At 36.0% G+C, this 72089-nt stretch overlaps 5 protein-coding genes across 5 annotated transcripts; 2 read left to right on the forward strand and 3 right to left on the reverse strand.

Moving 5' to 3' along the window:
• The first annotated feature begins 1911 nt into the window (after positions 1-1911).
• LOC131618510 (E3 ubiquitin-protein ligase RING1-like) lies at positions 1912-3408 on the forward strand. Its single transcript, XM_058889716.1, has 3 exons — positions 1912-2370; positions 2544-2886; positions 3291-3408. Exons 2-3 carry the CDS (start codon positions 2544-2546, stop codon positions 3293-3295), a joined length of 348 nt encoding a protein of 115 aa, XP_058745699.1. The 5' UTR covers positions 1912-2370; the 3' UTR covers positions 3296-3408.
• Positions 3338-4907, forward strand: LOC131620157 (uncharacterized). Its single transcript, XM_058891170.1, has 4 exons — positions 3338-3532; positions 4166-4326; positions 4523-4628; positions 4833-4907. The coding sequence occupies exons 1-4, from the start codon at positions 3338-3340 to the stop codon at positions 4905-4907; spliced, it is 537 nt and encodes a 178-aa protein (XP_058747153.1).
• A 28019-nt stretch (positions 4908-32926) lies between these two features.
• On the reverse strand, positions 32927-33523 carry LOC131620158 (uncharacterized). The gene has a single exon (XM_058891171.1). It carries the CDS (start codon positions 33521-33523, stop codon positions 32927-32929), a length of 597 nt encoding a protein of 198 aa, XP_058747154.1.
• Positions 33524-33819: 296 nt separating this feature from the next.
• LOC131620159 (uncharacterized) lies at positions 33820-35369 on the reverse strand. The gene is made up of 2 exons (XM_058891172.1): positions 34711-35369; positions 33820-34438 (listed from the first exon to the last, which is right to left on the reverse strand). Exons 1-2 carry the CDS (start codon positions 35367-35369, stop codon positions 33820-33822), a joined length of 1278 nt encoding a protein of 425 aa, XP_058747155.1.
• A 2105-nt stretch (positions 35370-37474) lies between these two features.
• LOC131620160 (uncharacterized) lies at positions 37475-38386 on the reverse strand. The gene has a single exon (XM_058891173.1). The coding sequence runs from the start codon at positions 38384-38386 to the stop codon at positions 37475-37477; it is 912 nt and encodes a 303-aa protein (XP_058747156.1).
• Between the last annotated feature and the right edge of the window lie 33703 nt (positions 38387-72089).

Genomic DNA, 72089 nt, shown 5'->3' on the forward strand with positions numbered 1-72089 from the left:
TAGTGAAAACACAATTATGCAGTCTGCAGGCATTCGCTGCAGCGAACACAGAGTTCGCTGTAGCGAACTTGACAGTGCAGAATACGAATTTGGGTTCTAACATCCATACTTTCCACCCCAATTCATCCCAAATCAAGCCCTAACATGTATCAACTAACTAGAACATGCAAGGACCTCATAAGAACACATTTTTAACAATTAATTAGGCATACTACAACAAGTATCACTACTAGAAATACTCGTATTACCTGCGGAATTTCCTGCGGAAATTATTCCGCAGGTATACCTGCGGATTTTTCTGGGACTTTATTAAAAAAAATAAATTTCCTGCAGATCTAGCATTGGCAGCAAATTCCGCAGGAATACCTGCGGATTTTTTTGGGATTTTATTAAAAAAAATAAATTTCCTGCAGATCTAGCATTGGCAGCAAATTCCGCAGGAATACCTGCGGATTTTTCTGCGAAAATATATATTTTAAATAAAATAACCAACTAAAAATAAAATCCGCAGGTAATTTCGCAGGAAACTTTCCTGCGGATTTTGCTGCGAAATCAATTTTAATAAAACCAAGTCACAATACAATATCCGCAGGTAATTCCGCAGGAAAGTTTCCTGCGGATTTTGCTGCAGATTGATTTATTTAAATTTTTCTAAAAATTATTGTAATTTTTGTTTAAATTTTTTTAAAAAAATTAATCATATTTTTTCTATTTTATTAATTAATTTGATGGTGTTTTTTATTTGGTTTAATTTTAATTTTTAATTCTAATTTTATCTATGTTATTAATTATTTTTATGATGTATTTTAATTAATTTTTATTTTTAATCTTAGTTTTTAATAAAATAAATGGTATGCAAATTTTGATATATATTTATTTTAGATATTAATTAATATGCATCGTAAGTATAAAAAATTTTATACCATCATTGCATTATCATTATTCAAATAGATTACTTTAACAATAGTTATAATAAAAGTTAATTAATTTTAATAAATTAACGTTTGGAATTCAGTGATAGTGAAAAAACTTTTTTGCACCGTCAATGTATTTCAATTCAATTCTTCAACTTATATTTTAATAATAGGTCATTATCTTTAGGGCGTTGCTGTAGAAGAGATCAATTATCCACTAAGTATCAGAGCTTTCCTATCTCCTACTTAGTTATGCTTCAAGCCTCGAACCTGCTGGTCTTGATCTTCTTTCTGTAACTTAACTGCCTCCTATGCATTACTGTTTACGTTTCTTCGAATTACTTAACTCTTTTATTGATCAACTGAATGTTTATTTATAGCCAGTGTTTTTTTCGTTGGACAGAAAATGCTTTGCCTGTGCCCAAATGGCAGGATTTCAGCTTATGACGTCCAAAAAAAACAAAGGTTATATATAAATAATTATTTATTAACATAATATATTTTCTACATATTATTTATGGGTTTAGTCTCGTATATTGTATCTCATCATGTTCACTTCTGAAAATGTCTTCTTTCCTCCATAAGTGCTTTTTCATTCTAAAAAACATTTACTTTTAAAAGCAATTCTCTCTACTCTCCTTCATCATGAAACAATGCTACCAAATAATCAATTGATTCACTCTCCAAAAATGATAAGGAATTAATGGCGAAGAAGAATGATAAGTTATATTATTTTTATTTGGTTAAAAAATATAGCTATAAAATAAAACTATAAATTTTATCTAAATCTTAAATTATAAATTAATAAAATAATATCAAAACTATATTAAACTTATAAATAATTATTTACTGATATGAAAAACAATTTTTAAAAAAATCTATTTAATAATATAAATTAATTAAATAAAATTATAATCTTAAAATAAAACCGAGTAAAGTTATAACTAAAACAAACCTAGTTAAGTAAAAACAAAAGAAAAAATTATGCCTCAAATTCTCAATCGCTTCAGGTTCTCAGTGTGATTTGTTTCCAGGTTCGTTTCTCCTTCTATTCATATCTATTTGTCATCTCGATTCAGTTGAAAATCATCAAAAAGCTTATTCTCCTTCGCAGTAATGATACGTTACGATTCGCAGAAACGCTTCTCAGAAACACTTCTAAGTCTATCAATTTCGTCGCTTCGAGTGTAAGCGTTTCTCATCTCACTGTGTTTCTCATCTTATTTTCGTTCTAACTCATTTAGGGTTTTTGGCTGAAGCGCTCTCAGTCTCACACGAAGCTCAATCTTCATTTAATTTGGTGTAAGCGGTTTATCTCATTTGATTTAGGGTTTTTGTGTAATCTCCATATCGATTCCTATCTTCTCATTCATTCTTTTCACGAAATTTCAAGAGATCGCTTCAAGAAATAACTTCGAGGATTCGATTGGCATTCTATTCATCAAATAGCTTTAAGGTTCGAATTTGCGTTTCTTCTTGTATATTCAGATACTGTTTGTTGAATTGATTGAATGAGAATTAAGAATAACCAATGATGGTCCATTTTCTGTTCGCTAATTTGTTCATTGTATGCTCTGATAAAGGAATATACACCAGTTTCATTAATTCTGATTGTATATTGCGAAGCAGATGCCGCGTAAGCACATTTATCATGCTGATTGTATATTGCCGTGGCTGGAATTGCATAATTCCTGCCTTGTTTGTCGTCATGAGTTTCCAACAGATGACCCTGACTATGAGCAGAGGGCTTGTGGCGGCGGAGGTGGTTCTGGTGCTGCTGGTGGAGATGATTTTGTGAGTAGGTTTAGGGTGTCTTTGCTGATTATGCCATTTAGGGTACTTCTGTTGTGGGGACAAGTAATGCTGGGAATATTGACAACAGTGATAATAGCAATAACAATAGAAATAGTGAGCATTCCAACACCGAGACCAGACAAGGAGATCTCGACTGAGAATCAGTCCTCTTTCATATGTAAGTCTGCTCGAAATTTTGATACTGTGTTAGTATTCTACTCATAACTTTTGTTTTAGAGGTCAATTATGTATGAAATTGGAACCATTAGATAATAGATGCAAATTTTCACAAAATAGACTCAGAAAAGACTTAAATAGATTAAATATCAAATGAGATATACTTATTGCAAGTTGAGGTTTGAATTCTGAATTTTGTTTATAACATATTGTAGTAATTTGAAGATAACTCTTTATTATAATTGTCATACCATGTTGGCAAATAGATAGTTATTCAGAACTTTCTACTTCAGTTGGTTAAAATTATTCAGTTACACTAATTTGTAGATCAGGAGGTTTTCTGTTCCTCCTGCACTGAAAATTCATACAGAAAAGATAAAAAATATGCTTATATCTGTTTTGTAGGCTGAATCAATGAAAAAAGTTGCCATGGCTGAAGTATGATATGAAGCATGCAGAGTATCGTGAAGATAAGAAGCGTGAAAAGACTGCTGCATAGGAGTTTGAAAAGGCTGCACTTTTATGAAATAATGGATTGGACATTTTATATATCAAGTTTGCTTGGCGTGCCAGCAGAAGAATCCTGGCCTTGTGTGTCTTCTATATGCACCTTTATTCAACATTTTGATCCTTCAATGATGCCAAAGGTATTCTTATGGCTTATAACTCTATCCACTAAAGAAGAATCTATATTTTTCTACCTTATACGAAGGCTACAAATTTATTCTCACAAAGTGCATTGACATTTTATTTGGCTTTTAAGTATCATATGAAAAGCACCATTTGCGTATAAGACACTAGGAAAACATTTTGGGCTAAGCAAAAAACAATTAATTATTATTTTTACTACAAGTTAGAAAAATGACAAAAGATAAACATAATTAATTAGAACTGCATGTAGCATTTGGAATCATTTAGAATACATATAAATAGCATTAACAACTGAGGTGAAATTAGTTTGCCATCTTTAGACTTTGTTGCTGCTAGATAGTCCTCAAACCATTACCATGGCTACTATCTTTGCAGTCGCTTCCCTGCATTGTTTACTCTGTGATCATAGATCCCTGCATTGTTTACTTTGTTGATGAAGAAACTAATAGAAGAAACTAAGCTATATTATTTGTTGAACACACAATTATGATTGATTGGTTTCTGATATTATTTGTATAAGTGTGTTTGATTTTTAGATTCAAAACAGCACTGCATATTTGGTTTTTGAAATTCATGGTATGCTAGTGCTACTACTACCTCACTCTCTCTGTTTCATTGATTCGAACAAGGCAATGGCAAGAAGAGAAAGAAAAGTCAGCAAAGTGGAAAAGCTACAAACAATAACAACAACGCATAAGCGGTTTTCCCCAAAAGCTCCAACGGATCGCTTATTTCCCAAAGCGGTTTTTTCTGTTCAGAATGGAGTTGCTACTCAGTTCTGTTGTGGAAGGTAATGGAAAAACGGATTTGAATTTGAAATGCTCAGACTTGAACTAGTTAAAGATGAAGCATCCATTACTCTATTTTTTTGTGTGTTAATTTTATCTTTGATATTGCTGATTAAAGATGAAAACGGTTCACTACTTCACCTACATAATTATAATTATTGGAAATGGTCTTGCTGAATTATTTTGTCAAACATGAAGGTTTTCAGAATTTGGCGGTCCAATTCACAAAAGACCTGTTCAGGACTTGGCATTTGCAGTAGCCCGATTCATACAAAAAGGAGGATCTTTTGTAAATTACTACATGGTTGGTTTTCTTATACCGATTTAACAATAACAAAATTGGCGATGAATTGATGATAACTACTTAAATAACTTACCTTGTTCGTGTAGTATCATGGAGGAACCAATTTTGGCCGCACAATTTATTCAGCTTCAAAATCTCCATCTAATGAGATTTAACAACTTTGCATTTTGTAAAACCACTGACTTCAGTTTCTTCCTATGTTAGGTTGGAGTGCAAACATCTCAGATGGAAATGTTGCCTACAAATACTCATATGTTCTCATGGTATATAACTAGGTAAGATTGATTTTGTAAGTTGTTTACATTTTTCTCCTTTTGGTTCTCTAGCCGTTCTTTATTTTCATCCAACATACGTTAACAATGACCATTATTGAGTCGTAATGCTTAGCATTTCTCTTACATCTTTCTAGCATCCTAAAGATCACTTGCAAGTTGCATCAACCATGGAAACAGATAACTGATATTTCTAGATTCTAGATGCTGTACCGAATATTGACATCTAAAATTGCTCGACTTTGACATTTTGACTGAATCTCTAAGGTTTCAGCGGCTAAAAGAAGGAGATTTAAAAACCATTTTTGCTGTACTGATTTATTTCATATCGATGTGTCTACAGCGTTGATGTTGATTCGTCCGAATCCTTTCTCCACGGAGGCAAACTCCCTTCTCTCATTGTTCAGTCCACTGGCCATGTTGTGCATGTTTTTATCAATGGTCGACTTTATGGTATGTAGTTAATTTTCTTCTTTAGTAGATCACGCTTCCATAGAAAAGGGAAAAGAAACATGATATATATGATTGAAAACAGGCTCTGCCTACGGAACAAGGGAGGACAGGAGATTCAGACATATTGGCGATGTAAATCTTCGTGCCGGAACAAACACTATAGCTTTGCTAAGTGTTGCTGTTGGACTTCAGTAAGTTTTGTTTTCCACCCTTATTTTCAGAAGATCATTCTACTATGGATTTTATTCTTCACCTATTACTTAGTGCTTACTGATATCATTCTTTTCTAATAATGTTTCAAAAGTTTATAATTTTTTTTAATTTGGGATAGAAATTACCTGCGGATTTACCTGCAAATTTTAGTTTGCTGCGGATTTACCTGCGGAATTTTCCTGCGGATTTACCTGCGGAAATTTCCTGCGGATTTACCTGTGGAATTACCTGCGGAACTTGCTGCGGAAAATATTACCCACGAAGGTTTTAGCTGGGGACGTGAAACCGCAGGAAAATCCGCAGGAAACGTGTTTCCTGCGGAAATTTGGCTAAAATCTGCAGGTAAATCCGCAGGAAATTTGAGTATTTCTACTAGTGTATCCAAACACTGACATATAGCAGGTATAATCTCACTAACCCATTCAACATGCAAGAAATTCCCATTCCTACCCAAGTTCTATCTAATGGAACTCACCTTATCTCAAGAAGATTCTGAGTAGTAGAGGTTAAAAGGATGATGATTGTGCTCTCAAGGTTCTCCTTTGATCAAAACTCTACCTCCAATGTTGTCAAACCCGCATGCATGTCTTCCCTAAAAATTAGCATCAAAGCCTCTACTTCAAACTCGTTTTTCTCCATGATAAAGAACATGCAAGAGGCGATCCATATATGCAAATTGTAGAGAAATTCGTAAGCTTTCCAACGGGACCAGAATCAGCTCAATCGGAGTTACGAGTGAAGAGTTACTACATGATTAGTGAGGGCTGTATCATAGTTGCGAAAATGAAGATGATGATCAAGATTTCTTCCTTTTCTCTCTTGTTCCCAAGTTCTTCCTCCTCTCTCTATGCTCCAATTCTGGTCCTTTAAGCCAAACAAACCCTTTTAATGATATACTCTTCCTTTGGACCAATTTGCCCTCCAACTAAATGGTATTTACCAAGATGCCATTTGGTTCAATTTTAACTAATTCCATTAGTTCCATTATGGTTCTTGCACTTAAGAAGGATTACCCTAAAGCCACTCTTGATTACTCTACTAATATCACATAATCACGCTTAGACCAATATGGGATATTACATTCTCCCCCCTTAATTAGAATTCGTCTTCGAATTCTTCAACCCACATGATAACATACTCCTCATGCTTCCTTCTATCGAGAGGGTGAATGCTTCATACACTCCTACCTTGGATAATCATCTGATCCCATCGAAGGATCTATGTCCAAGAACTACAACTTCCTGACACGTCTACGTCCTAGTGCTTTGTCGAGAATTTTGTCCTCGCACAACATATCTCTCTTGCTAGTCCATCTCAACATGCTTAAGATATGATTCTTCCATGGTCCTTGACCTTACCCCTTACACGAAGTCTACATAGAGCAACACACCTGCTCCTAAGTCCTTTGGTCCTCGACTTTGATCTCCAGACTCCCTTCCATACAGATCCTTCATTCAGTCTTATACCATATTACTTCCACTGCAATCCACAAGGGAGTAGAATCCCGCAACTACAACCTTGATATCCGACAACTTCCCATAAAGTTCCATTGACAAAAGATGAACTCTAACAGCGGTCCTACAATCATCGCCCAAATTTTCACGCATGCTCTTAAGTGCACAAGACATATCCAGAACGAGTCTTCGTCAAGTAAAATCCTTCACTTGACTTCATCATCCCAATGGTCACGATACTCACAAGTCCGATCGTCGACCAGGGGAACATCTGATCACACATCAATCATGAAGCCTCCTCTAAGCCGGTTCATCAACATTACCTCTCAAGATTGTGGCGAATCATTGAGAGATAGGAACAAACCAAAACATTACTCTAGTGAGTTCCCTTAGGAAGATATCTCTATTCCAACACAAAATCCTACAAGTAGTTCGTCCATACCCACTACGTAATCATCTGGTTCTGCCTATCCGTTGCGCTACTCTGATCTCCATCGATCACACACTTCTTCGAATCCTCTCTATTACACTTAGTCTCTTAGTAGCAACAGTTCTTCCTCGGCACTCGTCCAAATACAACACACGCCAGAATCTTAAACACGCTCATCGCCCACTACTCCCTGAGGTTGAGTGATCCCAAAATCAAGTCACCAAGTCTTCCATTATTCTGGATTAGGTCTACTTGAACACAACTTGGTCCACATACTTCGGTTCAAGAACTCCCAAAGTCAAATGCTTTCTCCGAGTACGAGTTTGCCTTATCTTACCAACTTCCACATCTTAAAACTGCCATGGTAACTCTTCCCAACCATACGAATTCATATCGTTGGTGTGATAATACTCTAATAACTTGCGCGACTTGACCGACATAATAATCCTTTCTCAGACGCGCTTCAATCACATAGTCACCTAATGTCTTTCGTCTCTGATCTTGACACAAAACTGACCTCCTCGATTGTATTCCCCAATGCAGTATTTCTAACGGCTAAGGTGAAATTACAATACAAGGGATCATATTATGTGCCCTGGACATCTCGCTTCGAAGTCCACGACACTACCAGAACCAATGTGCCTCTACTTTCCCAGGTACGACATTGTCTACGTTACTGAGGATCTGTAAATACTCTTCTAGGTATATCCCACATCGAGCTAATCCAAGATATACTTCACCCACTCCAGCAGTGTTCACCAAGGTTAGAGATTAGTCACACATTGTGTTGTCCAAGATATACTGTTCACACATATCTCTTGCCTCGGACACTCACACACAAAGGTTCACCAATCTGACAGATTAAGGAACATGCACGATGTAGAAACCTAAAATTCTCACGCGACCACGATCACCCAAGGTATCCTCATAAGTGTAGCGTGAGAATCTAATCCATCTCATTGTTACCTGCTCGCATGATCCTCAATAATCGAGCGCGACATATGGATCCTTCCCTCACTAACCTTATGAGAGTTCCGGGTTCGCGTCTCACGAGTTCCAAATCAGAATCTTACCTCGAGTCTCAGATCAACACTTCCCCATATCCATCAGAAAAGATAACTCACGCATCCCGTGTACGACAGCGATACTGTCGCGTCATACCTGTCTGGTAGTACTAACATGGTGGTCCAGATCCGAGGCCATGCACTCAAGTAACTTACCCTGTAGCGTATAACGATCTCCACTCGTATCCTATCGCCACGACCGACAATAATTGGACAGGCCTCCTACAAGGGTCATAGCTCCTCAAGACATTCCAGTCAAACTCCTTAGGATGCTGAAACCTAAGAGGGTCACACGTTCAGGGTTAACTTCCTCTAAACGTAACAAGCTAGATCTGACTTGATAAGAATTCAGTTCAGTTCATATGCCAGGTGTGTACTCAGTCACACAGGACACACACGAGAGAATCCCCAAAGATAACATCCACCATATCAGAAAATCATGGCTACAACGACATTCACTTACTGCGGTCAGCCCGCCGATGTTGCAGATAACCACTATTTCAATCCACCTAAGTACCCAACACCTAGCGTAGTTCTACGGCTTCACTCGGGATTAGATGAATCACGACTAGCGTGGAACATGAATTTCTACACTCTGCATATCCGCTCAATCAACTGCCGCCTAGCGTAGTTCTAGGACTCACGCATTTCAAAATGAGCATGGAGATGCAGTAGTTCCTTCCATCAGAACAGATGTCCAAGAATTTGCCCAATGGAGGTCACCACTTCCACTTGTTCGATCAGTCCTTCACTGGGTAACTACCTGCTACTTGGGGTACACCAGAACGAGTCGGAGTGTAGCACCTTATCCACACAAGTATCGCCCAGGCCAGAGTAACTAAAATATCCAATATCTCTGTCCAAGCTCCCAGAAGTCTTCCATTCAAGCGTTTCTCTGTCCACATATGCTACAGACACCGTGATAGAGTAACAAATTCCTTAACTGCCACAAGCTGCGCTTTATCACAGAATTTCCCGACTCTATTCCTACACCAGTGCTTCGTGGATTTCCTCTACTACTACAAGAATCCAGAGAAAGTCTACTCCATCCAATAGAAATCCTTGGAACTTCCAGTTGTCTCAAACCCTTCTATGACATTTGGGTTGTCCATGATTCCTCGACAAATACTCCTCTCATAGCGGACAATCCCAACATTCCTCCTACTCAACTGGCCTCTACTACTTCAGCTCGAGTAGCTTCGGGCCTTACGCGTCCTCGTGGTGGCTCCACCATGATCTCATCTATCGCATATATAGTCAGTGAGCTGGCCAGGCTCAATGAATGGATACTACGATAGTAAGAATCGGGCGAGCAACACAGACATGTGAGGGAGAAGAGAATTGCTAGTGATATCTCATGGCAGGGACAAGAATCGACCTGCTCTGATACCAACTGTAACACCCCATACATATATGTCTAGAATAATATGTAGTGATGTTATAAATGGTACAAGAAACATACATAAGCGGTAAAGACAAGGAATTAAAATCGTATACAATTCAAATGTCCAACTGAAAACGTATATGATCAGCTTGTCTTCAATAATACACAGCGGAAAGGTAATGTCTAACAAGGTCTTCCTGTCAATTGCTTATCCACAGGCTTCAAGCAATCCATCCAGCAATCCATCTACCTCTAACCTATTCCTGAAAAAATATTAAGAGGAATGGGGTGAGATTACTAAATCTCAGTGAGTTCCCCTATCTTACGGGTTCGCTCAGTTCTACAAGGTGCATACAATCAAACAGATCCACCATGGATCCGGGGTTTTCCTCACGGCTAGGTACAAATACAAACAAGGATACACCACCAATGGAAGTCCCATAACTATCCAATGAGGCAACAACAACAAACAGGCTCACAGCCAACAACACACAAGTACAGTTCCACGACTTACGACTTATGACGAACCACATTGCTTACCCCAGGCAAGTCTTACTAGTGGCACTACTCATCCCAGATAAGTCTCACTCGTCACGTAACACATGTAAGCATGGAACCAAACAGCAAACAAGCAAATATGCAGACCCGTACCCATGTACGAGGAATCCAGGAGTAAGTTACAGCCCGCTCATTAGGCTACGCAATCCACACCCTCGGTGAGTTACACCCGTACATCGCATCAAGAGACTTGCACATGCACACCGCAAGACCAATCAGATTCACTTCCTAAATGGATTCCATCCGAGATGAGTTACAGCCGTGTCATACCCCAAAATTTGCCCTCCATGTTCCATCCACAATGATTCAAGGTTCAAGATTCAATGCCAAAGCTTTGCTCAAACAATCCCCAAGATCCACAGTCAACTGATTCAAACCGGAAGGTCAACTGCAATCAAAGCATGATTCAAACTATGATCATTGGTCAGACATCAAGTGCATAACCATCCTTTGATCAAAGATTGATCATGATTCCATTAATAGAAACTCAGAGATGAACAAATGCAAAAAGGTTCAAATTAGGGTTTCTTAGGAGAAAGTCAACCCAACTTTGACTGGGCATAACTTTCACATGGAACATCAAAAATTCCCCACTCAAAGCCTATTTTGAAGGAAATTGGATCCTCTACAACTTTGTCTCTCACAAGCCAGGGCTAGAAATGATTCATTTGAGAGATACAATGCAAAATATTACAAGTCATTTTCAGGCATTCTCCAAAAGCAGTTTTTTCCCAAAGAGGATATGATCAAAATAAAAGCTTCAAATGAGAAATATGTTCCAAAGTGGCTTGTAGAGGACCTCCTGAGGTTTCCAAAAAGTATTAGATCTCCTTCATATCTTAAAAATTGAGTGAGATACGCTTGATCAAAGTTAGGTGATTTTGGAGGACCAAATGTGAAAAAGGGAGGTTCAAATTGGATTTTTTACAAATAGGCCCATGCTTGTATAAGTTGAACTTGGTCCATAAGTTATCCAAAACACATGCCACGAATAATAAACATTTTATTTGATTTTATACAAATTTGTTTCATTTAAAATGGATTTTTAATGATTTAAATAAATGGAAAAATCAAATATTTTGTTATGGATTATATTTTGTTGATTTCCAATCAACATTAATGCCAAAATATAACCTAATTTTCGTGCATAAATCAAAGGGAGAATATTGATACAAAATAGGCCAAGAATAGTGACTTTCCATTCATGGACAAAATCAAATTTTCAAACTTTGGCAAGATTGGATTCCTAAAGATTTTTGATTGCTTTAAGTGACCTAATTCGTGCCCTATAAATACATAACCTAAAGCACATGAATAAGGGTTGCCAATTCTGATCAGAGGCATAGTGCAAGAACTCAAAATTTCATCAAAATTTGAGATTCGGTTTTGGAGAATCAAGCATTTGCAAGAAGAATTAAGGAGTGCAAAACGTTCCTCGAGTGATTTGGAACGTGTCTGGATACTAGCATAGCATCAAAAACCCCAGAACTTCTCCATATAAGCCAAGGTACGTGTTTCTGAAATCGTGTTCGATTGCAACAATTCACGCATGCTCATGATAATTTGCTTGTATAATATGATTGATATGCATGTTGTGATCATTTCTGTATGCCTGGATGAAAGTTTAAGGGCCTAAAACGGATTCGGCCATTAGAGGCCGAGTGAAGCTCTTAGGGTTTTAATTGGGGGTTTCTGCTAGAAGTAAAATTAGGCCATAATAATGGCATGGTTGAGTTCGCATGACTCAGGCGAATAGGATAGGGGTGTCGCGAAGAATTTATATGCGAACATGTTGAATTCGCTATTTTCCAGGTTCCCATGCTACGAGCGTTTCCACAGCAAATTCGTAGCAAACTTTCACAGTTTTTTTGCAGGTCTGGTTTGGAAGACGATGAGCTGGCATCGTCTGGTTCGTTGGTTTGAAATTCGCGCGCTTAAAATTCCATTTAGCCTCTTTGTTTTTATTTAATGAATTAGAGGTATAATATAAACAAGGCCCGTTGCTGGTTGGGTTGGCAAGAGGCGAAGTTGAGTGAGCAAAGGGACGAGGGTTCGATCCCTCGCTCCCACATTATTTTTTATAACAAAGTCTGCTAGCAATCCCATGTGCCTGTAACCCTAAGGTCCACCATGATCCTTCAGATCTGACCACTGGATCTTTAAACCCTTTAGATCTGACGTACTCAGCCTTGATCTCTATAACATGTGCCCTCAAAGCTACCACATGGAATCAAAACCCTATTACCTAAAATGATTTTAATTAATTTATATGTTTTAGTTAAATTCTTTTAAAATATTCATTCATATAATAATAATTTATTTTATAAATAAATTAATATATGATACTAATATTTAAAATGACAATTTATTGTTCGTTCCGATTAAATCAATTAATCGTGATGGTCAATAATAATTTTAATTAAAATGATTATTTAATTAAAATATAATCAAATTATATTCGATTAAATGGTTGCAATTATCTTATTGATTGTGATGATTAATCTTCCCTTGTTCTAAATTTAATTTGTTATTATTTGTAATCGTATTAATCGGTTATGAGGGGTAACAATACAAAATAAAATTCACAAAAATAATAAAACACATTAATTCATTATTGGTGATAATCGAATCAATCGATTTGAATTGGTAGTGATGCAATTTCAATCTTTTAACTATGGCGATCGAATCTATTGATCGTTGCGGTTAATAGTGCTAAATCAAACCCGGGTTGTACGCCCAAATCTAAAAACATTCAAAACACTTCAAATCAAACCACGGATTTTCATCCTTATTCAAAACTACGATAGGCCATTCAAAAAGCCTTCAAACACCTCCGTAATCAATTCTAAGGCGTACAACCCCGTCCCCGAACTACGTAGACTCTGATCCTCCCTAAGGAGGTACGTAGGCACTTGGCAACAAGGCGAGTCCCCCTCTTTAAATTCTAATCATGTCATTATAATTCTGTTTGCCATATTTCTTTATGAACCCTGCCATGAAACCCTGATCTTTGAATTATTAGCCTTTAGGAAAGGGCTGGGGGTGCCTAACACCTTCCCTCAGCCTGATTATAATAACTTATCCTGAATCTCGCGTCTGCGTAAGGTTTCCTATTCGCCTTGGTAGAATAGGTGGCGACTCTCTAAGTTTTTTTTTAGGCAGGTTGCTACAGCTGGCGACTCTGCTGGGGACAACACTATTAGGTTAATTATTATGCTCCTAAGGCTTGAGTGGGTTTAGGTTTGTGGTTTGTGTTTTGTGGTTTAGGGTTTGTGGCGCACTTTAGGGTTGGCAAATTGCCACATTTAGGGTTTGGGGGAGGTTTATCTTTTAATAACATTAAATTATTTATTTGTTTATTAGTTTTATGTTTTCATCTGCCTGAAAATATTTGCCTTTATTATTATATATTTGCTCTATTTTTATGTCGGTTAAACCTTAAGTGTGGGGGTTAACTTTGAGACCAAAAGGGGACATGAATCGCCTTACGAGTCTCACTGATAACTCCACTCGGAGTGGGTTAGGTATTTGGAAAGGTCCGAAACGAAGCTTGACTTTGTGGAGGGCTGGACTGGATACTTAGCTGATCTCTTCGGGAACCTACCCCAAAAATTCGAACCTCATGGATAAAATGAGTTGTTCCAAAATCCGAAGAGACGAAAAGTCTCGGAGGCTACGAACGACCCCATGAGACCTTCTAGAACCCCCATAAAAAAGGTTGGCTCCCAAGAGCCGCTACGTCGAACCTATGAACCTGGATTTCTTGAAATATTATGATATGATTTGCATCTTTGCCTTATATGATTTGTTTTTGGTTTTTGTTTGTTGCTACATCTTTGTATTTTCATGCACCATACATCATGGGCATTCTTGCATCATATTTTATTCAAAAAAAAAAAAGAAAGAAAAAGGGATATCATACATATCATGCATGGCATACACATCATCTTCATGACATTAAGAGAAGATTTCTCTTCTATCTCCAGAGCAAGGGACCATTGGGAAGGATAACCTAACATTCCGACCATCTTATCAAACAAGATTTCAACACAAGAAATCAATGGAGCAGCTAGAACAGAATCAAACTGCCCTTCGTGAGGAAGTGGATCAACTGAAGGTCAGCATGGAAGAGGTTAAAGGAGGGATGGCTCAGATGCTAGAATTCATGAGGGCCCTCCTAGATAAACAAGACAAAGCAAAAGAGGTTCAGTCTGGGGATACCCTGGTTCAGGATGAGATCCCTAATGACGAAAACCCGCTGCTAGGGTTTGTTTCAGGCTTTGGCCCAACTAAGGACAAATCTCAGGCCCGATCTGTCAGGAGAGCTATCCAGTTCCAAGAGAAAGGAGAGGCCTCCCAAGAAGGATTTGTCCTCACTCCACAAACAAAAGGGACAACCCGCACAGTTCGCATTCCTGCTAGTAATGTCCATAAGGACGATGATCAACAATACGGAGTGCAAGAGGTGGACAACTCAGACCAAGCACCTCGGACGCAACAGTCTGTTCCTAACTCTAGGGAAGACTCCAAGGGTAGTGAATAAATCAAGGCGCTAGAAGAGAGACTAAAAGTGGTAGAAGGATACGATGTCTTCGACGTGAATACCTTCGAAATGAGCTTGGTCTCAGACTTGACTATCCCACACAAATTCAAGATTCCCGACTTCGAGAAATACAAAGGGCTCACGTGTCCGAGGAATCACTTGCGCATGTATGTGCGAAAAATGGTTGCCTATGCTCATGATCAAAAACTGATGATACACTTCTTCCAAGAAAGTTTAAGCGGAGCGTCTATTGACTGGTATATGCAACTGGAGAAATCCTATATCAGAAGCTGGAATGATTTGGCTAACACATTCTTGAAGCAGTACAAGTACGACTTGGACATGGCACCCAATCGGATGCAATTACAAAACATGTCACAGAAGAAGGATGAACCATTCAAGGAATACGCCCAAAGGTGGAGGGAAATGGCTTCTCGAGTCCAACCTCCCCTAATGGAAAAGGAACTGGTGGACATATTTATGAGCACCTTGCAAGGACCATACTACGACAAGATGGTCGGAAGCATATCTTCAGGGTTCTCGGACTTGGTAGTCATTGGTGAGAGAATTGAAAATGGAATCAAGAATGGGAAGATACAAGGGGCACCCTCAGGTTCCTATCATCCAAAGAAGTCATATGACGAAAAGAAGGAATCCAACACTGTGGGGGCAATCATGGGTAATCAGACCCCAGTATCACAGCAAAGGGATCAGCAAAAGCACCAGGGTGGCCAACGCACCTGGAGGTCCAAGCCAAAACGATCATTCACCCCGTTGTACATGCCGCTGTCTCAAGCTTTGCAACGTCTGCTCAGTCAGAACTTGGTAACTCTGCTACCTCCATACTCAGCTCCAGTTAACCCCGCTCCCGAGTACAAACATCATGCTAGGTGCGCTTATCATTCAGACAGTCCTGGCCATGATACAGAGGACTGTGGGCCGTTAAAGCACAAGATCCAAGATTTGATTGAAGTAGGGCTCATTGAGTTTGAAGATCCTAGCAAGTCTAAAGCCATAGGTGGCTAGAAAGAGGATTTCTTAGATCATTAGTTTTGTTTTCATTCGCAATTTCTTTCCGTTTGTTTAAACATTAGTCTTATGACATATGCTGTGTACTTTACAATAATCATTAATGCATTGCTCACGTTTGTCTTGATTCATCCCTGGTGTTCTCACTATAGTTAAAACTGTGTTTTTACTTGGTTTTATTTTTTGTGATATTCAACTCTCGTTAAAGTCGTACACCGTTTGAGGGAGAATGACGAAAACGATACCACAATTTCATACGTTATGCTTTCGAACAGACCGTGTTGACGATGTACAGGCATTGTTTCGATTCCCAAATAATGGAGATATAAGGATGTTAATCCCTTGTCAATCCCTTTGAGCCCAAAGAAGTAGGAGTTTTCCTTCATACAAAATAAAACCCTTAATATATAACCTGGGATAGGGTAGCTGCTCAGTTAACTTAATTATTCCAAACTGTTCCTTTGAACATAACCACCGATGGTTCTCTGTCATGATTAAGCCTGGCGGTCAATATCGGCAAAGAAAAAGAAAGCAATGCAAAGGCCTGCTAAGTCAAAACCTATTAAGGAGACTTAGGCAAAATTGGGGCATCCCGCTGACTGTAGTTTTAAAACGAACAGTTCAGGCAAAAGTTAGGGATAACAAAGTCGAAAAGAGGTCATTACATACCCTCACAAAAGGAAAATATTACAAAAAAGGAGAATGACTGCCTTTGCAGATAAACCTTTGGTTTTTGAACCATCAAAAATATCAATAAAGTCTTTTTGGAGCTTAAACACATAGCTAACTGAGCATAGGACTGGAGAACATCACGAAGATTGGGATGGGTACAAATAAACTTTGAGCCTCTATCTTTTGTTTCTTTAAACCGTGAACCAGGCCACGTTACAACCCTTAAAAGTCCTAACTGAAGCATGGTTAGTTCGAAAGCATATCGTTACCAAAGGTATCCCGATTCCTTAAGGTCTACTATAACTCTTGAGTTGATATCATTTTCTTACAAAAAAAAAAAACTTCGTTTTACTCAAAAAATGTTTTTAAACTTTCAAGACAAACATATGCAGTCGCATCTTATGAATTTCATTACAAAGTACATTTGTCTATGTGGATTCAGATGTTTAAACATCAGGGAGAAGTTGCATGGGGCATGGCTAATGGCTAAAAATCCTTCTGACTGACGAAGTAGCTTTAAAAACTCGTCAAAAGAAGAAACATCCCTTACTCATGACTGGGATGGCTAATGTGTACACATGGCATAACTCGTCATTATCCCATTTACATGGGACAATCTAATCAAGATCCATTGGAATCTCTCAAGGACGCTGAATAGCCCATGGGGCAAGTCCATCACCTGGGGGCACGTTGCAAAGGTTACTCAGTATCAGATGGTGTCAATGCCACTCTCACATCCTTTCCAGGAACCTTTATAGGACATTTCTCAATCTGTCCATATAGTCTTCTCTAAGACATGTTCAAATACTTTTCACCCTTTCTAGGAGCCTTTTTCAGATAGTCTGTTAAGACCCATTTTCTTATCCTCTCTATTTTCCAAACCCTTTCGAACAGTCTTCTCTAAGACATATTCCTTTCCAAGAACCTTTTCTAGGTAGTCTTTTGTAAGACATCTCTTAACTTTTTTTCAGTTAGTCTTTTAAGACATATTCAAACTTCTCTTATGCTTTCAAGAACCTTGTCAAACTTTGTTTAAAGTATAGAGTCTTCTCTAAGACAATTCACCATCCTTTCTAGGGTGATCTTCTTCAAGATGTGTTTCCTAAGTTTTGTTTAAAACCCCACATTCCATAAAACAGTCTTTATCCTTTATAGGAATATTTTGACCCTCTGCACAAACATATCCCTTCGAGCTTTGTTTAAAGCACAGTCTTGTTTAAGACAATTTCCATTCTTTCCAAGGACCTCTTCAGGTAGTCTTATAGAAGACATCATCTCACTCTGAGTACTCAGCAAGCCACTGTCCGTCTGGATGCGACCTAAATACACAACTCATTCTGAAAAGCATCTGCTTCACATTCAAATCAACACTTAGCATCAAGGAGACCTCAAAATCGGTCTAATCAAAGACGATCATTCCTGATAAAGACCCTTGAGTGGGGAAACCACGTTCAGAGGGTTTTCCTAAAACAGGGGCGTACAATCAAGAATCCTATTGACTAGGGGCATATCTTTCAAGAATTCACACATTGGAGCAATGCATATCAGGCAATACATGGTGAAACTCGAGTTCTCTCTAAAGGTCCCTCCTTCAGATAAAGGGGCATCTCTCAAAGTTTCTGATATTGGGGAAATCACACTAGTATCATACAAGGAGCATTTTTGCGTGATTGATCTTCCCACGCCTGTACTATTTACGTCCCGCAGTGTGGGATCGACATACATGCATAATTCTCATTTATTTTGAGAATCTCATTACATGACACATGCATCATGACATTGCATAAAACTAACGCTGCCTTTTCAGGTCACTTCATATTCAAAAGGATGTTATCATCCAATCACAGCGCAAATACGATCGTATCAACGATTCAATCTTAACAGATACAATTCTAATACCTCATTCCAAGTCTTTCTTCAAAGACAATCCAGAAGCAATCAAAGAATTTCTTACCTCTCCAGGTAGTCTTTTCCAAGACAATTATCCTAATCTTTCCAAGCAGTCTTGTTTAAGACATATCCTAACCTTTCTAGGTAGTTTTGTTTAAAATATTTCATAGCCTTTATAGGAACCTTTCTAAGCAGTTTTGTTTAAAACGTTTCATGTCCTCTATAGGAACCTTTCTAGGTAGTTTTGTTTAAAACGTTTCATGTCCTCTATAGGAACCTTTCTAGGTAGTTTTGTTTAAAATATTTCATAGCCTTTACAGGAACCTTTCTAGGTAGTTTTGTTTAAAACGTCTCACGACCTTTATAGGAAGCTTTGTTTAAAACATGCCATATCCTTTGTAGGAACCTTTATAGGTAGTTTTGTTTAAAACGTATCATGCCCTTTATAGGAATCTTTCTAGATTGTTTTGTTTAAAACGTATCGCTCCCTTTATAGGAACCTCTCTAGGTAAGTCTTGTTTAATATATTCCGTATCCTATCTAAGAGCCTTTCCAGGTGAGTCCTGTTTAAGACGTTTCATATCTTTTTAGGGGCCTTTCTAAGTAGTCTTATTTAAGACATATCATATTCTTTATAGGAGCCTTTCTAGGTAGTCTTGTTTAAGACATATCTCAACTTCTTTAGGTAATATTCTTCAAATATTTATCTAATCTTTTCTAAGACATATCTCGCTCTTTCAAGGAACTTCTCAGTCAGTCTTCTCTAAGACAATTCTTCCTAAGCATTGTTCAAAGCTTAAGCTTCTTCGCATCAACTTGCGATACATCCTATTCAGGAACCTCTTCAAGTAGTCTTATGTAAGACATTACTCCGTATCTTCAGATACAATTAATATGATCCTGGTATGAAGAGCATATGCTCTGGACAAGCATCTTGTCAAACAAATGGGTGGCATCTATAAGCCCATCTCCTGCGGAACTCCTTCCCTACGCAAGCAAATTTCAGGGCATTCTAGTGTCCAATCGTCTTCTACCTCTTCAGGTTCAAGAAGATTGAACAGGGGCAGCTGTCATACCCCAAAATTTGCCCTCCATGTTCCATCCACAATGATTCAAGGTTCAAGATTCAATGCCAAAGCTTTGCTCAAACAATCCCCAAGATCCACAGTCAACTGATTCAAACCTGAAGGTCAACTGCAATCAAAGCATGATTCAAACTATGATCATTGGTCAGACATCAAGTGCATAACCATCCTTTGATCAAAGATTGATCATGATTCCATTAATAGAAACTCAGAGATGAACAAATGCAAAAAGGTTCAAATTAGGGTTTCTTAGGAGAAAGTCAACCCAACTTTGACTGGGCATAACTTTCACATGGAACATCAAAAATTCCCCACTCAAAGCCTATTTTGAAGGAAATTGGATCCTCTACAACTTTGTCTCTCACAAGCCAGGGCTAGAAATGATTCATTTGAGAGATACAATGCAAAAGATTACAAGTCATTTTCAGGCATCCTCCAAAAGCAGTTTTTTCCCAAAGAGGATATGATCAAAATAAAAGCTTCAAATGAGAAATATGTTCCAAAGTGGCTTGTAGAGGACCTCCTGAGGTTTCCAAAAAGTATTAGATCTCCTTCATATCTTAAAAATTGAGTGAGATACGCTTGATCAAAGTTAGGTGATTTTGGAGGACCAAATGTGAAAAAGGGAGGTTCAAATTGGATTTTTTACAAATAGGCCCATGCTTGTATAAGTTGAACTTGGTCCATAAGTTATCCAAAACATATGCCACGAATAATAAACATTTTATTTGATTTTATACAAATTTGTTTCATTTAAAATGGATTTTTAATGATTTAAATAAATGGAAAAATCAAATATTTTGTTATGGATTATATTTTGTTGATTTCCAATCAACATTAATGCCAAAATATAACCTAATTTTCGTACATAAATCAAAGGGAGAATATTGATACAAAATAGGCCAAGAATAGTGACTTTCCATTCATGGACAAAATCAAATTTTCAAACTTTGGCAAGAATGGATTCCTAAAGATTTTTGATTGCTTTAAGTGACCTAATTCGTGCCCTATAAATACATAACCTAAAGCACATGAATAAGGGTTGCCAATTCTGATCAGAGGCATAGTGCAAGAACTCAAAATTTCATCAAAATTTGAGATTCGGTTTTGGAGAATCAAGCATTTGCAAGAAGAATTAAGGAGTGCAAAACGTTCCTCAAGTGATTTGGAACGTGTCTGGATACGAGCATAGCATCAAAAACCCCAAAACTTCTCCATATAAGCCAAGGTACGTGTTTCTGAAATCGTGTTCGATTGCAACAATTCACGCATGCTCATGATAATTTGCTTGTATAATATGATTGATATGCATGTTGTGATCGTTTCTGTATGCCTGGATGAAAGTTTAAGGGCCTAAAACGGATTCGGCCATTAGAGGCCGAGTGAAGCTCTTAGGGTTTTAATTGGGGGTTTCTGCTAGAAGTAAAATTAGGCCATAATAATGGCATGGTTGAGTTCGCATGACTCAGACGAATAGGATAGGGGTGTCGCGAAGAATTTATATGCGAACATGTTGAATTCGCTATTTTCCAGGTTCCCATGCTACGAGCGTTTCCACAGCAAATTCGTAGCAAACTTTCACAGTTTTTTTGCAGGTCTGGTTTGGAAGACGATGAGCTGGCATCGTCTGGTTCGTTGGTTTAAAATTCGCGCGCTTAAAATTCCATTTAGCCTCTTTGTTTTTATTTAATGAATTAGAGGTATAATATAAACAAGGCGCATTGCTGGTTGGGTTGGCAAGAGGCGAAGTTGAGTGAGCAAAGGGACGAGGGTTCGATCCCTCGCTCCCACATTATTTTTTATAACAAAGTCTGCTAGCGATCCCATGTGCCTGTAACCCTAAGGTCCACCATGATCCTTCAGATCTGACCACTGGATCTTTAAACCCTTTAGATCTGACGTACTCAGCCTTGATCTCTATAACATGTGCCCTCAAAGCTACCACATGGAATCAAAACCCTATTACCTAAAATGATTTTAATTAATTTATATGTTTTAGTTAAATTCTTTTAAAATATTCATTCATATAATAATAATTTATTTTATAAATAAATTAATATATGATACTAATATTTAAAATGACAATTTATTGTTCGTTCCGATTAAATCAATTAATCGTGATGGTCAATAATAATTTTAATTAAAATGATTATTTAATTAAAATATAATCAAATTATATTCGATTAAATGGTTGCAATTATCTTATTGATTGTGATGATTAATCTTCCCTTGTTCTAAATTTAATTTGTTATTATTTGTAATCGTATTAATCGGTTATGAGGGGTAACAATACAAAATAAAATTCACAAAAATAATAAAACACATTAATTCATTATTGGTGATAATCGAATCAATCGATTTGAATTGGTAGTGATGCAATTTCAATCTTTTAACTATGGCGATCGAATCTATTGATCGTTGCGGTTAATAGTGCTAAATCAAACCCGGGTTGTACGCCCAAATCTAAAAACATTCAAAACACTTCAAATCAAACCACGGATTTTCCTTATTCAAAACTACGATAGGCCATTCAAAAAGCCTTCAAACACCTCCGTAATCAATTCTAAGGCGTACAACCCCGCCCCCGAACTACGTAGACTCTGATCCTCCCTAAGGAGGTACGTAGGCACTTGGCAATAAGGCGAGTCCCCCTCTTTAAATTCTAATCATGTCATTATAATTCTGTTTGCCATATTTCTTTATGAACCCTGCCATGAAACCCTGATCTTTGAATTATTAGCCTTTAGGAAAGGGCTGGGGGTGCCTAACACCTTCCCTCAGCCTGATTATAATAACTTACCCCGAATCTCGCGTCTGCGTAAGGTTTTCTATTCGCCTTGGTAGAATAGGTGGCGACTCTCTAAGTTTTTTTTTAGGCAGGTTGCTACAAGCCGCGACATTGCCTAAGTGGCGTCCGACCCCATCATTGTCTATACGCCGATGTGTTAACGGCTAGTGCAAATACGCCATCTTGACAATACGAGCCCACCGGGCGAAAGCCTAGTGACCTTTCCTACGTGGCATCACTAGAGGTGAATCGAAGGTAATGTTGCCTACATGCACTACCTCTCCACCATACCAAGCACGCAGATGTGTTAACGGCTAGTGGAGAAACACCCTATAAGACCTCCACATGCACACCGAAATGGTAGCTCAGGTGTGTAGAACATACCGAGAACGCCAATGTGTTAACGACTAGTGGAGAAACGCCCTGAAAGACCTCCACATGCACATTGCAACGGTATCAAGTGTTCTTGCAGTTTACCCCCTAATAGCCTAGGCCTACTCCGATTCAAGCATATGCAAATACAATCAGGCCACACAAGCAAGAGTCTACGAACGTTCAACCGGAACGAACGAGAACAACAATAATCATGCCACAATATAATCCACACAATTGCATTTCTCAAGCACACACGCATACAATTTGGATAGTGATCATATCATGGTCTTATACACTTAAAACATGTATCAGGATGTCGTACAAGTCATAAGAGGTTTTCGGTTCCCGATTCGGAACGAAACTGCACTCAATAAGGAAAAGTATAAATTCTGCATCAGGCCAGTTCGCTACGCGAACTGTCAGCGAAGCCCCGATTCGCTACAGCGAGCAGTAGAGAGCTCTAGCGAGTAAATCAACTCAACTCCCAGACTTATTCGCTACTCGTTCGCTACAGCGAGCCAAGGTTCGTTAAGCGAAAGTTCTTAACAAAGGAAAAACCAGAACTTTCCATAGCGCATCTAAACTCCTAAAATACGAACGAGGGTTCAAAGTTCAGTTTAGGATAACATTATACAGCTTAATAGTCAAGGTAACATCCTGGTCCAAGTATAACACAAGGATAACATCTTATCGCCATAAACTCGTGGCTAATCTTGCTTATTCTAATCCCAAGCAACATTTAATCATGTACCATAATTTATATCTGCATAAAAAGCATGTTATCTAAGCAATATCACATAGAATACTGAAAGACATTTCCAACGCTTCTGACGGCGCTCCGTTTCGAGTTGTAGAACTCAAGTTATGGCCGTTTTAGTGAAAACACAATTATGCAGTCTGCAGGCATTCGCTGCAGCGAACACAGAGTTCGCTGTAGCGAACCTGACAGTGCAGAATACGAATTTGGGTTCTAACATCCATACTTTCCACCCCAATTCATCCCAAATCAAGCCCTAACATGTATCAACTTACTAGAACATGCAAGGACCTCATAAGAACACATTTTCAACAATTAATTAGGCATACTACAACAAGTATCCAAACACTGACATATAGCAGGTATAATCTCACTAACCCATTCAACATGCAAGAAATTCCCATTCCTACCCAAGTTCTATCTAATGGAACTCACCTTATCCCAAGAAGATTCTGAGTAGTAGAGGTTAAAAGGATGATGATTGTGCTCTCAAGGTTCTCCTTTGATCAAAACTCTACCTCCAATGTTGTCAAACCCGCATGCATGTCTTCCCTAAAAATCAGCATCAAACCCTCTACTTCAAACGCGTTTTTCTCCATGATAAAGAACATGCAAGAGGTGATCCATATATGCAAATTGTAGAGAAATTCGTAAGCTTTCCAACGGGACCAGAATCAGCTCAATCGGAGTTACGAGTGAAGAATTATTACCTGATTAGTGAGGGCTGTACCATAGTTGCGAAAATGAAGATGATGATCAAGATTTTTCACTCTTCTCTCTTGTTCCCAAGTTCTTCCTCCTCTCTCTATGCTCCAATTTTGGTCCTTTAAGCCAAACAAACCCTTTTAATGATATACTCTTCCTTTGGACCAATTTGCCCTCCAACTAAATGGTATTTACCAAGATGCCATTTGGTTCAATTTTAACTAATTCCATTAGTTCCATTATGGTTCTTGCACTTAAGAAGGATTACCCTAAAGCCACTCTTGATTACTCTACTAATATCACATAATCACGCTTAGACCAATATGGGATATTACAATATATATATATATATATATATATATATATATATATATATATATATATATATATATATATATATATATATATATATATATATATATATTTTGATAAACTTAATTTTTTTAATTTGACCTAACTAAAATATTCTTTAGTTATATGAATTAATATACAATATTATGTTATTTATATATTATAATATCTATAATTTTTATAGCTACTAAGATTTAATATAAATATCACTTAAAGATAAAATCAATTAATCAATGAAATTTATTTATTAAAATTTGCAATAATATACCAATTATTTCCATATCAAGAAAATAGGTGTGCTGCTTCATTATTTCAACAAACCATTCTTTAAAATAACGTTGCTTGGATTATTATGGATAAGAAGTTAAAAATTGTAATCACATTAAATCAAAAAAAATTAAAAATAATAAATCAAAAGTTGCAATCAGATTAAATCAAAAATTAAAGTTGTAATCAAGTAAAATGATTATGATGATGAAATTTCTAGACCGTGTGAAAGAAAACTGGGAGCTTCCCCTTGAGGGAAAAGCCATGTTTGTTTTCTGGAAAAAACTACAGAGGCTCCAAAACACCATCAGAACCTTGAGCTTTCCTTACAAGGGTATCAAAGAGCAACTGTCCAAAGCTAGAGCTAACCTCCTTCAGTCCCAAAATGATCTGATTAAAGATAGGATGAACCCTCAGCTCATTGATGCTGTAAAAGCAAATACGGAGCACATCATCAGGCTGAATCATATTGAGGAAGAGATGCTACATCAAAGGTCAAAAGTTGATTGGATTAGAATGGGGGACGGGAACAGCGCATTTTTTCATGCTACGATCAAAGCCAAAACTAAGCAAACTCAAATTACTTCCCTGGTGAAAGAGGATGGTCATGAGGTCTATAACCAAAGTGAAATTAAGGATGAAATCCTTAAGTTTTATGGCAATCTGGTTGGTTCCTCAGCTGGTAGTATGAAAGGTATCGACCTTGATGCGATGAGGAAAGGTAATCAGCTCACTCAAGCTCAGAGGGACTGGCTTGTGAAACCGGTCACTGAGGATGAGATTTATAAAAGCTTGAAAGGTATAAGGGACTCCACTGCTCCTGGTTGTGATGGCTATAATGCCAAGTTTTACAAAGTCAGTTGGTTAATTGTGAAAGATGATCTTGTTAAAGCAATTAGAGAATTCTTTGCTGAAGAGAGACTTTACAAAGCAGCCAATAACTCCATTGTCACACTCATACCCAAGAGTTCTAACGCTAACAAGGTGAAAGATAACCGGCCCATCTCGTGTTGCACTGTCTTCTACAAAATTATATCCAGGATCTTAACAGCCAGGCTTGGGGATATAATTGGTAAAGTGGTGCACAACAGTCAGACAGCTTTCATCCCAGGTAACCGTATGCAAGACAATATCCTCTTGGCCTACGAGTTAATTCAGGGATATAGTAGGAAAAATGGCCCTCCTCGGTGTATGCTTCAAATCGATCTACAGAAAGCGTATGATTCTGTTGAGTGGAGTGCGGTGGAGACTATCCTCCACGAAATGAATTTCCCTCATAAGTTCATTAGATTGGTTATGCTTACCATTACAACTGTGTCTTACCGGTATCAAGTCAATGGAGATTATACAAATAATTTGATTGCCAAAAGGGGCCTCCGCCAAGGTGACCCGCTCTCCCCCATGATTTTTGTGTTAGTTATGGACTACTTACATCGTGTGCTGCAAAAGCTTCAGAAGAATCCCAATTTCAAGTTTCATGCTAAATGTGATAAATTGAAAATCATCAACCTTAGTTTTGCTGATGACTTACTCTTGTTTACGCGAGATGACCCGATATCAGTCAAACTTCTTATGCACGCATTCTCAATTTTTACGGACTCAACCGGCCTTTCTGCTAATCCCCTAAAGTGTAAGATATATTTTGGAAATGTCCCAAGTGCTGACAGAATAAAGATACTGCATATCACTACTTTCCAGGAAGGGAATCTTCCCTTTAGGTACCTTGGTATTCCTCTCTCAAGCAAGAAACTATCAATATCCCAATGTATGATTCTGGTTGAGAAGTTGGTTACCCGTGTTCGGCATTGGAGTGCTAGACTTCTCAGTTTTGCTGGTAGGGTTGAGCTCATCAAAAGCGTTTTGTTCTCAATTTCCAATTTTTGGCTCCAAAGCATCCCTCTCCCTAAGAAGATTCTGAAAATGGCTGAAGCTATATGCCGATCTTTCTTGTGGTCTGGAAGTGATGTTGTGAAGCGTAAGACCCCTGTAGCATGGGAGAAGACTTGTAGGCCGAAAAACAAAGGAGGATTAAATATCCTATCTCTTGATATTTGGGGGACTGTTCACATGTTAAAGTTGCTTTGGAATATATGCAGGAAGGCTGACAGCTTATGGGTGAAATGGCTTCACGTATATTATATGAAAACTGTGGATGTTATGTCGATTCCTATCCTCTATAATTGCTCTTGGATTCTAAAGCGTATACTGAATATGCGTCAGAAAACTATGCTCCTTCCCAGCTGGAATAACATGGTACAACAGGATAAATTTCATGCTAAGGCTGTGTATTATGAGCTGGTCACGGTTCAGCCGGATGTGCCTTGGAAAAAGCTGTTCTTTAACAATAATGCTCGTCCCCGTGCGAAATTCATTACGTGGATGGCTTGCCACAACAAGCTGCCAACAAAAGAACGACTTCACAGGTTTGGTCTGCTTGATAATTACCGTTGTTGCTGCTGTCATGAGATTGAAACTCTAAATCATATTTTCTTCACTTGCAAACCTTTCTATGACACCTGGACCTTGGTGCTTGGATGGATCGGTTATGTGCATACTCCGCAGCAATGGGATGAGGAAGTGAGATGGATTCTTTCTGCTAGTAAAGGAAAAGGAAACAAAGCTGAAATCCTCAAATGCGCGTTCGTAGAGACGGTGTATGAAGCATGGTTATTACGTAACCAGTACTGTTTTGGAACCACTTCAATTAATAAAGATATTGGTCTTAAAATCATCGACATGATTACCTACCGTTGTTGGATGAAACCCAGACTTAGAAGTCACATAGCTAGGCTTATGTTGCCTATGTAGGTGCTGTATGTAACCTTTGTGGCTGGATCGTTTGATCGCTGTTGTTTCTTAACTGTTTTTTGGTTTATGAAATAAAATTATCATTTCCAAAAAAAAAAATGATTATGATATTTAATTTTTTTATAGGTAAATGATTTATGTCTTTTCATTTCAAAACTCTTTATTTAACGAAACAAATATAATGTTTTTTTCTTTACTCTTTATTCTATTTTCTTATAAATTTCAAAATTATGTATACATTTTTAATTTGTAATATTTTATCTTTATTTTTTGTTTTGTTCGACCTTATAATAAATAAATATCAATAATATTTTATAAAATTAACTTTGTATATATTGATAACCTTAATTTCTTAACTTGACCTAACTAAAATATTCTTTAGTTCTATAAATTAATATAAAATATTATCTTATTTACATATTATAATATCTACAATTTCTATAATTCCTAAGATTTAATATAAATATCACTCAAACATAAAATCAATCAATTAAGATTTATTTATTAATATTTGCACTTAAAATATAAAAAATTAAAGTTCATTCTATGAATTAATATAAAATATAATGTTATTTACATAGTATAATATCTACATTTTTGACAAAACTTGCGCAAGCATAACTCAGTAATTTCAAGCAGATTCTCCATTGTATATTGACACCAGCCAACTTGATTTCCACTTCTACAGCTCAAACTTTCGGGACAGTCAAAGAAGAATATTTATTTCAAACGAATCGTATACGATGTTTTCTACTGTCTGCACCAGAAAAAAATCCAAAACACATATTAGGACAATATTTAAATTGTTAATAAAAATAGAAAATAGGGATTGGAAACAACTCATGTAAAAAACGAACCTTATACTATGGAGTGACGCCAATTGGTACTTCAGAATGATACATTACAAATTCAACCTGCAAATAACAAATAACATGAAACGCCAATTAGTACTTCAGAATGATACACTACAAATTCAACCCGCAAATAACATGAAAGATATTTTCTATCAAGAAAAGAAAGAAAAAAATGTTAAATTCCGGTTTGTCCATGAATAGTCGTGGGAATGGCTGTAATTGCAAAAATAGTATCAACCAAAATTTTCCACATGAATAGTCGTGGGAATGGCTGTAATTGCAAAAATAGTATAAACCAAAATTTTCCACGATTAGGTTTGATGAATATGATAGATACTGTGAAAGTATGATGGTTATATATAGTAATGATAAAAGTGTTTTGAGCGTGGAATGGTTATATATAGTAATGATAAAAGTGTTTTGGAACGTGGAAGGTGGAGGGCTTGGAAGGCAGAAGGGGCTTGGAAGGCAGAAGCATTATATGAGGTCATTAGTGCTGTAAGCAGTTGTGAATGTGAATGACCAGAGAAAGTAAATAATTTGTAACTGCGAGATCATGAGAGGTTGGAGGTTTAAAGTTCAATCCTACAATGGGAAAGGAATTATGTGGAATTTTGTGAGAGGAGAGGCTGATGTGGCATAGCTAAGAGATGAGGAAATGGTAGACTTTTCTTATATGATAGATTTTGTGATCTTTAGTAAATATAAAGAAATAGTTTTTTTAATATCTGAATTTAAGTCCATCATAATTTTTTATGGAAAATCCTTCATATTTGTTTTTGGGATTATTTGTTTTAGTGGTTGAACTCTTTAAACATCTGGATATTTAACTTATATTTTCATATTTTATTTTATTTTATATAATTTGATAATGACATGAATTAACTTAAAAGCTTTGTGAGATAACCACTTAAAAATGAAAATGTCATTTAAAATCGAAATACAAAATTCATGTTGAGTATAAATAGTATGCAAATAATTTTTTTTCTTTTTTTTTTTTAACACTTGCACAAAATGTGATCACACGCACTTATTATGAGATTGTGTAAAAAATATATAAAATTATGAAGTGCTCCATATATATTAGTAGAATTTGAATGGGCAATGTATACTATTTAAATACTTTGTTATATTAAAAGTTTTGTACTAGACTCTTTTTCTTAACTTTTATTTTATAAAATAAATATAATTAAACATGTAGTTTTGTTCAATTTTTTTTTCCGTAGGTATGAAAGAGAAAATGTAGTTAGATATTAAGAATTTTACAAACAAAATTTGATATTCTCATTTCTCTCTATTTTTTCTTTAGTTTTTAGTGGACTTTTTGTAAGAGTGAATACAATATTAATAATTTTAATTTATGGTCATTCATTCACACAAGAAGAAAATCTTAATTGATTTTTAAATAAATAAAATTTAAATATTTTATGTTTTTATTATTTATTTATGTCAAGTGTTTCAATCATATATTTATCTTTTTTTTTTTTCGGTTATCACACCGTTTAAACTTCTTTGTATTTAACTTATATTTTAATGTGTTATACTATATTTTATTTTACATAAATTGATCATGAGAATAAATAACTTTAAAACTTTGTGATATAACCACTTGAAAATGAAAATGCCATTTCAAATAAAAATACAAAATTCATGTTAATTATAAGTGCAAACAATTTTTTAACTTTATTTGTAACACTAACACTATTAAGAGGTTGTGTAGAAAATATATAAAATTATGAAGACCTACATACTAGTATAATATCATGCTTAAATATTTTGTAAAAGACTTTTTTAATTAACTTTTATTTTACAAAATAACTCTATAAACACGTTACTCTCTATTTAAGTTCTATTATTATTATTATTATTATTATTATTATTAATATTATTATTATTATTATTATTATTATTATTATTATTATTATTATATTTGTCTGTAGATTTGAAATAGAAAATGTAGATAGATATTAAGTATTTTACAAGAAAAATTAATATTCTCATTTCTCTCTATCTTTTCTTTAGTTTTAGTTGATTTTCTGTTGGAGTGAATTGATTATAACCACGTTGCATAATATATATCCACTCTACCATATGTATGCCAGATGTTTAATGAATTCAAAATGTGATTAGTATTAAATGAAACGTGGCTATATCAAATAAGATTGACATAAAGAAATTATGTTTAATTTATTTTATATATATGCTAACAGTTTTGTGAAGAGAATTGTAATATGTGATTCTTTATCATTTGGTATGATATAAACACATATTACCAAGTAAGAGTTCCAAAGGACTAAAATATATACACATGTGTGATTTTGTAATAGATTTCAATAACCAAGGGTCTTAAAGTTGAACCGTTAAGGTTGAATTGAATTGATAAGAGAATGAGAAAAATCTATTGAGTGAGAGACTTAATTTTCACATTACATTGTTATGACGCAGTAGCATCTATCTATTTTCACATTACTAATTCAATTATGGTGTTATGGTAGCTACAACAGTTGGCTGACAAAATAATTCTAACACATTTCTAAACGTGAGCTAGAATTGTAAACTATTTCCGACTTATCTAACAAAGGGGAGCCGGGAGAATTGAGGGAAAATTTCTGGTAAAAACACATAGAATATGAATATTCTAAAACGGATTCAGTAACTAGGTTGCGAATAGACCTAAATCTATTATAATACAGAGATACAATCTAAGCAGAGACTAATGCCCCACATAAAACCTAATGCAAACCTTCAGTGCAACAAAATTCTGGTTTGAAGTGTATGTAATATAGAGAAAAAAATACTTTTCTAAATGGAAAAAGTGAGCAACTCAAAATATCAACAAACTATTTAAAATGCCTTACTATACCATAAATTTAGCATAACCACTTGGTCCTTTGAGCGGTTATTTGCTTTGATTACTTCATTTAGCCTCTCTGTTATCAAGAGGAAAAGTATTAGTTAATTTCTCAGTCAAAAATACAAATACTAAGCTAGTAAGGGACACATTCTTCCTCTCTATTACAACTGTCCACTTGTGTTACTGCATGATGCATGATGTATTTATTCCCCTTAAATGACATGTGTTTCTTTTTACTGTGAGAGTAAGTAACTCATCAAATATAATATTATTCAATCATGTAAATAAAATACAACGAACGATTTCTTCCTCTTCTGATTATACTAACTCGATGAATGAAGGTCGAACAGCTAGAGGTCGCACAAGAATTCTTGTCACAATCAGCTTCTCTGGTCTTTCAGCAACATAGAGTATATTATGGGTCAACCGTGCAACGCGCGGGTTATATTCTAGTAACTCTAAAAAATCATTTTCAAACCTAATTAATTATTTTTAAATTCATAAAAGAATACCGGGATTAATTAGGGGTGTTCATGACGGTTTTTGTCCATATCCATATATTTTAAAACAAATTATCATAATTGGATTTATCTTTATTTCATATAAGTATGTTGTTTTCAAAAATGAATTTTGAGAATTAAATGGAGTTAGATAAAATGGATATATTATTTTTCAGATATTTTTTTAAGAAAAAAATTTTAGGTTTTTTTTTTCCTTAAAAATATTTTTAAAAATTTAACCGAGTCATATTAGTCTCTCTAATAATATTTTTTTTAAACTGGTTTTTTTCTTACTTTTGAACCGTGACTGAACAGTTAATGAAGATCCATTTTAGTTCAAAAAAATAATTTTAAATTAGTTATTTTGATGAGTTTGTGTACGTATGTAATATTTGGATCAACCATAGTAAGGTTGACCTAGTACTTGCATAAGCCTAAATCAAAATTTAATATAAGGCATATTTTATATTTACTCCCTTTTAAAATAAGATTCATACGTGACACTTTTACATATATAAAAAATATAATAAATGAGAAAAAGGAATATCAATAATTTTATGAAATTATTCTTTGTTATTAGTGTGTATAAAGTGAAAGTATTAATTAGAGAATACAATTGAAAAATAAAAATAAAAATTGTAGTGAAAATTAAAAAGCAACATTAATTTGAGATAAATATTTTTTATAAATGTGACATTTATTTATTTTGAGAAGAATGGAGTAGTTATTATTATTTAAGTAAGTATCATTTATAAAAAAATATTTATCTCAAAATAAATGTTAATTTATCTCAAAATAAGTATCATTTATTTATTTTGAGAAGAATGGAGTAGTTTTTTCTAGTAAGTAAGATAAACTTTATTAAAGAAAAAAGGAGAACAAAGGGTTCTCCAACCCATTACAAACGAACTCGAAAAATCCCGACCAAGAGGAAAATTACAAACCAACTACTACTACGAGAGGAAAAACAAAGGGTCCATAACAAAATCGTATTATGAGAAATTGGGATGAGTAATTTTACCGCAAAACATCCACTTCCAAGCCAAAAACTTAATATTCCAAACAATATCGTTAACACTCCATTTATCCTTCCGAAAACGAACACTGTTCCTAAGGATCCAAAGAGTCCAACAACAAGCAAGCCAAATCATCCCCTCCTTCCCTTTTTTCACTTTCTTCGATCGGAAAAAATTATGCCAATCCAAGAAATTACCTTTACAATCTTCCTCATTCGACTCCTTTTTTCCCACCCAAAACAGCTCCAACCACACCTTCTTAACCACCTCGCAAGAAAAAAAGAAGTGCCTCGAATTCTCCTCACCATTGTCACAAAGAATACAATTTAAGCTATCCGCGGGAATAGCCAAACGTCTTCTCAACAAGAGATCTAAAGTAGGGAGTCTATTTCGAAAAAGTCTCCAACCAAACGCCTTCACTTTATAAGGAACCTCCGATTTCCAAAGGAATCCAAACGCCACATGATTTTTGTCAAAAGGACCATGAGGTGTCCGAACCCGTCTAAAGTAATCGTAACACGAGGCTACCGAAAAGCTCAAAACCGTACGCCTTTCCTCTCCACACCACGGCATCCCTACCTTCCTTCAAACCTCCGAAATCCACCAACCGACCCTTAAGAGCCCCATCTTTCACACCTAAATCCCCCCACTTCCATCTACTCTTCCAACCAAGAGGAATCCCGAAACGGAGTGGAAAAACCATTATGCACATTAAATCTACTCTTGTCAACAATGGGATCATTAAAGGAAAAGGAACCAACTTTTAACAAGTCCTTCCACCAAAAAGAACAATTAGGGGAAACTTTACTATCTCTACCGTCGCCAAAAATAATAGAGTTTAAGTCACCGTACCTAGATTGCAAAATATTTTACCATAAAGAATTACTCCCTTCAAGAATTCTCCATCTCCATTTACAAAGGAGAGCAAAATTAAACAAGTTGATATTTTTCACACCTAACCCTCCATCCTCCAAAGGAAAATTTACATCGCTCCACTTCACCCAATGAATTTTCCTCTTATCCTCCACTCCCCCCCAAAGAAATTTATTTTGGATGCTAGTAAATTTCTTCACCACTCTAGACGGAACTTTGTAGAAAGACATAGTGAAAATAGCTAAGGAGCTAAGCACGGACTTCAAAAGAGTAATCCTTCCACCTAAGTTCAAGAACCGGTTTGTCCAACCTTCCAATATACTCTTCATTTTAGCCACTAGAGGATTCCAAGTAGATTCCTTCCTCGGATTACAACCAATCGGAATACCAAGGAAATGAAAGCAAGACTCCTCTCTCTTGCAAGAAAGAAAGTGAGACACGGCATCCAAAAAGTGATTGTTAGAATTAATCCCAATTAATTTACTTTTATGGAAATTAATGCCTAACCCCGAAACAATTTCAAAAGCCCTAAGAACCACTTTCAAAGCACGAACATGTTTCCAATTCCCCTCTCCCACAATCAACGTGTCATCCACAAATTGAAGGATGTCCACACTACAAGAATCACTAAGAGTGAATTTTTGGAATTCACCTACATGGATAGATTGCTTCACAAGACCCGTTAATCCTTCCGCCACTAACACAAAAAGGAAAGGAGAAAGAGGGTCCCCTTGCCTCTACCCCTTATGAACAAAGAACTCCTTCGTAAGGCTCCCATTCACAAGCACCGACATCTTACTATTAAAAATCAACAACTCTATCCACTTCATCCATTTATCACTGAACCCTATCCTTTTAAGCATATACCTTAAAAGGCTCCAATTGACCTTATCATAAGCCTTCTCAAAATCAACCTTGAAAAGAAGACAATTTTTCCCTCTTTTCTAGCAAAATCCACCACCTCATTCGCCACTAGAACACCATCCAACAATTGCCGCCCAGGAACAAAAACACTTTGAGAATTAGATATGATCGAATTAAGTACCCCTTTTAATCTACCCGCCAAAAGCTTAACCACCACCTTGTACATGCATCCCACCAAACAAATAGGTCTATAATCGTCCAAACTCAAAGGATTTTTGCACTTGGGAATAAGAGTAAGGAATGAAGAACACACCGTCTTTGAAATAAAATTTCCTTCAAAGAAAGACTTGAAGAAGTTAACAAAATCAACTTTGGTAATATGCCAACACTTCTTTAAAAAAAGAAAAGAATACCCATCCGGACCCGGACTTTTCTCCCCACCACAATTCCACACTGCCTCTTTAATCTCATTTTCAAGAAAAGGTTTTTCAATCTCCGAAGCTTCTCCACCGCTTATGGATCTAAAATGAATACCGTCCAAGGTCGGTCTCACACTTTCAACTTCAAAAAACTTGTTGCTAAAATGATTGAACACCACTTCCCTCACTTCCTCCACCGACTCTACCACCACCCCCACATGGTTTAACGGCCCTAAATGATTAATCCTTCTTCTTTGTTTCATAACCTTGTTAAAAAACCACTATTGTAATCTCCCTCTTTAAGCTACTTCACTCTAGATTTTTGAAGAAGCATATTTTCCTTCAACCTTAAATTCTTCCAAAATCTACCACAAGCTTCCCTTCTCAAGAGCATATTCTCATCAAAGTTAGCGTAGTTATCCGCCATCAAGTTCTCCTCGGCCAAGTTCTCCTCTTCCCTCTATCTTCATACCCTTCCACTCACTCTCCACAAACGGAATAAAATAATCGAAAGCGAACCACTCGTTATTGAATCTAAAAGGTTTAGGCCCCCAATTAACCTTATCTGACTTCACCCAAATAGGACAATGGTCCAAAACATCCCGGTCTCCAATGAATTGACCAATCACCTTCCATCTATTCACAACTTTACTAGATAAAAGGAACCGATCAATTCTACTTTTCGACTTGCCATCTCCACTAAACCAAGAAAATTTCTTCCCTTTACAAGGTATGTCCACCAAAAGAGTCTTGTCAATGAATTTCGCGAATAAATTTACCTCTCTTTGATTCTCCGAAACCGCCCTTCCTCTTCTTTCACCGCCATTTTTAATAGCGTTAAAATCGCCACCTAAAATCCACTCCCCATCTTTGAATTTCTCCATCAAACCAAGAAGATCATTCCACAACACTCTCTTTTTACTAAGCTTACAAGATGAATACACGTTCACAACATAGTAAATTTGATTTTTCCACCTCACCTTGATTCCCAAAAAACATCCCCTTTAGAGCTAATCTCCACGTCTATTAATCCTTATTCCAAATGGTAAGAATCCCCCCCGATCTCCCCAAATAATTGGAAAAAGAATAACCCACCTCCGTATCTCTCCAAAAACTTTTAGCCGTCGCATCATCCATACTCACCACTTTAGTCTCTTGTAATAAAAAAATATCCGCGTTGCCCTTCTTAATCAAAGACGGAATTCTCCTTCTCTTGAGAATATTCATACCCGCTCTAATGTTCAATGAATCTATAATCATTAGGAATCATTGTTGGACACCCTCCTTGCCTTCCCTTCTATGTCTTTCCCTCTTTCGAGATCCTCAATCCTACTTAGAAGTTTACTTCGCCCCTCCTCTTCCACAACACCCGAAGCCACTATAGCCGACCACAATTTTCCGGGATCCTCATTGTTCAAAAACTCCCATTGTCTAAAATTGCTTCTTCTAATATCAGAATCCTCCCTTTGAGTGCCATAAAACAAAGAAACCGAACCACTATTTTGACCCTCGCCTTCTTTATGAATAAACTTCTCTAGAGAGCCCTTCTTGCTAACCTCACACAACTCCTCTGTATTGTCCCTACCTCTTATTCTTTTAAATTCCTTTCCTTTTCTCCTTTTGCTCAAGCATCCCTTACCTAAACCTCCCACACCATTCAAACACTTCATTTTAATTTTCTTTTTTCCACCATTATAAGACTCCTCTACCGCACCACATTTCTTCGTATCGTCACGTCCCTCAAACCGGTCCCCACCTCCTTGAATAACCGGGGGATTCCGAAGGCGACTCAATGCACCATCAAAATTCCCAAAATCAGAATTTCCTCCATCCCCGGCTCCTTCTAATTGCTGAGTTACCAACACAGAATTGGAAAAAACCTCAATTATGTCCGCCGAACTCTCACCAGCCACCCCCACAGTCTTACTCCCCTTCCCAGAACTACCATTCATATTACCTTTGCCAGAACTTCCCACCTTCCCCGAGAAAACAGAACCCACAGGCAGACAATTGAGATCCGGCGAAACCGGACAAAGAACAGGACTGATACTACTAGTACTAACAGGAGAAGTACTCTGTCTAACACTGTCCACAGAATGATCAGACCTAAAAGCTAAGTCGAGGTCGCAACTATTGTTATCAGATTCCGAAGAATCTACATCATAAGAAGAAGTAGATTTAGAGTTACCTGGAAAAAGTCTGAATTGACCCATAACATCTTCCCTGATCGAAGCTTGAACGATCGACCGTCTATGTTGACGTGAACAAAATCCGGAAAAATGAAGTGCACCAGAACTTTAAGCAGAATCCTAGCAACATCTAAGACCTTGCCTTCCGCTGTCTTCTCGTCAATACACGAAAACAAACCCTAGGACTCCGCCAAAGAAACGAAAAATTCCGATTGCCATGCTATAGCTGGAATGCAATAGACCCTCACCCATGCATCTCTGTGTTCATCAACCGAGTCTGCATCCCATCTCTTGACCTCGCTAAACCAAAGGCTCCACCAACAATCATTCGACCCCAGGAAATCCTCGATGTAACCTTTCTCTAACTCTTCCAACAGACACAGATTACCACCAAGCGGAGACACCTTGACAGCAAATATACCTTCCATCTCCATGTGAACATGAACATTATACGCTGCACCTGGTAAGATCGTCTTGCCCACAAAAGCCTTCTGAAGTCTCATCTTTTGTTCTTCACAAGAGTTGTAAGAAAAAGACGCCTTGTACCCTTGCATCTTCGCTGCCTTTGTCCCTGAACCCATCACGATATCAGCATAAGAACGGTTTTCCCTTCGACTCTCCTTTTTGAAATTCATACCCTCGTTCTTCCTCTCCGCGAAACCACCACTGCTAGCATGAAGCCCCTTTGTCGAGATAAACGACTTCCCTCCAACCTTACCCACTCCCCTTGCAAATCTCGGGAGATTCACATGAATCTTCTTCCCTAAAATCAAAATATTATCGAGACGTACCGCTAGTAATCTACCGTCTTCTACCTCTGAAAACCTAGCAAACCCAAATCGTTTGCCAATGCCATTCCTCTTTGGAGAAATAAAAACCTCCGCCACCGTTCCCTCACACCCAAAGAGTTGAAACAAATCCCTAGCACAATATGTATCAGGAAACTCAGAGTCGTAGAATGAGGTCACAAACGCAATCTTTCCTTCCCTTAGAATCTGATTCCCCCCCCCCCCATGGAAATGTATCCCATCTCTGGTTCGAACCTCTTCCGACTTTGAAATGAGAAACATGCCTCCATCCACCTTCGTCATGAGCGAATCCAGCTTTGACCATGGAAAAAACGGAACGAAGACCCTAACTCTCTCCTAGAGAGAAGTTAAGAATGGAGTAGTTATTATTATACATTTATTTGGATATATTTAATTTTGAATTAGTTAGTATATTTAAAAGCATCCTATTTTATTCGTGTCAATTATTTCTCACAAAATTTTCCCAATTTATTAAAAATGAACGTAGCAATTTAGCTCTGAAAGTACCCATTCATGTTTGACAAAAACGAAAAATTTACGGTATAAGTTTCTCGAAGAAAAGGGAAATTAAATGCTATATGGCATAAAATAGAGAAAAACGTGTAAGTTTTTAATATATACTATGTTTGAATTAAAAAATAAGGACCTGATTGTCTCCAACTATTTTGTAAGGACCTAAATGACCCACTTTTAATTTACAATACATTTGTACCATACATAATGGCCAAGCATGATCTTGTGAAGATTGATCATACTTTTCGCGAAGCAAACAGTGTTGCGGATGAGTTAACAAAGATTGGGCGCCTTTTGAAGATCGATTGTAACGTTTATGAAGAAGTTTCAGATTTCCTCTCAAACCTTTTTCACAAAAATTCATTGGTTTATCTATCCTTAGAATCGTAGCTGTGTAGCTTTTCTTTCTTTCGGGCTTTGACCCTCTTGTTTATAAAAAAATGACTTGGTTTAAAAATGAAATTATATTTAGAGAAAAAATATTTATATAGACACATGAATTTACACATAACCAATCATAGGATATACACACAATTGTACTATGATTTTTTTAATTTTATTTTACACATGGATTTACCCCATTTTTACACAATTGTACTGTCATTTTTAAACCAACCATTTTTAAAACCAATCATATTTTTTTAATTAATTAAAAAATGAAAATAAATTTTTAAGATGGTGATTAAACCAACCACCCCATGATGGTGATTAAAAAAGAAATTAAATTTTTAATAATTTTTAATTTTTTCACTTTTTATTGGGAGTTCTAAAAGTATGGATTTAAGTTCGTATCCTTGTTTGTTCAAAAACAAAAAAGTTCGTATCCTTGTAAATATTTCTCTATCTAGAGGCTCTATTACATTCATCATGATATCTGACAAAATCTTAATTTCATCACCTTTATAGCTTCACCACTGTATTTTTCATGGGCAAGATTCTAAGACTTGTTGGTCATTTAAGATATCTCATCAACCTCTCGATGGTAGTCAAATGAAATTTAGTTGATCTCTTCATATACCTAGCAGGTAGATAAAAGAATGTGTGATTGGATCAAGTGGCATGCAAATACCTTGCATATCTTGTCATTTGTCTAAGTTGGGTTGTATCAAAAATATTTTCTAGAACAACGGGAATATTGCATGCTTCATTACACTTTCCTATGTTATAAATCTAAACAAAATTTGTTTGACATACTTCTACTGATGGAGGAAGATACCACAGTTAAGTTACTTAACTTTCACTTTAAGAAAGTACATTTCTTAAGTAAGTCAAGATTGGTGTAGTAAGATGACTAACGAAAAGATCAATGGATCTTGAAGAGATTATGGATTTCCAGTATCTTAGGAAGACCTGGAGTGCAAGCGGTAGGGTAAATTATCACCTTTAGAATAAGATATCCTACAAAACAATCATTGTCAATGAACATCTATTAAAAAATTGGGGAACCAATCATCACCAATCTCTTATTGATTGCAGACAAAAATTACGTTGAATTGAACAAACAACCTTACCATTTATTAGCGTTTAATTTTAGTAGACACCTTATGAAAAGGGATAGGAGGCCACCAACTCGTATGTACCTAGTAAATCAGTGTTATGAACATATTTTTGAGGTTATAGTGAGAAACTAACAAATTTAAAATTAATTTTTAGCTTTAATTTATTTTTGGTCTATGTAAATTAGCGAGTTTTTTATTTTTGCTCCTGTAAAATTTTTTTCTTCTGAGTTTCTATATTTAAATTTCACTTTTGTTTTAGTCCTTAAAATCAAAATTCGCAGGAAATTTTGAAGAAAAATTCGCAGTAAACCTGCAGATTTGCCTGCAAATTTTGATTTTAGGAACTAAATCTCAAATAAAAAATAAGATATAATGAAAAATTTACAGAAACAAAAATCAAAAACTTACATGGACCAAAAGTAAATTTAAGTCTTAATTTATCCATTCATTTTCATTTCATCATCATTACATTTATCGATCAAATATTTATAAAAAAGCATAAACTAATTCTATTATTTTATTTTATGCAAATGCATAAAGTCATGACAAGCAAAGAGAGTATGGAAAGTTGAAACTACATAAACTAATAAAAGACTAAGGTTACAAAAATGTTTTTAACTTGACTACTACTTCGTCCTTTTCTCCAAACGGAGTAACAATAATGGTTGGTTGACATGAAATATAAACACCAAAAAAACTGGTTAATAGCAATATTTTTTTAATGGCAAAATATGATTTTGGTGTAATTTATTTTTCTTTCAACTATACTCTTTTTAATTTTGTTTTTTAACTTCAACCACTTTTTACTAACTTTTTTTTTATAAGTAAAGAATGAATTAAAAAGCACTAGGGGTGCTCAACCCAAAGAAACAAATTACAAAAAATAAAAGATTGTTACCAACCTAACCCACCAAATCACAAAAAGAAAGCTCTCGGGTCTCGGAACCAATCCTCCCTCGAACCATTACAATAATTCCTAAAAAAAACTTCCATCCAATCCCATGACAAAGATTTCAATAAAAACAAGCCATCAAAGGAATCTAACACTAAGCCATTAAAAATAACATCATTCCTACATTTTCAAATAATCCAACAAAAAAGTAAGCCGAAGAACCATCTCAATTTTACACCATACTCCTCTTCAAAGTGATTCTCTAACCAACAAAAGCGGGCTAAAAACGAATCGACCAAAAAGTCATCGCGCAAATTTAACCAAAGAAGCAATTTATTCCACCATAAATTTGAAAAAGAACAACCAAAGAAGAGGTGATTTAAATCTTCCTCAAAATGTAAACAAAGAGGGTACATCAAGTCACTTGCATTATATTATAGGGTAGTTTTCATTTCTTTTGCATTATGTTTTTTTATTATTTTATAAATAATTAAAATAAAAAAAAAATCAACACATAAAAAATACTGTTTATATTTTTATCCGATTGCACACTAAAGAAAGCGGACAGACGGGCACGTGAATGCCTATCTGGACGTTAGTATTTATAAATGAAATTAAGGGTTCTCAAACCTGATTACAAAATAATCGAAAAAAACAACATTGCCTACCAATTGCTCCTACGATAAGAAATACAACGGATTTTTACAAATATCATAAAAATTGCAATTGGTATTTGCAATATCACTAATGAGAGATCATTTCCAAACTATAAATTTAATGTTCCAAACTACATCAAGAACATTCCAACCATGGTTCTAAAAAATAATGTAATTCCTAAGAATCCAGATATTCTGACAAATAGCTAACCATATAACTCCTGCTTTTCCATCTCTAACTTTCTGAGATTTACAAAAGAGATACCACCTCAAAAAACTTTCCTTGAAACATACCGGATTTTCCACCAAATAATCTTTGAAACCAATCCACTCCCTAATCTCCCTTCAAATCAATCTCGCTATACTACACAACTCAAAAAAGAATGGTCCAAAGACTCATCAACAAACAAACAAAGGACGCGATTAAGATTAGCATCCGAAGAAATAATACCTCTAATTCGAAGTTGGTCCCTTGTTGGCTATTCTAGTTGAGTTCTTATTTACTTTTGAATTTTGTTTCCTACATAATAAAATTCATCAAAAATTTAGAACTAGTTTTGTCCCTTGTTGTTCAGCTAACTGAAATTTATCACTTATTCCTTTAATAATAACTTGCAATTCAAACCAATACAGAAAAATATGTTAACATTCTAAATCAGACTAATTTGTCATAAAACTGAAGAGGTTTAAGTTTATTGGAACAACTCCTAGTCCTAACAATTATGAAAATATTTACCTTTCAAACTTTCATATTCTACATTAGTATCACGATCAAAAAAAAGTTGTAGCCCAGTTAATAGCTACATAGGATCTATTCCTCCGGCTAATGACACGAGTTAGATATGTCGAGCGCCAAACAATACAACTCATAAAACCTTCCAGAGGTAACCCTTTTGCCTCCTGTGAGTTGTGGTTGAATTCCAAGAATGAGTCGTTGAACAGACGAAGACGTTCTGTCCGAGTTCAAAATAATATGTTGAGGTTCTGGACTTTTTTAAGTCTGCTTCTAGGGTAAATATGAGAGTTGGTCTTAGTCCCTTGGCTTAAAATTTCTCAGCTTGATTTTATTTTATTTTTCCTTGTATTATTTATGTCCTAAATGTTTCTCGGGCTTTTGCATTGTTGGTGTAACAATTTTGATATTTAATGAAATTTTTTACCTTGATGTTTTGAGTGTTTGTTAGCTTTAGAGCTTCGCACCAACCTTAGATTTATCATCATCGTTGTTCTCAATTTTTTATAGCTCCGAACAAGCGTTGTTCATAAGTGATGGAGGAGTATTTGTTGTGGGCTTAAGAGTCTTTATGGGTCAGGTTAATGTGCATAAGGTATATCCTTATGCACGGTGCATAAGTCTCGTACGAGTAATATTTAAATAGTTACGTGTAACATTTTAGTTAGAAACGAGTAATAATATCATAATCCATGAATAATATATGCATTATTTGTATACATCTAATATCGAATTTTAACTATTTTGCGTAATATATTCATTGTTCTGAGCAATATTTATACTATTTTGAATAATAAATATATTACTTTGAGTAATATAAAAAATATTTGAGTATTTATGCACCGTGCATAAGGATATACCTTATGAACATCAACACATCCCGAGTATTTACTACTGTTCTTTATGAAAGAATCAGTGTAGCTGATTGTAATAATAAGATAGATATGCCTCTAGAATTTTCTTTGTTCTTCTACGACTCAATGATTGGTTGATATATTCGTTCGTGGTTGTAGTACCCTAATTTTCACCCTCCCATTTTATCCATATCATTAATTTAGATAAATTTATATTTCATCTACTTATCTTGTGGCATTTACATTCATCTAGCATAATCATCTAGGTCATGGCTTTGAGACCAGTTCTCTAGTTCTCATCTCATGCACGCATGATCATCCCCTTAGCATAGTTGATTAGCATAGTTGTTGTTCCTCATTTTAAATTCAAAAGAGACAGATGAGAGTTGGTTTAATCTTGAACTTGGTTTTGAATCTGTCTTATAACATATCTTAAGGTTGAAATAAGATAATTTCTTTCAATCAATTGTCTTATTAAACCTCATTATTTCCCTTTAATCCTTTCAAGTTTAAGACTTGAACCGATTATACTGGAAAAATTGATGTCATTTTTTGACATCTTATCACAAGGGATTTGAAAGGAGAGCACATTTGGAATGAGGTTGAGATTTTTGAGTCTCAAAGCAACTGGTTTTTTTAATTATCTTTTCTACCGTTTGTATTTCATCAAACATTTGCACCTTTTTCTATTTAAAAATCTTTTCTTTAATCAAACATTTGAGTCTCAGTTTTTTATTAAAACACTTTTGTTTCTCCGTTTTTGTCATTAGTTTAAACAATTCACACTTTATTAGAATCTTTTCATCTCAATGGTCAACAAGCAGAAATGGGATTCCAAAGTATAATATATACTCATGTATTTAAAACATTACATGTTGGAGCCTTATATTGGCAGTTACAAAATTTGAAAGTTAAATCAGTAAAAAAACAAGAAGTTCACGTCCATGTCTTCATCACCATCCCATGCCTGCTGCACAAAGCAATAAAACAAACTTGCTACACCGGTCCACCAACCTTGTTGCCCAACCTGCACAAAGTGCTGTCCAAATAAGTCCAAATATTACAATGAAATAGCCAAAACAAAAACCTGCAAGAAACTTAACAAGCAAGGGTTCTATTTCAAAAATTCCTCCTCAAAATTCTAGCTTGAACACTATATAAAGAAGTCATCACAATATCAGTAGGGGGAGAAAAATTTGGTGGCAACTCTATTGTATATCGAGCGTGCGAATGCTCGAGTATTTTCCGCGCCGCGGCAGCTGGCGACACTGCTGGGGACACTTCCTTAAAGAGGATTAGGATTTGGATCACTGTTCTTCAAAGCTTTCACTCGCGTGAATCCATTTGCGAAAATCGTGACCCAAGATTTCCAAATGATTATGCAGTTACCGTTATTCCTAGAATCACGTACTTCGAAGCTTTCACTCGGCTGAATCTGAATAGCAAAATCTTGTGCAAAACCCCTAAATGAAAACCCTTAAATAATCTCAACCCAATTAACAATTCAACATCTTAAATTGCATGTTATATTATGAACCTAGATGGCACTTAACAAGAATGATTATTTATTATTAGGAATATCCTAAAGTTCCACATAGGTTGGAGATAGAGCATTGAAAGAGTATATATAGAGGGACACTCCTCACCTTACCAACCGGTTTTGCAAGGATGAGTTAGGTCCAACTCAAATATGGTATCAGAGCCTATCGATCGGACCACGGGCCGCCCAGCGTTAATATCCACGCACCAAGCCCAAAAGAGTGATGGACGTGAGGGGGTTTATTAGGAAGATCCTAAAGTCCCACATAGGTTGGAGATAGAGCATTGAAAGAGTATATATAAAGGGACACTCCTCACCTTACCAACCGGTTTTGTAAGGATGAGTTAGGTCAAACTCTAATATTTATAATTGTTGTCTGCATGATTATATGAGAGACTGAAGATGAAGATAACTTTCTTTGTTTGTTTATAGTTTCATCAAGTTGAAAATGATGCATATATGAGGTATATATATGTGCGCAAGTTCAAGGCAAAAAGAAAACTAGAAGTTTAGAAAATAGTGCAGAATTTCAAAAATTTTGTTGCATGTGTCGTCACACGTAATTCAGGAGTCGACTCATTGTAGAAAATGTTATGCTATGTCTCGACCTGAAGAGCCTTATGAGTCGACTGCAAACAGAATCCACAGGTTTTAAAAAGCATCATCATGTGTCGACTCATACGCCGTATGTGTCGACTCATAGAATAAAATTTTCTTTTTTGTGTCGACCTAAAAAGCTTCATGTGTCAACTCATGCAAACAAAAGCTACAAGCTTTAAAAAGCATCCACATGTGTCGACTCATGGCTCATATGTGTTGACCCACCGACCGATCCAACATCATCAAGATACGGCCCTGCCAGCACAGATTCCACACAATGGGACTCATGCCCTTCACTGATCCAACACATCATCATGGATACAAACTCAACAAATGATTATGAATGCATGCAAACATATATGAAACATACTTATACCATCGTCAAGTCTATGAGTAACATAATCCAATGCTCAAGCCATCATCATCATCAAAGCATGTTTATATATATTAACATCATTCACTACAAATCAATCATCATCATCATCACCATTAAGAACATACATGTAACCACATCAATCCTTATCATCATCCATAAAGAATATACATGTATTCCCATCATCCAAAACAAATCAATCATTATTATACAATTCTCAACAATCATCACATAATCATGTTTTCAAACACATCTTATATTGTCACATTTCATCATATATGTCAACAATATATCATCCATCAAACTAACATAATATTCACATCATACTCATATCCTTGCATAGAATGTCTCATAAGCTTCATCACACAAAATCAAACAAATCATCACAAAACTCAAGCTTTAAACATAACATGTATTGTCATATCTCATCTTATATATACATAATACATCATTCAATAAGAAAATAAGTCATGATCTAAATAATCAAAGTTACACCTCATTTCATCATCTAAGCACATAGGTTATTTCATAAGGTTCATCATGCTCGAAACGACACTAAAAACGGACATACGGTTTGAAAGTTATGGCTTTTATAAAATATTTTATTTTTCAAAAACAAACAGTGGTAACCGGTTACCCGAACCCCAGTAACCGGTTACTGCATCTCACGTAACCCAGAGTTTTGTTTTTAATAGGGGTAATCGGTTACTGCCATTTCAGTAACCGGTTACGGCCTCCCATACTTCAGTGGTAACCGATTACCCAAACCCCAGTAATTGGTTACTTCGTACTTGTAACCCCAAAATTGCCATTTTACAGCACCCGTACCATTTCACATTCCAGCCAATGTGTACCATGACATGTTAAATCACCAAACAGTACAAGAATACAACTTTTAACACAACTTTAGCACGTTTTAATGGTAATCTAACATCATACATAACATTATTCAGTCAATTCATCAAATCTCCAAAAACCCCAATTATTCTAAAACCTAACACATATCACCATCGACATAAAAAAATACTCATTCAATCCCACCATCTATAATCTCATAATAGATGCTAAATGGAAGAGTCCCCCCTTACCTTAAGGTTGATCTTGAGTCTTCCTCTCTTCGCGCTTCTTCGCGTTCTCTGCTCTTCTCACATTCTGAACTTTTCTTCTCCTTTGCTTCTATTCTCTCCTTTTCCCAATTATCTTATTTTATGAAAATAAAGCAAAATAACTTTAGTAATAGGGACTACCAATCACACCCCTCCATTACAAACCACAACTTGGCCCAATAACCTTATTTATTGACAATTCTCTAATAAATTCAATAAAATGCCAAATAATTCTTATAATTCAATTTAAAAATTAATTAAATTAAATTAAGAAAATATGGAGTGTTACAAGTTTCGGGTTTGAAAATTAATTTCTGTAAGAGTAATATTCTGGGAGTCAATGTTAGGGAGTGACTCTTCAATTCGGCAACGGCTTTTCTCTCTTGTAAGAAAGGTGAGATCCCTTTCAAATTCTTAGGAATCTTGGTGGGAGAGAGTCCTAGAAAGAAGAAAGTTTGGGCGGAGGTGTTAAACAATATTAGAAGTAGACTCTCATCGTGGAAAGGAATGAACATTTCAATGGGTGGTAGAGTCACTCTTATAAACACGGTTTTAAATGCTATCCCAACGTTCACTCTATCCTTTTACAAAGTTTCGGGGAAGGTGTTAGATGAGATTAGAAGGCTTCAAAGCAATTTTTATGGAGTGGGAAAGTAGATAAAAAGAGTATTCATTGGGTGAATTGAGAAAAAGTTTGCAAACCAAAAGAGAATGGTGGTTTAGGAGTGAGAGATGTAAGGGAGGTCAATAAGGCTCTTCTTCTAAAATGGAAGTGGAGGATATTGAAGGAAGATAAAGCTATTTGGAGTATGTTTTTTTTAGGTATCATTATCCAAAGCTAAAGGTGCCATCTCCGAAAGGGGAAATGAGTTACAAAAATGATTCTATTTGGTGGAGGGACATCAACAATAATGATTTGATCGACAAGATTGTCGTTAATGGTTTCTCCGGTTGTTACAAGTGCATTTGTAAAAAAAGAAAAGACACTCTTTTTTGGCATAATTTCTGGTTGGGAGATCAATCTCTTCGCGAAGCTTACCCGGAACTATTTGATATGTCAATCATCAAAAATTGTGTCGTTGCGAATTTGTTTGTGTTGGATAATGGCAAGTACAAGCTGGAGCCGGAGCTGCTGTTTGGTAGCAGTGGTGAACCGGCTGCTGCAGCGGCTACTATCCTGGATAGTGCTGGCTGGGCTCGCCTTCGCTGCTAGTTGGAAATCGTGCGGATGAACATGGCGAAGAAGGGTGGTTATTCGTGGTGCATCAATTTGGAAATGATTTTACGGTGGTTAGCATTTCCAACATTGTTAGCTTTTCCAAAACTTTGGCTTGGGATCCTCATGTCAACAAGTTGTTGAAGGTGATGTGGGAACTAAAAATTCCTCCTAAATTGAAAGTTTTTGCGTGGAGATTTATTCTCGGGAGAATTCCTTCCATATATAATCTCTTGAAAAGGGGAATGCCAAATTTGAATAATGTGGATTGTGTTTTTTGTGGTATGCATCCGGAAACTTTATCTCATCTCTTTTTTACTTGTCATATAGTGAAAGAAATTTGGAAAATCATGTATGGTTGGTTGGGTGATTCGGTAGCAATCAACGACGTGGAATTCTTGGACTTCGGTTTAATTCAAGAAAAGGTGAAGAATGCAAATCATATGGTGAAGATAAATATAATTTGGATAGCTATCATTTGGAGTATCTGGCTTATGAGAAATGCAATAATCTTTGAGGGTGAATCTTATAGCTATGATGTGGTTTGTTCCAACATCATCTTCCTTTCTTGGAGATGGTTGTATAATGGATATCAAAAGTTTAGACCTAATTATTATGATTGGTTTAAACTTCCTTTATCTTGTCCAAACTTTATAATATTTTTGTAAGGGTTGCACCCCTAATGCGAGCTTTATAATCAATTGTTTACTAAAAAAATAGTTTAACTATTACTATTTACCTTTTTATTTTGCTTGATTTTTGTTGTAACTATGTCAAGATATTTTTAATTGAGAAATATGAAAAAGATAATTAATTTTTTCTGATTTGTGTTATATTGACTTGTTATAAATATTATAGTTGTATTTTATATTTGATTTGTTCAAATTTTACTGCTCCTTATTTTTCAATCTCTATTAAATTACTATTTCTATTTATATGCGAACCTTTGACTCATTTAAATGAGAAGATTTTTTTTTTTTGACTTTTTTTAGCATAATTTTACTATTATATATTACTTATTAAATTGTACCTTAAAAGATGTGAGCATATGAGACATATAAATTCTTAAAGAAATTTTAATATATGCCTTAGATTGTTTTAGCGAATTGCCATTGTGAAAGTTTAGTCAGAGTTAGTATCAAAAAATTGTTTTGCTAGTAGTGAAATATACTACAAATTCAAAAAAAATCGTGAGCATGTGAACTTTTCAAAATTCTTTTCTTATGCAAATTAAAAAATGTTGAAATTCTAGTTGCTCTTAACCAAGAATTTGTTTATTTCTTTATTTCTCATAATTACATTATTTCTCTCAATAGATTGAATGGGTCAAAAATAATATTTTAGGTGAAAAACAAATTGTGTTAACTAAAAAATGACAAAATTCTATTTACCTTAACTCAAGAGTTTTTCACTTCTTCCTTTCTTATAAATCCACTTTTGATTTTGGTAAGTTTTATTTATATGGTCATGAATCTCAACAATATGTGAACTCCTATCAAGTTTTAAAATTTTGGATTATAACTGAAAATATGTAGAGAAGAAAGTGAACGCCTTTCAATATGATTGAGTTTAAACTTCTATTTATAGAGTCATAACATGAGTCCCAATGATATGTGGACTCCTATCACTACAAGTTTAAGAATTTTCGATTATAACCAGAGAAGAAAGTTAGTAAGAAGAATAGTCTATTAAGAAAAAGAAGAACAAATAAATTTTATGCCCAATCATTAAATGTATTTTTATTTTATTATAGATATTCAATAGCATATGCTATTGAGAGTTGTTTAACACAAAATCAAACATTCATTTAGAAATGTTAAATTTAATGGGTCTACCATGTCATTGTGCTCAAGATAAATGCAAAGGCGTTACTATAAAAAAAATATATTTGATATCAGAAAAAAATTGATTTTACAAAAATACTTGAAATTAGTGTTTAAATATTATGTATAACTATTAAATAATTTAAAATGAGATTGTGGGTATTGTGTGGAAAGTAGTTGTCATTTATTTTTTAGTTGTTTAGTGGTTAAAAATATTTGGAGTGAGATTGCTTTTTGGGTTGGTAAAGGGGCTGGAGTAGACAAAGAGTGTTTGTCGAATTTTATGTATTGACACGTATTTTTTTTATAGCAAAAAGGTGAAGGAGAGGAAATTAGGTGTAGTTTGGCTGGTTAGGAACGGAAGTAGTTTTCGGAAGATTGGAATGTGAATAATACCGTTTGTAACATTAAGCATTTGGTTTGGAAGTGGTCGTTTTGCGGAAAAATTACACACCTCAATTACTCTTTCTACGAGTTTTGCAAGGATCCCTTGTACTTTTTGTCGTAGTAGCAATTGGTTTATAATCTTTTCTTTTTGTGGGGTTTTCCGTGTATTTGTGTAATCGGGTTGGAGAACCCTTAGTTCTCCCTTTTATTAAAATCTTGCTTATACAATTTTTTTTTTTAAAATGAATCATTTTTATTTTTAAATAAATAAGTAGAATAATAGAAAAAATAAAAAACATATAATATGAACTAGAAAAAAAAGCATAAGATAAATTTTTCTACCATACTCTATAATTTATTTATTTTTGGACGAGAGACTCTTTTAATAGTTAAAATCTTATTTTAAAAGAAAAAAATATACACTACAAATATTATTTATATTGTAATATACATTTCTTCTATCTTAAAATGAGATTTTAAGTCTCTTTTTAATTATTCAGAGCCTCTCATTCAAAAATAAACAAATTATAGGGTAGGATAGAAATACTTATGAGCATAATAGAGTATATATTTATTGTATGTGAATGAATAAGTATAAATTTAAATTATTGTACTCACTCTCACAGAAAAATATATAAAACTTGAAAAAAATAGATAGAAAAAAAAGCATAAAAATTGTAATATATTTAATGTTTATCTACATTTTCTAATTTTATCATAATGATAATAATTATAATAATAATATAAAGAAGTAGGATAGTTGAAATAGAATGTCCGATAATTAAAGATAGATTTTGTAAAGGAAAATTTCATAACAATTTTTTTTTTATAAAACATAAATTATGAGGAAATATTTAAACAGAAAAAATTACACATATCTTTTTTACTAGTTTCGAGTACTTCATAATTTGTATATGTTTTACCTAACCTCATAATTAGAATATACATGTGATCATATTTTGTGTGAATGTTAAAGAAAAAGAAAAAAAATTGCGATGCTCAACATGAATTTTATGTTTCATTTAAAATGACATTTTCATTTTCATGTGGTTATGCCCCAAAGTTTTATAGAGAATTTATGTTATGACAATTTTTTGTTAAAAGTAAAATATAATACATTATATTATTGATTAAATATGAGTGATTTTTTTTAAAAGAAATATGAAGGATTTTAAATTGTGTGAATCTAACCACCAAACTACTTAAATGCAAAGACATATGAAAAAATTTGCATAAAAAAATAATAATATGAAAATCCTAAGTTCAAATATTAAATAAAAATATTTCCAAATATTTATTATTGACATGGATAAGTAGAGGTGGAAATAGGCTGGGACGAGTTAGGCTTTATTAAACTTGAGTCTGGCCTACCAAAAAATTCAAAGTCTAAGTCTAGTCTGTGGTCTATCATAGGCTTATTTCTCAGTCTGACATTTTCAAAGGCCTGATTAGCCTATTAACCTTAAAAACCCTATATCATTGAACACATGTAAATACGTAATTCAACTAATGTTTAAATATGCTAGAGAATCAAAATTACAATGAGATTAAAAGTTTGGTTACATCGACTTATGTGAACTTACATATAGTATATGTTTTGTGAGATTATTTATTTGAGAGAACTTATGAAAACAACTTATGACATTATTCATAAGATTTTTTCAACTTTTTTTTTACAAGTTTTTTAAGATAACTAGACTTGAATTTTGTATTTTAATATAAAGTACAAAATAAAATATAAAAAAATAATAAATTCATACATATTTATTTAAATAGGCCGGCCTAATAGGCTTAAAATATTTTTAACTAAATAGACTTATAAAAAAGCCTAGGCCTTTTCTACTTTAAAAAAAGTCTGTTTGGCCTTGGCCTGTGTAGGCTAGACCGTAGGCCCCTGTTAGTTTGTCTGGCCTATTTCTACTCCTATGGATAGGGTTATATAATCAATAAAGAGTTCAAAAGATGGTCACTTTAAATTTTAATTTAAACTCACATTATATAAAACTAGGGGTGGCAAATGGGCAAGTCTGCCCCGTTTAGGCCCGCCCCGCATACGCCCACAAAAAAGCGGGGCGGGACGGGGCGGTCAAAGGTGGAGGTGCGGGCTCATTTTCTAGGCCCGTCCCATTTATTGTTGGGCATGCAGACAAACCCGCTTTTCTCTTCAAAAAAAAGTTTTTTTACTAATGATATAATTTTTTAAAAAAACTCATAAATCCTAATACTACCAATAAAAAAAATACTATCATTATCCTACATTCAAAAATTAAATTCAACAAACCTTAAATATTACAAATTCAACATAAGTTCAAATTCAACAACACAAATTCAACATAAGTTCAGCACCACAAATTCAACATAAGTTCAACACCACAAATTCACAAAAGTTAGTAAATAAGTCACAAATAGTTTAATCTAACACCAAAGTCTCCAAATTCTCCACAACCAAAAGCGATGCACCAATCAATCTTCATCTTGCACCAATCAATCTTCATCTACGTCATAAACAAATGATGCTCTTGTTGTAATACTTTTTGTCAAGCTTCCATTATCATTATCTTCATCATCACCCACTACATCTATAAAATAATTTAATGTAAGTAACTAAATTAACAATATTGGAAAAAATCACAAAGTAGTAAAAGAAAATTTGATATTGAATTATGTATCAAAACTATAAAAACCGTGAAGCCAATTGCGAGTGAAAATCAGTGCCTCTTCATTCTTCTATAACAAGCGACTTCTATATTTGTTGAGAATGATTGAACCAACACTAAAAGCAGATTCAGATGCAACAGTAGTAATAGGGATGCCTAACAAATCATGTGCCAAAAAAGATAAATCTTTAAACCTATTCCAATTCTCCTTCCACCATTCAAGAACATTCAAGTCATCAAAATTTTGATAACTTAAATCCACATTTGCCTCCTCCAAATAAACATCAACTTGAGACTTTTCGGTCTATGTTGCAAGTTGTTGTTTGTGAACTTTCAAACCCTATTATGATAAAAACGAAAAATAATAGAACATGTTACTGCAGTTTATAGCAACTTACAACAACTTACAATAACTTATAACAGCAGTTTACATCAACTTACAACAGTTACAACAACTTACAACAACTTATTACAGCAGTTTACAGCAACTTATAACAACAGTTTACAGCAACTTTCAATAACTTATAACAGCAGTTTACAACAACTTACAGCAAGTTATAATAGCAATTTATAGCAACTTACAGCCTACTACAACAGATTATAACAACAATTTATAGCAACTTACTGCCTATTACAGCAATTTATAATAAATTAGAGCAACTTACAACAAGTTATTTAAGCATTTTACAACATATAACTGTTTACGGTGATTTCCGGTAAACAACCGCTAGTCTTCCAAACTATAAAAAAATATACTTTGGTTACTCGCAGGATCGACTAGATTGATCCTAGGACATAGTCAAAAAGCTTGTCATTTGTGATAATTTGGTTCATATTTTGTTAGTTGTTTGGCTTCGAAATAAGAAATAAATAAACGAAATGTAAAGACTGGCAATCGCCTTGTTATACACGTAAATACAACTTTGGCGAAAGATGAAGTAAATATAAACTTGCAAGAAACTTAAAGTACAGGAACGTAAATTGCAGAATGTAAATGCTTCGAAGTAAAGTTAAACGAAAAATAAAAGTTCAAGAATGTAAATGACTGAAATGTAACGAAATATAGAAGATACTGAAAAGATACTTGCCTAAAGATGAATACAAATGTATTTAAATTGGTGGTGTCATACGTACATTTCTCAGCGAACTCGTTCTCTTAACACTTGATACTTGAGTGATTTGTGAGTGATTTGTACAAATTGAACACACTGAATCCTAATACTAAGACCCTTATTTATACTAATTTCGACCCTAACGGTCCTACACTAACAAAATGCCACGTTGCTCACATGCATACGCTTCGAATCCCTGGGGCGCCACCTGTCCTTGTTCGGTTACACAGACTATTTTGAAATTCAAATCCTCCCCCCTGAATTCTCTTTCGATACGTGGCAACGTGATCAAAAAACGAGAATGCTACGAAACACGCCAAGCTTCAGTAACCTTCGTATTTCGAGAAAACGCTTAAGTCTTAAAGACAATTTACTTCGAATCAGCTCCAATTCCCATTATCTTTACTTCAACTTAAACAACATCCTTGAATCATGGCCATCAGGAGCCGTTTTTATTCTCAGAGGTGGTCATCAGAAACCATCCTTCTTCGAACTCTAATTCTTCAAAGAGTATTTTCTTCAAACGAAATCTCCAGCTAACAAATTGCCCCCAATAAATGTCTGTTTCGAAAAACAAGAGAAATAGGCGTTTCTTGTCATGATGAGATTTCGTTTTATTCATTTTTTAGAGTTCCAAGACAACTGACCAACGTCATAATCATTTATGACTCATCTCTCAAAACGTCTTGTCATTTTCAAAAACGTCTCTTCAAAACGTGCATTCCCACGTTTTTTGCCATTACTTGTGATCATTGCTCCTATGTACTAGGAGTAAGGCTAACAACTGCTCGACCGCCGTTGGATTAAAACACCGCTTTCCGCATGTCTTTTGACCTTTACCCAAAAGATTTGAAAAGGTTCCTACTAAACCTTTAAATACTTAACCATTTGCCTTCACACAACTTCATATTTCATCTTTCTGCAATCATCACAGAAAAAAGAAATCCTCTTTGGTTTTTAACTTAATTCTTGAAACAAACACATCCATGGCGTCTTCTTCAAATGCTCTCCAACCTATTCAAAAGCTTCAACATCCCACACAGATAGGGAACCAACAACATATTCCAGACCCAAACGCAACAGAAACTCACGCTATCTACGCTTCTCAGGTAATCATCCCTTTTGAACTTTCTGGAAAAACTCATGGCTTCATGAGTCCTTTACCTGGAGGAAATAACTCTTCTCTGGGTAAATTTTTCCCTGCTTATTATAAGACTAGGCCCTTGGTTAGTAAGAACAAAATAGATGAAGATGGCAACCCAATCTTAGCTGAAACTGCCAATGTAGATGAGACTTCGACTGAAACCACTGTAACCTTAGAAAATATTAGGTTGAACTATGTGACTAATTTTATAAAAGTCTTTAGATCAATTCCCTTAGCAAAAGATCCCGACCTATATTACGCTTGGCTGACTAAGGTAGAAAGCAAAAAGGCTTCGTTTTGGAAGGAATTAGGGGTTTATGATCTAATCCAATTATCCAAAATAGGTTTAAAATACAACCAAACCATCTTAGTAGTATCAGTATATTTCTAGGATGCTTCTCACAATACTCTCCACCTTCCTTGTGGAATGATTACCCATACTCTCTTCGATGTAGCCGCTATCACAGGGCTTCGACCTACTGGGGAAATCTTCGATCCCAACTTCATGGATACTGACACCATCCAGTTCAACGAAGTAAAGGTCACCTACACTGCCTTTATTCAGAGATACCATGTTCAATCAACCACTGAAGTCATAGATGAAGAGCATATCGCGTTTCTAGCACTCTGGCTTTCGAGATGCGTTTTTTGTTCTAGGTCCATCCAAGTGGCAAATAGGTATCTTTGTATGGCTAACCAGATAAATGCTGGGAAAAAGTTAAACTTAAGCCAGTTAATTCTAGGATTCCTTTACAAGAATCTTGGCGAAGCAACAGATATTGTCAAGAACTACAAAACAGGATCTCTCCTTTTCGCTAGCCCTTTCTGGTTGTTGCTTCTATGGCTCAATGCTACTTTCGAGGCTCATCTCCCATATAAAGGTATTATAGATGAAGAAGATACAACAATTAAAAATCGAACAGTAGAAGGAACTAGATTGGCTCACCTAACTCCAAAAGAAGAAACGGGAAAACTCCGCGAAACTTTTCTAGCGTACATGATGATGTTCGCTAAACGTTATCAGTTTAGTCCCTCTATGGCTCCATTTGTAAAAAGAAAAGTAGGTCCTGAGTGGTTTACTCGAGAATTTCCAGCAACTTCTCCAGATCAACAAGCCGAATCCATGGTGATTTGGGAGGCTTTTCTAACTCCTAAACTGTTGTACCACCGACTACGATCCCCCAAGAGTCATTGATGTCTTCTTTGCTACCAACCAAATCTTGTATCGAGGCAATTTGGATTGGTTCAGCTTAAACCAAAATGCATGTATGACAAGAGGAATCACATGTGTCTACACACTCTGCATTTATCTGAAGATGAATATGAATCCAAAATCTCCAAATATGTTGGCATCACAACTCTCTCTCCCATCTCTTTCGAGCCTGCCTTTTATTCTACCATAGACTTCCATCAATGGTGGACAAATTATTATACTACACAAATCTTCGATGCCGAGAGCCTTACTCAAGAACTAATTAGAGCTTTTGCTGATGTGCAGGCAAACTTTCAAAAAGGTACTTCGACTCATATTAAAGAAATCTTAGCCTTTCAAAAATTCTTTGAAACTATCTACAAGCCTGATGACCTTAGTCGGACCGTTCGTGAAGCTGCGGTCACTTTACGCGAAAAGTTTTCTGCCAAACTGGATAAGTTGAAATTGCCCACGTATGTTCGACCTGAACTACGTTATTAATTGGCTTTTAAACTTAATCCTCCAAAATTCCCTCCACTACCTAGTGTTGACTTTGGTATGGCTCTAAGTCCTCCTTTTCCAGACTGGTTTGTGTGTGGGAATGTTCCCAAAATCCTTTGCGAACAATCTAAAAAACGCGCTGAACGTGTGGTTCCGACTAAGCACACCTTGGATAATTTCAATGGACATCTCCATATAAGTCTTGAGCATGTTCGTGTTCTGACTCCTATACCTGAAGGTTGGAGTCTGGATTATCCTTCGACTAACTTTCTTTCCTTATTTATATACTGACTTCTATCTTGTTCACAGCTGTGAGTCGAAAGAAAGTTATTAAGGAAGCAACTGCACAGAAGGGTGCTGGAGCTTCGAAAAGCACCAAAATAAGTGGGAGTGATTCTGTCACTACCGGCAAGAAACCCACAGTACGTACATACTTTATACCCTAACTCATGCAATTTTCTGAATATTATTCACTTTGCTCAATGTGCATTCTCAGAGTTCGAAGCCTCCGACACCTTCAAAGCGGAAAATTTCCCACACTAATGCTTCAGATGATGAAGAAAAATCTCCTCCTCGTACCAGACAAGCTATAAAGAAACGACAAAAGACTACCATTTCTTTAACTAAAGAAAAGGGATCTGGGACTTCGAAGCTTACTTCATCGAGTGATAAGGTATCTTCTGATGAATCACCTTTAAAGATTGCTAGTACTATCCCAGTTGTGGAAAGCCATAACTCAAGCCCAGATAATGTCCCAACCAAGGTATTTGGATTTTATATCATAACCATTTTTCATACTTAACTTTAATAGCTAAATTTACATTTTACCTTGTAAATATAGGACGATGTAGGTACAGCTACTTCTGACCTCAAAACTTCAGATCTCAACATTGATCTTGACAATCTTCATGGTATATATTCGCCCTTTAATTGACAAACAAGTTTTTTTGCAATTTTTCCGTCTTAACAAATTTTGATTGTACATACAGGTATTCCTCGACGCAAATCTCATGTCCTTCCTCCAGTTCTCGAAGACGTTCAACCCATTGTGACTATCGTTTCACCTGTGCATGCTGAGGAAAGTCATTCGAATGACGCTTCTCCAATTACCCATCAAGACGAAGACATGGAAGAAAATCCTCAACATTCAAATAGCGGCAATGTAGTTGAGCAGCCAACTGGGAGTGAAGACACTATTTCTGAACATGAGGATGTGGATGAAGCTTCTAATTTTCCTCCACCAGGCAATAATGAAACTTCGACCTTCGGGACAATAGTTACCCCTGCGGCTACTTCGAAGCAGACCCCTACATTGCTCACCTCTACAGAACTGGAGCAACTCAAGAATACTGATCCTAGAAGCTTCTCAAGGCTATGATGACTGCCGAGAATGTTTCGCCTATCAGGCTTGAGCCTTCTTCGAACATCTTGGCAGAAAGTGGTAAGGAAAATGATATTCCAAACCTCCTTCGTCAGATAAAGAAAAAGTTCTTTGAAACCAACCTTATCGAAGTTTTGCGCAAGGATTCCACCAGCTGTTTTGGTCTGAACAACCTTTTGAAAAAAGTGGATTTACTCTTGGTTTCAGAGGAAGTCTCACAAGTGATTGTCTCGCTAATTTCTCTGGTTGATCAGCTTCAAGCTGATACTCTTCAAAAGTGAGATGTTAACGAACAGCTCAATGCAAAAGTAACTTCTCATAGTACTTCATGGAAAGCTGCTGGTGACGCAACTAGAAAGGTTGATGCCCTTGAGCTTGAGCGTGCGAAACGCCAAAAGGAATATGAAACTTGTGGAGCGGACATCAAATCCTGGGAACAAGAAATCAAACGCCTCGAAGAGAAGATAAAAACTGCCAAGTCTCGCCAAGAGGAAATCAATCAATCCCAGCAGAATAAGTTGAATGAAGTGGCGCAGTCAAGGATTCGACACCTTGATACGGCACAGAAGTTAGTGCCAGAAATCGAAGAGCTGAAAAAACATCTAGCACTAATTGAACACCGTCTAACATTGTGGGCATCCCAATATTCCAAGATGAAGGATAATCTCCCTAAGGACTTTAATTAATTGTTCTAACCCTTGTAACATCTTTGTGTTTCGTATTATGTCTTACTTTTGTAATCAAACTAGCCAAGGAATGCATGCACAATTTACCTTTCAATTATCCATATACTATATTCTGCAAATGTCATAAATAACATTTTAATAATTCTTAAATTTTCAAAAATTTATTTTCCAACTATCATAATGACCTCGATAGTGTATCCACGTGACATGATTACTCTTCGCAGCCTCTTAAGCCTAGACTTGACGTTTCTACTCCACTAGCCGCAACCATCATTAAATGATGACATCACTTTTTCAAAACGTCTACTTAAGACATGCGTGTATCAGTTTCTAAAATTATTACATTCCAACTTCCAAGGCCAGAAACGGCGGACTCCCTATCTTCCCTCGGTGAATCCACTTGCGGTCCAATCAGAATTTAAAGAGTAATCACTCTTTATGGCCAACGTCCTCTATATTTGGTGTTCTGCTCATTTCTTCATCCTCTTTCCATATTGTCATACCCCAAAATTTGCCCACCATATTTTTATACTCAAGCTCCTTTGAATGTCAGAAGCTCAAGACTCAACTAACTGTACACTCTCCTGATCAACTACCCTCCAACTAGGGTTTTGATCTTCTCAAAGTAAAATCAGGTTTTGATACCTCCAATGGACTCCATGGCCTCTCATATGATTCAAATAACCCTCATGCCAAGTTTCAAATCCTGATTCAAAAGATTGCTCCCTCAATGACCCAAACAACCAACAATCGACTGGTTGACCTAAAAGTCAAACTATGGTCAAATCACAGTCAAAGTTTCCGATTTTTTTGTCAACATTCTCATTTTGAAGTTTCATTCATCATTTGATCAAGGGTTGATCATGATTTATCAAGGAAAGCTCCAAAATCATCAAATGTCCAAGTTACTAATTTAGGGTTTTAAACTTAAAGTCAACCCAACTTTGACTTATCATATCTCTCTCATAATTTATCATAAATTCCTCAACTAAAGCTCATTCTCAAGTAAATTTGAATCTCTACAACTTTGATGTTGGGCCCAAGGTCAAGAAATGCTTCCGCATAAGAGATATAAGCCAATACGTTACAGGTCCTTCTAGAAGATCGCAAAAAGATGTTTTCTTCCAAAAGCCATATCTTCAAGATAAAATCCTCAAAAGCAATATGTTCCAAAGTGGCTTGTAGAAGACATCTTGGGGTTTCTAAAAAGTCCTGGAACACCTTCATATGACAAAAATTGAAGGAGTTATGACTTATTAAGTTGGCTAAAATATGAGAAATACATAAGGGTTAACTTGAGTAAATTTGAGATTTTTTGGACTAATGGGCCCATTATTTGGATTCTAAAATATGTCCATGATCTTAAATAGGGCCTCTAAATTCATTCATGCTTCATGATATTTTTATTTTCTATTTATTAATTTATTTTTGATTTTTATTCAAAGAAATTCAAAGATAAATTAAATAAATTATGGAATAAATTATTTAAAAGACACATGGGCTTGAATTCAGGTGATGTCCAAAAGGATTGCAAACCGTGTAAGGCTTATTTCCAATCAAAATCTAGACCAAAATGGCAAGTTTGAATATTGGTTACAAATCAAATCTTCATGATTAAATTTACAAAGATTTGAACCTTAATTCTTAACCTAATTTGATGTTCTATATATACTTAATCCTAATCGGAAGGAAGGGGGGATTGACTGCTTCAGAAATCCTATCAATTTCAACAAAACCGTGATACCGAGTAAGACGACACAAGAGTGTGGGGGGCGATTCAGGCCGTTCTAGTGATCCAAAAGCATTTTTCGGGACTCTCTGAAGCAAATACCATCAGCACGGACGAAGAAGGTGTCGCGCATCATCATCATCATAATTACGGTTTGTTCATCATTTTTTAAAATTTGATTATAGGCATACACGCATCATAAATCAGTTTCGATTATATATTTGTGTTCAAAAATACGTTTGCAAGGATTCTGGGCAGGTTAATTTGAGATTGGTTGCAGGTTTGGTAATTCACCATGGCTAGGGTTTCGTGCTCATGATTTGGGGCCATTAGGTTAGAGGAAAAATTAGCCAAAATTGATGGTACCATTGGATTCAGTGGTCGATTTCTAGTCAATCTATGTCCTTAGTCGCGATTTAGAATTTGTTCTGTTGAGTTTTGATTTTGCAGGGGCTGAAGGCTTTGTCTATGCATCGTACGTGGGTGCAGGTCCCAGAAAATTCAAAACGGGAAAGAGGAAGGCCAAGCACGCGTGTTCTTTTTTTTTTTTAAATATTTGTTTCTTCGCTTATAATTAATTTTGTTTGTATTATGATACAATACAACAGCGTAGCGCAGCTGGCGGAGGGTTTTGCTGGTAATCCCTAGGCCATGGGTTCGAACCCAGAATGATCCAAAGTTTTTTTAATGAATTATTTGTCAGCAGATCCAATACGACATACCCAGGGATGCTCACGATACGCCCTCCTCCTTCAGCCGCTGGATCTTCATGGGACTCAATCCAATGACGCTGTAGACGCTTCTCCATGGTACGCCATCAGAGCTTTCCCACACCGAATCATTGCCCAGTTAAGTTTTCTTTGTTTTAATCTATTTATTTTTAATTACATAATTTTTTTTACTTAATTCTTTTCCTCTTAATTATATAATTTTTCTCCCTATTTTATTTGCTTTTTCTTTTCTTATTAAATTATTTTGCTAATTTTTTTTTTACTAAACAATTTTATAATTGTTTATATTTTATCGAAACTCGATTTTTTGTCATTTTATTAATAATTGTTTAAACGATAAAAATCATTATTTCTGTACGTATGTTTTATCTATTAAAATTGTTTAAACAATAAAAATCATTATTTCTGTACGTATGTTTTATCAATTAAAATTCTTAGGTTTGTTAACCTCGATTTATAAACCTTAGAATCCTCAGGTAGGTGTTATCCGCTAACGTATTTTTTAAAGCCTTATAAACCTTTTGGGTCACAAACCTTTTGAGTCACAACAAGTTTTCTTTTCAGGGTTAAGGTTTGTAGATCATTCATACACTAAATTTTCTTTCCCTTATGCAATTTTTCAGGGTTATCATTAGAATCCTCCGATTACGCGCCACATCAATCAAGAAGCTAAGTGTCTAACCCTCTTTTGGCTTAAAAATTATTTTAGCTTTTATTTTTCCCTTTTTGATTAAACTAGGGTTTGTTGAACTTGTAACACACTCACCCTTATTTATTTTCCTCTTAATTTATAGAGTTGGTCAAGGGTTCGAGGAAGATCAAGGCTCAAGATAATTATTCATCCCTCTTATTTTTTCTATCTTTTAATTTCCCCCATCCCCACAGGTGTTTATTGTAATAGCGTAGGACATTTATCCTTATTCCTTTAATTTCCGTATTGTCATACCCCAAAATTTGCCCATACTATTTCTCCCATCCAAAATCAAATCAATACATAAAGCTCCAAGACACACTCTCCTAAAACTAGGCTCAGAAACTAGGGTTTGGTTTACTCAAAGGAAAATCAATGAATCAATGGCTCCAAGGCATCTCATATGGCTCAATATATCTCACACTGTCCCTATGACAAGTATCAAGTCTCATCTCAAAAGATTGGTCACTCAATTGTTCAAGAAGTCAACAGTCGACTAAGTTAACCTAAAGGTCAACTGTGGTCAAAGTAAACTCAAAACTCCTGATTTTTTGTCAAGATCCTCATATTGAAGTATCATTCACCATTTGATCAATAATTGACCATGGTTCATCAAGGAAAGATCAAAAATCAACAAATCAAAAAGTTTCTAAATTAGGGTTTTGTATAGGAAAAGTCAACTAAAATTTGACCTGCCATAACTTTCACATGGAACATCCAAAATTCTCCATCCAAAACTCATCTTGAAGGAAATTCGATTCTCTACAACTTTGTCTCTCACATGCCAAGTCTAAAAATGCTTCATTTAAGAGATATGGACCAAAACATTACAGGTCCTTTTCAAAAGTCAACAAAGGGACACTTTTTTCAAAAGGTCATATAAAGAGCATGGAAAATTATTTTGATGTGAGACCAAAGACACTAGCTAGGGGACTCTCTAAGGTTTCCAAAAAGTCCACAAGCTTGAAAAAATATTGAGATATGAAGAAATGGCATGGTGTGCAAGTTCACCTATTTTCAAGAGTGTACAAGAGGAAAAAAGCCTAAAACTCAAAATATTTCTAAATGGGCTTGCATTCTTTTTATTCAAACCTTATTCTAAGCCCATCCACGTGCTAGAACTAGGAGCATTTTATTTTTACTATTTTATTTTTTATTTTATGGTTTTAATTCATTAAAATCATGATTTAATTATATAAATTATAAAAGTAATGCAAGATTTGATTTTGCTTTAATTTTAAGTCAAGAATTGAATCAAATCTCTCCACCAATCAATCAATTTCGTTCATAATGCTTGAAGACCAAGAAAGTACAATTTTAGAAAGATTTGGAAGCATATCTCAATCAAATTTTCCCAAAACTCAATCTCAAGATGCAAAGAGATTTGGTTCAATTTTGTTGCCCTAAAATCATCTCTATAAGTATATGAGCCAGGCCAGATGCTAGGGTTACAAATTTTTTCTGCAAGAGAAACCAAACCCACAGCCAAAAAACTCCAAAAAATCAAAGTTCCAATTCCAAATTACAGGATAATTCAAGTGTTTTTGTTGATTGCAAAAGGTTCCCTGGTGTTCATTGAAGGAATTCCAGCCCTCACACGCAAGGAACACGTTCAGAATCATCTCTAATCACTCCACGGTTTGCATTTTCTAAAAACTTTCGATCTCGATAATTCATGCATCATTCATGTATTTTAATTGCATATTTGTGTTATATATGATGTTGTGAACGATTCTGGACGCTTAATTGTGTTTTGGAGCTGGTATGAAGGAGATGCCATGTTAGGGTTTATGCTCTCAAAATTGGGGTATTCCTAAGTACGTAAAATTAGACACCACGACTGGTACCATTAGATTCGCAAGGTTGAGACGGATCTATCCATGGCCTCGCGCCAAATTTCTATTGTCGTTTGCCTGTATTCGCCATTTTGAGGGTGTAATAGCTTGGACTTTTTACAGCGCTCTGGTAATATGCGCTGTAAAAGAGCAGGTTCCAGAAAATCAATGAAAAAGATGATGACGTGTCCGTGCGTGAGTGGAGGGTTTGAACAACCCATGCGCGCGTTCTCTTCTTTCATACAAAACAATCCGCTGCTTCTCAGTCTGCGCACATGTGGTGTTCCTTCTCACATCCAACCTTCTGATCACGCTGGCAACAGGTCCAACGCACCCTGAAGCGAGGGCATACCATAGTCCACGCACGCGCACCATACTGAATCAAAAGTTAAGTATTACCTAAATTTTTTTATTTTTTATTACACAGCCTCTTTATTTTGTTTTAATATATGTATATATTGTTTTTTTTTTTCAAATAAAAATTGTTTTTTACATATAAACTATATAAAACTTTATAAAAAAAAACTTTTAATGCTTTTTATTTATTTATTTCATATAATATTTAATATATATATTATTCATAAAATAGATTTAAATTGATTTAATTATTTACGTATTATTTCAAAAAATTCATATTTATTTTATTTTAATTCCAAAAGTTCCTAAAAATTATTTTTGCACTCGATTTAATTTTCTTGTCCCGATTTAATTAATTAGGTCGCAAGACCAATAATTAATTAAATCAATTTATCATTATATTCAATTTAAATTCTAATTGGGGTTTATGAGGAATAACCCTACACTGAATATTTCTTTTTTCTGTGCCTTTTCAGGGTTGGCTTTTCAGGTGCCTTCCGACTATGTGCCTCGCCTTCTATGAAGCTAAGTCTCGACTTTACCCTTCTTTATTATTTTATCATCTAAATATTCATTTGCTTTATAGAGTTAAAAACCTCGAAAGTCAATGGACTATTTTATGGACTATTTTACACTCACGTGCCTTGCTTTTTTTGCCTTTTCAGGATTAATCTCGAAGCTACCTCCGACCGCCAACCATGTCAGATCAAATTCAAAATGCAAAGCTAAGTGCCTTTGTATTTATTTATTCTTAATTTCTTTATCTTTTATTTTTATTAGGGTTAGCAATGTTCGCCTCCGAACCGATAATGCACTCACCCATCTTTTGTTTGCCATTTTTCCCACCTTTTCAGGGTTTGTCATTTGCCAAAGCATCGAGTATCGGTAACCCTAAACCCTAATCTCGATTATATTATTACTTGTTTCAAACCCATTTATTTTATCCCGCTGGTTTCAATTCCCCTCTCCTCCGCTGGTTGCAATTTCCCTTCCCCATTATTACTGTTTATATTAAACTGTGTGGTTAGTAATTCTAGGTAGTGCAACTTATTAACTGAATTAGCATCACGTAAATTTACAAGATAACATAACTGAACATAATCACGTGATTGGTGCACACACGCACACTTTTGGGTAAACCTCTCTGTTGCTTGTTGCCTGTTGCCTGTTGCCTTGTTGCTTTGTGTTTCTTTGCAGAATAGCCAGTCCCTCGAATACGAGGATACCTCAGCCATGTTGCCTCGATTAAAGATCATGGTCCCTAATGATGCTGCCTTCGATATACATGATCTCGACCCTCGTAAGTTGCCTTCGAAAAGGTTGAGGTATCCTTTGGCTGCCTACGAAAAAGGCTATTCTGATCCTTCCCCTTAGACTACCTGCCTCTCTATGGCATGGGTCAGTCTTATGGCGAACGATAATGCGATGACCCATTTACATCCAAACGAAAGGCTTCCTGCCCTCTCATGGCATGGATAGACCCTTTCATCCTGAAAGGCTAAAAGAAACCTATCATCTAAGTTTAAGGTAATTGCCCCTAATTGCTTTGCCTTGCCCTAAACTTTTTATATTCTTTCTCATAATCCTTCAAAAGGGCTACGCTCATTTACGAGCTAAAGTCCCTATTCTTTTTCTTCTACATTTCTGAAAACAAAGAGCAAAGCAGTTAAGAGCCCATGGAAAACCATGGATGCAAAGGGTGCCTTACACCTTCCCTTTGCATAATTACCCCCCGAACCCTATTTTATTTAAAAGTTTTTCCTGTTTCTTTTAGCCTTTCTAACTTGTTTGGATAAAATAAAAGTCGGTGGCGACTCTTGCTATCCGCGACATTTCGATAAAAAATTCAGTTCACCGTATTAAAGAACTGGCGACTCTGCTGGGGATTTAAATTCGATAAAACAGGGGTTACCTTAAAAGTTAGGATTCACTTTAAATGTTTTCTATTGTTTGTTTTGCTTGTTTTAATTTCCAAGGCTGTTTTGGGAATTCTGCTGTGTGAAAGGTCCTAAACCCGGATCTAGTGTACCTTAAGTATGTGGCATGAGACCAGGGAAGCTGTACGACATGTATCGTTATGGTTGAACTGGTGGCCACCGTTAGTGCGACGCTTTGGTTTGTCCTGATGGCCCTTGAATCTGATCGAGGAGACATTTGGCTTCCGCGTGGTGTCATGAGCACTAATTCGCCTTTAGAACCTTAGTTGAACTTGACTTTGTCTTATAAGAAGTAGCGAGATGGCTGGCTTCGGATTCCTGACTGAAGTCGGTTGATACTCGATGTTACACTCATTGAGATTGGATTCAAGGGATGCTTTTGGCTGGCCGATTGAGTGCTATGTTGAGACAATGCCCACGAGAAAGATCAGGGATATGAGCACCATAGAACCTGGTTACTTTTTAGGACAGGTTGAACAAACTAAACGAAAGGAAGAAGGGTATATACCTATGAAATTCATGCAAGCCTACCCTTAAGGCACTTGTGTGACTTGCTTGTGTTTGTTATTTACTTGGCATCATGACATCATGACATCATGGCATATCATATCCACTAACAATTTCAAGGACCAAGAAATTTATATTTGTACTGTTTTGTAGGACATGGCTTTTTCTACTAGGGATTATGTACGACTCAACTTTGTAGGGATACCTTCTGAGCTTAAGGAGCTTGCCTTAGAAGTCCCTGGAGATTCTAAGTTTGCTGAAAGACATGGTTATCTACTCCGACTGGTCACCTCTCAATTTGAAGAAGATATGATGAGAGTCTTATGTCAATTCTTCGATCCCGGGCATCATTGCTTCACTTTTCCATATTATCAGTTGGTACCTACCTTGGAGGAGTTCTCGGATTTACTTGGTATACCCATCTCTAAGCATTTACCCTTTACTGGTTTGGAGAGCACTCCAAAACCTGAGACTATTGCTGCTGCGCTACACCTAAAGAGGTCAGACATTGCTTCCAACTGGGACACCAAGAATGGAGTCTAAGGTCTCTCGGCCAAATTCTTATTTGGGAAAGCTCGACAATTTCTGAAAGCCATGAGTTACCATGCTTTTGAAGATGTTTTGGCTTTATTGATATATAGTTTGGTTTTGTTTCCTAATCCTGATCAATTCATTGATGTGCACGCAATCAAGATCTTTTTAACCCACAACCCGGTGCCTACACTACTGGGGGATATTCTACACTCTCTTCACTCCCGTATCATGAAGAAGCGAGGGACTCTTATGTGTTGCACACCCTTGCTAGCTAGGTGGTTTATTTCGCACCTTCCCCGTTCAGTGGTCAGAAACGATCAAAAGATGCAATGGTCTCGAAGAATCATGTCACTTTCTCATTCAGATATCCGTTGGCACGTCATATCTCAGGAGTACGTCACTATTATCGATCATTGTGGGAAATTCCCTAATGTGCCTCTCCTTGGCATTAGAGGGGGAATCACCTACAATCCTTCATTAGCCCTACGACAGTTTGGTTATGCTCGAAGAGATGGTCCTCATCACTTGATTATTGAAGGGGTTGTTTTCAACTATGAAGAAGATGCTCAAAACCAACGCCGAGAGTTCATGCGCGCTTGGAATAAAGTGTACAAGGTTGATAGCAAAAGTTGGGGGCAAAAGAACTCCCTTCCTTCAGAACCTTATCTCAGATGGGTGCGCACTCGCGCTCAATGTTTTGTCATGCCATATCCCTATGTTAGACCTGTGATTGTTGAACCCGAATGTGAAGAAAAGGTTCCTTTGGTTATCCTCCATCCCGACATGCCTACCGACTTAGAAGAACTACAAAAGTCATGGGTTCAATTGAAAGAAGAAAGAGATACTTTTGAGGCTCAATTCCGTGCTAGGGAGAAACAAGTGTTAGAACTCACAAGACTACTTCATGCGGAGCAAGGCATCAACAACTTCATTGGATCAAAGAGGAAGCGCCCATGGGAGGCTTGAAGGAGTTTTATTTTATTACTATTATTATTTCTAGTTGTTTTACTTATTTGTTTTCTTTTGTAAGCCTAAAAGTGGCGAAGAACCATAACTAAGTACAAGTTAATTATTATTATTATTATTATTATTATTATTAATAATAAATTTGTTCTTTCTTTCTTGTTTAAGCAAATTTAAATTTCAAGGTCCTTGAAAGCATTGCATATGCATAATCATATCATTCATAAACATCGCATCGCAGATTTCATAAAAAACAAATGCCTCATCTTTCCGCTGTTTATTTCAGTGAGAAAATGGATCTCGAACAATATGTGAAGAATCTCTAAGTTCAAAATGCTGAATTTCAAGCTTTGATCCTGAACTTGTCCAAGGGTCAAGACGAGCTGAAAGCCCTTTTGACTAAGAAGGAGAAAAAGACCAAGAAACCCAAAAGGGTGATCAACCTGGGAAGAAGGTTCAAGGGTCGTCCCAAGAAGGCCGAAGAAACTGGGATTCCTAAAGACGAGGAAGAGGAAGAGGAAGGAGATGATCTCAGTGTCAAGAACAATCAGGGAAGCCATGTAGGTTCTGATGATCAGGAAGAGGAAGAAGAAGAAGATGAGTATCCTCAAGACGAGGATTACACTGATGAGAAGTATAGGCTACTAGAAGAGCGTCTGAGAAGTGTGGAAATTCAGAAGATTCCTGGGCTGGATTTTGAAGAACTAGGACTCGTTCCCAGGGTCGTTATTCCTCCGAAATTCAAAACTCCCGCCTTTGCTAAGTATGATGGAGTCTCCTGTCCCAAGATGCACTTGAGATCTTATGTAAGGAAGATTCAGCCTCACACTGCTGATAAGAGGCTCTGGATCCATTTCTTTCAGGAAAGTTTATCTGGAACTCAACTCGAATGGTACTATCAACTGGAGGGTGCTAGCATCCGTACTTGGGAGGATTTGGTTGTTGCTTTCTACAAGCAATACCAATACAATTCTGATCTTGCACCAACTCGCATGCAACTACAAAGCATGTCTATGGGACCTAAAGAAAGTTTCAAGGAGTATGCGCAAAAGTGGAGAGATTTAGATGGAAGAGTCCAACCTTCCTTGACTGATAGGGAGTTGGTGGACATGTTCATGGGCACGCTAACTAGACCGTTCTATAGTCACTTACTGCGTAGTTCTTCATCTGGGTTTAGTGATCTTATCTTGACTGGAGAACGTGTTGAGAATGGTATTCGAAGTGGGATGATTCAAGGGGGCGCATCCTCTGGTACTGCAAAGAAGCCATATCATGGAAGAAACGAGTCTAATGTTGTTCATAGTCAGAAAGGCCGTGGTAAGAATGATCAGAATCAGTCTATTGGTGCCGTCCTCATCTCTACTCCAACATCTCAACAATCTCCCAGACAAGAGTATCAACGCAAAACTGATAGACCAAGGAGACAATTCACCCCGATCAACATGCCTTTGTCTCAAGCCTTAAAACACCTACTAAAGGCTAAGCTGGTCACCCTGAAGGATCCTCCGAAGTTTGTCAACACTGCTAGTCCAGCTTATGATCCCAAGGCTACATAGGCTTACCATTCTAATGCTACTGGACACAATGCAGATAATTGTTGGGCCTTGAAAAACAAAGTCCAAGACATGATAGAAGCTGGCGAGATCGAGTTTGACGCCCCAGAGACTCCTAATGTCATCACTGCTCCTATGCCAAAGCATGACAAGACTGTTAATGCTATCATGGACAAAATCCATGTCTATGACGTAAGAGATCTGTCAACTCCTCTCCCTGACATCAAGAGAAAGCTGCTGCAAGCTGGTTTATTTCCAGGTTGTGACCCTGACTGTTATTACTGTGCACTCATACCCAAGGGTTGCGAGAATCTGAAAAGAGGTATCCAAGGCTGGATGGAACGTGGCACTATCCGATTTGAGAAGATTCCTTCTATTGAAGATTTGTGCGAAGGTTTCTCCCATTGGTTAAAGTTTAAAGATGTCTCCATCATTTCCAAAGTCCCATTGAAGATCCCTACCAAGGCTCCTTTCAAGATTTCTGCTGAACCCCGTGTGGCTCCGATCATTATTACTCAACCTGGTCCGACGCCATATTCTTCTGATAAGGCTGTCCCTTGGAATTATGGTGCCGAGGTCTATGTTCAAGGAGTTAAGCAAGAGCTTGAATCTGATAAAGTTTCTGAAGATGCCAATCCTGATGTGGGTAATATTGCTGGAATTAGTAAAGTGACAAGAAGTGGAAGAGTGTTTTCTCCAGAGATCTCTCCAAACACTGCTTCACCTGCTGCTACTATTATCCCAAGTGCTGATGATCGTGGAAAAAGACCACTGCATGAACCTGATACTGTCACTGAAAATCCACCATCTGAAGAAACGAACGAGTTCCTGAAGATCATCCGCAAGAGTGATTATGACATTGTTGAACAAATGGGGCATACTCCTTCTAAGATCTCTATGCTGTCACTCCTGAGTTGTTCCAAAACTCATGCCAAAGCTATGATGAAGTTTCTAGAGGCTGCCCATGTACCCCAAGAGATTACTGTCACTCAACTCGAGAATTGTATTGCAAACCTGACGACAGATAACTACCTTGGGTTCTCTGATGCCGATCTGAGTCCTAGTGAAAAGAATCATAACAAGGCACTGCATATCTCCATTGAATGTGGTGGTACCACCCTGGCTCATGTACTGGTGGACAATGGCTCGTCTCTGAATGTGCTACCCTAGTTCGTGCTAGACAAACTCAAAGTTGACGGAATTGAGTTGAAATCCAGTGATGTGATAGTAAAAGCTTACGATGGCACAATGAGTACTGTGTATGGCGAAGTTGAGCTCCCGATCAGAGTAGGTTCCCAGACTTTCAATACTGTGTTCTATGTGATGGATATTCGTCCCGCCTATTCATGTCTACTTGGACGTCCTTGGATACATGGGGCAAATGCTGTGACTTCAACTCTCCATCAGAAACTGAAATACCCAGCGAAAGGCAAGATCGTCACTGTGTATGGTGAAGAAGAGTATGTGGTGAGCTTCATAGATGAGACCAAGTATCTTGAATTCACTGGAGAAGCTTTTAAATCTCCCCGTATAGCGTATGAATTGGTCCCCCAAGTGGTTCCCGAGACTAAGCACGTCTACACTCCTCCTAAAGTTACTGGGGTTATTCCTGCAATGGCTTCTCTGAAAGAAGCTAGGGCTGTGGTAGAAGAAGGTGGCTGCACCATCTGGGGGCAATTACTTGATATTCCATACAAATCCAACAAATGGGGTTTAGGCCGCACTGCTAAGGATCAGAAAGGAGAACAACATCCTCGTCCAGAAGGTTTGAAACATCATTTCATCAGCAAGGGGGTTAACGCCATCGGAGAAGATGAAGATAATTACAACCTGGACAAGTGGATCTTCCCTACGTCAGACAAAGGGCTGGACAACTGGAAGACTGAAGACATTGTTTCTATCTCCTATAGTCAGGAGTAATTGCCGTTCTTAGTTTTATTTCCTGCTTTCCTTTTTATTTCCAATTTTAAATTCTGTACTCCAATAAACAATAAACTCTAAAGCCGTGTGTCCTGCCCGAGGCACAATGGTCCATTGTTAGGGCCTGTCATTTCATAAGCATATTTTCATTCAATAAAACATTGGACGTTTCGTATTCAAATTGTGTGTTCTCTTTTATTTATCTTTACTTTTATAGCTATGTGTTCTCACACACACCCACATAATGCACTGTAGATTCATATCCACTCTGGATCCTATTGATAACGACTCTGCTATTGCTAAATATGACTTTGAAAATCCGATCTACCAAGCTGAGGATGAAGGTGAGGAAGGTTGTGAAGT

This window comes from Vicia villosa, linkage group LG7 (genome assembly GCF_029867415.1).
Source record: "Vicia villosa cultivar HV-30 ecotype Madison, WI linkage group LG7, Vvil1.0, whole genome shotgun sequence".
In the NCBI taxonomy this organism is placed as follows: domain Eukaryota; kingdom Viridiplantae; phylum Streptophyta; class Magnoliopsida; order Fabales; family Fabaceae; genus Vicia; species Vicia villosa.

What these genes read in the sequence shown, in the direction of transcription:
- LOC131620160 (XM_058891173.1), bottom strand. Translation starts at nt 38,386, where the DNA reads ATGACGAAGGTGGATGGAGGCATGTTTCTCATTTCAAAGTCGGAAGAG.
- LOC131620157 (XM_058891170.1), top strand. Translation starts at nt 3,338, where the DNA reads ATGCAGAGTATCGTGAAGATAAGAAGCGTGAAAAGACTGCTGCATAGG. An exon ending in ACTCAGTTCTGTTGTGGAAG is followed by an intron (nt 4,327 to 4,522) that starts GTAATGGAAAAA and finishes TCAAACATGAAG; the next exon opens with GTTTTCAGAATTTGGCGGTC. An exon ending in CTTTTGTAAATTACTACATG is followed by an intron (nt 4,629 to 4,832) that starts GTTGGTTTTCTT and finishes TTCCTATGTTAG; the next exon opens with GTTGGAGTGCAAACATCTCA.
- LOC131620159 (XM_058891172.1), bottom strand. Translation starts at nt 35,369, where the DNA reads ATGAAACAAAGAAGAAGGATTAATCATTTAGGGCCGTTAAACCATGTG. An exon ending in TTGAGAAGGCTTATGATAAG is followed by an intron (nt 34,439 to 34,710) that starts GTCAATTGGAGC and finishes TGATTCTTGTAG; the next exon opens with TGTGGACATCCTTCAATTTG.
- LOC131618510 (XM_058889716.1), top strand. Translation starts at nt 2,544, where the DNA reads ATGCCGCGTAAGCACATTTATCATGCTGATTGTATATTGCCGTGGCTG.
- LOC131620158 (XM_058891171.1), bottom strand. Translation starts at nt 33,523, where the DNA reads ATGCCGTGGTGTGGAGAGGAAAGGCGTACGGTTTTGAGCTTTTCGGTA.